The sequence below is a fragment of the Phacochoerus africanus genome, chromosome 1 (genome assembly GCF_016906955.1).
Source record: "Phacochoerus africanus isolate WHEZ1 chromosome 1, ROS_Pafr_v1, whole genome shotgun sequence".
Classification (NCBI taxonomy): domain Eukaryota; kingdom Metazoa; phylum Chordata; class Mammalia; order Artiodactyla; family Suidae; genus Phacochoerus; species Phacochoerus africanus.
In genome coordinates, this window is record NC_062544.1 from 170540961 (window position 1) to 170613049 (window position 72089).

The following is a 72089-nucleotide window of genomic DNA, read 5'->3' on the forward strand; positions in this document are numbered from 1 at the left end:
GGTGAAGGAATAGGCTCCACCTCTCAGTGGGGGAAGGAAATGATACAGCTTTCTTGGAGACAAGCTACAACAACAATGGTGTGAATGTGTCCTGCAGACCTGGAATTTAGGTGAAAGGATAGAACTAGACACAGAAAGCAGAAATCATGGACAGCAATAAGGAGTCAAATTCATGAGATGAACTAGATCCCTTAAGGGATAAATTGTAAGAAAATTGAGCCTTAGAGGACATCCCTGCTCATCCCCCTCCTTCTCCTCTAGTCAAATGTAAAGAAGAGAGAATGGGTGTAAGGGAGAAAAGGAGTAAAAAGGAAGGGGAAGGATTGGGGAAAAGAAGGAGGAGGAGGGGTGAGTGAGGAAGAGACGATGAGAATTTTGTATCTAACAGTAGCTTGCGGCATATATAACAACCTATCTATGGTAAGAGTAAAATAAAATTCTTGAATCTGTCTATTTTTAGGGACTACTGAGTCAACTGGATAAAACCAATGGTGGTTGCCGATTTAGCCCAACAGGATAAAACCCAATGGTGGGTTTTAGATTCTAGTTACTCCCAAGGTCACGGTTTGGTTTAGGTTCAGGCCAGTGACAATGCAGGTTGTTTCACTGATTCTCTGTGTAAACATCCTCATTTATGTACCCCATGGCAGTGCTTAAGTTTCACAAAACCTTCCAAAAGGAGTGATTTTGGTTCAGTTCTGAGTTTGAAAAAAGGTAACAGTTACGCCAGATTTAAAGATGAGTTGGGCTGGGGTCAGTTATCTGGCTCACTCAATCATTCTTTTCTTCTTTGCCAATTAAGCCAATCCCCAAGTATACCTTGTATCTCAGTCTCAGTTTTCATTGAAAAATGAGATTTTTATCTTTGTGGAGTTGGAAAAAGAAAAATATAAAGCAGAAGGTCCTGTCAAGAGGAAAGGCGAATTCAGTGTCAAATGATGGAATCACAAATTGAGTGAGCCAGAGGCTCTAATGAGGAGGAACTAAAAGGACAGAGAACAAAGGGAGCAGAGAATGATGGAAGGGAGAGGAGGTCGAATAGTCTCTGTTGATCTGATATTTTCTTGTAGAAACCTGTCCAGGATGTGGCAGCCCTGTATCAATGCATCCAAATAAGATACTTCACTTATCACTTTATTTATCATAGAATCATACACTGTGATTTTTGAAAAAAAAAAAAAAAACAACAGCCTAATTAAAGTGTAGTTACAGTCCTTTTATATTAGCTGTTGTCTGTAAATGCTCACATCCTTATCCAGACTTTTCATGCTTTCTGCTCCTGGCTCAGTTAAGACTGGGATCAGAGGCTTGGATTCAGCTTGGAGTCTGTGAACTGTTTATAAAAACCAATTACTCCTCATTTAAGTTAAAATTTCCCATATTGAGATGGCTTCAACATGGGAAATTTAATGTGGATGTTTACTTTTGTTGCTGGAATCACTTCCAAGTTTATCTGTCCTTATCCTTCATTTAACAAATGAGAACACAGAGGGACTAGGAGCTGAGAGATGAACTTACTCATCTTATTTAAAAGTGCATTTCACAAGAGATTTTGTAGATAAAGTTGTATAAATACTTTTAAAAAGATCATTAGTAGTCAATGTATTATTCCCCCCTACACCATCCAAATAAACCCATCCGTGTCATCAATGTTTTGAACTAAGCCACATCAAAATGTCTTTTGAACTTCATTCCCAATGTCTTTGAAGTCACTATTCTGGGCTTTGTAAACTTCTTGGCAAAATTAGTCCTTTAAGTATGAATAGAAAGTATCTACATAATAACGCTGTATTAGTCAAGGTAACCTCACTGCTGTGACAAATAAAACTCTTAATCAGTAACTTAATACAATGTTTATGCCATTGGGGAGTTATTTAGCTCGTGTCTCAATTTCTTTATCTGTTAAATGGGAATACAATTAGCATGTACCTCATGATGTCTGGGTATTAAGTGAGCTGATATTTATAAAACCTTGGGCACAGTGTCCAGCACATTGTACCTAGGTAAGTGGTTACTGAATAAATACATTGCTCTCTCTTTCTTGCTTACTCACAGTCCAGGGTGGGTGCTGCTGATCTGTCAGTTTTCCCTGGGTTCATTCAGGGTCCCAGTCTCCTTCCTTTTGGGGGCTTCACTTTCCTTGAGATGCTCAGGGTCTTCTTCATCATTCCCCGCCCCCCCAACACACACACTGTAGCAACCAGCCATAGGCCCTGGTGCACCCTCCCCTCTCTGACATCAAGACTGGGAATGAAAAAAAAAAAGATTAGAAGTTATTTAAAACTGGCTAACTAGGGACCTTCAGATTATGAGAAAGAATGAAATAATGCCATTTGCACCAACACTGATGGATCTAGAGATTAGCAAACTAAATGAAATCAGACAAAGATAAACATCATATGATATCACTGATATGTGGACTCTAAATAAAAGGATACAAATGAGCTTATTTGCAGAACAGAAACAGACTTGCAGACCTTGAAAACAAATTTATGGTTACCAAAGGGGACAGGTGGTGGAGGGGAGGATAGATGGACTAGGGGTTTGGGATTAGCAAATGCACACTGTGGTATATAAAATGTTTGCCCAATGAGGACCTGCTGTATAGCACAGAGGAACTCTACTCAATATTCTGTAGGGAGAGAATCTGAAAGAGAATGGATGTGTGTACATGTATAACTGAATCACTTTGTTGTATAGCAGAAATTATCACAACTTTGTAAATCAACTATACTTCAATAAAACTGGAAAAAAAAGTATCATTGGCTCCTACAATGAGCTAAAAAAATAAATAAAAGGTAGTGTGGAGCTGTCAGTTCCAGCTCTGAAAAAATAAAATTGGCCAAGAGGAGAAAGATCCTGATTGAGCCACTGCTGAGACCTTATCTGAAAGATGTAGATAATGACCCCACCTCATTGGGTTCTTTTGAGAATTACCTAAAATAAGAATTACATAAAATAAGACTTCTAAAGTACCTGGCCCACAGTACCAACACAGCAGACACTATTAATTTATCAAGGCTTGTTTACATTTGCCTTCTGGATTTCAGCTGTTCTTCTGCCCTTTTTCCTCCTCTTCTAGTCTTTACAAATAGGTACCTGTATTTGACATTATTTTTGTTGGTATTTAATGACATTTTCCATAGTGTTAGATCTTATTTCCCAAAAAGTCCCTCACTTCATCCGTGCCTTCCAATTGTTTTGGCCTCTGGAAGAAACCTTCTGGACAAGGGTGGGTGCAGTCCAAAGGCATCCTCCTCATGAATGGAGGAAGTGATGTTGGTCAGCTTTTAGGCTGAATTCTCCTTCATTCCTGTCTAAGCCAGGAGTCAGATTCAGGCAAAGGATGAGAAGGAGTAATGGGGAGTGAACAAGGGTGCAGAAGTGTGAGACTTTACATTCTTACTTCAAATAACTTTTCCAAAGTAATTTATTTTTAGAAATACTTTCTTTTAATAATAAAAGTATTTTACAAAAGAAAATAACGTGATTATTTTTCATAATCACACATTGATAATTTCTTGGTTGCTTAATTGTATCCATTAGGTGTGGATTTTTATTAGATTCACCCTCAGATGAAACGTCCTTCCTTTTACTTCCAGGTGCCTGAGGAAGTCACAGCTTATGGCCAGGCTTCATGTGTCACCAACATCAGACCTTTTGTAGCATCTCATTCTTTTTTCTCAAAAGAAGTTTTAACACATTCACATTCTAAAGCACAGAGAAGTAAGACTATTTTGAGATCTTGCAATGCTCTTAAGAGGACTAGAGACATTTGGCCTTAGCGTTGCTGGGATGGTTGAAGGAGTTGGTAGCCAACAACTTCTCAATTAACTCAATGACAGCACAGCTGATGTGGCTGTTATTTCCCCTAAAGACACAGTGTGATCTTAAAAATACTCTTGTTCACCCCCACCCCAGCCTGATTGTAGCAGACGTTCTAGAGGTAAGACCCAGGCACAGGTGTGTTTTCACTCAAACTCCCAATTCTATTGATCCCTCCAGGGTTGAGAACCATTGCAGGAAGACATTCATAATCCTTCCTAAATCCGTAGAGGCACTTTATTTTCATTTTTCTAATAGTGGAGAGTTTACTGCCCATAACAATACAAACATGAAGGCATGTGAAGATGGGAGGACACAAGACAACAGGAGCTGGACACTAAGTCCACTGTCTAGGTCAGAAGTCCCCAGTGTTGGTGTGGCTGCCATGATTCGTTTCTCTGAAGCCCAAGATTGCCTAAGCACGGACCCAGTTGGCCTGTGGGGAATGAGATTGGGCAACGCTCCTGCACTACTTTCTTGCTAAGAGTCCTGTGGCAGGGTCCTCTGTAGGGATGGGAGCACCATAACCATCCTAGATGCCTTGGTTTTGACATCAAATTGACTGCATTTTCTAGTTATTGGTGAACCCTCTTCCATCTTCCCTTACCTTCTCATTAACTTCTCATTTAACTGTGTCATTGTGATAAGCAAGGTTTACTAATTTTATCCCTACCCAAATTAGATTCTCTGTATTATCACATACAAGTTGTGAAGATAAGGGATAGGTGTTGAAGGGAGGTGGCAGAAGGAGGAAGACACGTCACTTGCTTATACAGGTGGATGTTTATACTAACATTTTAAGCACCTGTGTTTTACAAGTCCAGGCATCGTGCTCAGGACTAAGGTCAGGGGCATCTGCTAGAATTTCTAAATTTTTGGCTCCCCCGCAACCCCAGACCTACAGGATCCTTAGTTGCTTTGGATGTACATTAAAGTTTGAGAAACTCAGAATGAAGAAGCAAAGATGGGTGTCTGTAAGAAGATCCTGACTTTTGGCAAAGAAGCCTTCTTCAAAAAGGGTAAAAACATGATCTAACTGGAAAAGATACATGCACCCTGATGTTCATAGCAGCATTATTTACAATTGCCAAGGTATGGAAGCAACCTAAGCACCCATCAACAGATGAATGGATAAAGAAGATGTGGGATGTGTATATGGACTACTACTCAGCCATGAAAAGAATGAAATGTTGCCATTAGTAACAACATGGATGGACTTGGAGAGTATTTTGCTAAGTGAAATAAGAGAAAGAAAGAAAAATACCGTATGCTGTCACTTATATGTGGATTCTAAAAGATAAAACTAGTGAACAAAAAAGTGGATTGACAGGTATAGAAAATTAGTGGTTACCAGTGGGGAGAGTCAAGAGGGAAGAGGGGAGGGACAATATAGCGGCAGGGAACAAATGAGTTATTATGGGATTATATGAAAGCAAGTGTGTTAATCTTGTGAAAATTGTAAAGCACTACAGACTTTAAAAAATCATTCAATTGAAAAAAGTAAAATACCATTTTAGAAAAATATACACAGTGAGCATGTGTCAAAGACTTAAGTCATTTAGTGAGGGGATTGATAATATGGCAAAATTGGTCCAAAGAGGATAGGAAAAACTGCTAAATTTAATCAATAGAAAAATAGAATGCTATAATAGGATTGCAAAGTTCACTAAAAACCTTAAGCTTTGGGCCTATTTATATTGAAGTATAGTTTATTTAAATATATTAGTTTTGGTGTACAGCATAGTATACTCATAGCTTATACTCCACTTAAAGTTATCACAAAATAATAGCTATATTTTCCCTTTTTGTATAATATATCTTTGTTGCTTATCTATTTTATATATAGTAGTTTGTATTTCTTAATCCCATACCCCCATGGATTTCATTTTTGATCAGAAAGAAATTATTTGCCTCTTTTATTGGGATACAAATCATTTGCAATTTACCAATCTTCTACAAATTTATGTCTAACTTTCTTGAAGCTAGCCTCTGATCAATAGAAAGTAATTAGGGGAACTTGGGTCTGCCTATTAGATAATGCTTAAGTATCACTTGAAGGCTAGATGGCTAAGTTTTTGGATAATTTTTCTTAAAAATTCAGACAGGAGATGGATCTAGAAATCAATATTTGCAATAAAATATCACAGGTAATGAAAAAATAGCTAACACATAGGGTGCCAGTCACTGGTCTCTTGTGTTTTTCCTGTATTGGCTCTTTTAGTCACTGTCCTAACCCTGTGAGGCAGGAGCTATTACTGCCCTCATCTTACAGGGGAGGGAATTGAGCCAGTTTAGCTCCAGAGCCTGTGTGCTTAACTGCCTCCCCTGGACAAACAGCTGAGGGTACCGTAGGGTACCTGTGTGGGTGTGTATTTTTAAATTTGACAGAAGTAGGGATATAGGCTGATGGTAGACTTAGATACACTCCCATTTTTTTCATTTCTAATTTGAAATTTGAATCAGGCAATGAGATATGACAATTGCCTGTTATGGTGGGCTGCCTGGAAACCCCAGGATGGTTTGGGTAGGAAGCTCGATACATTTTTACCAACCAGAGCCACCGCTGCTGGTAATCAGACCTCATGTGGCAGTATATTAAACCCATCACTCCCAGTCCTAGGACTAAAGCAGTTATGTTGGTGTGTGTCATAGACACAAGGGGAGGGAGACCTCAGCGTGTACTATAATTCAGTGAGAGGGATATGTCAATGTTCTTTGTAAAAAATTTTTTTTTCATTAGAATCTGACATTGAGAGTCTGGTTTCCTAATTAGAGAGATCTCTGCCTCGATTTGGTATCTAGAACCCACTTTAGCAAAAGGTCAATGAGTAGCCAAGCTGAGCTGTTCTTCTCTAATTAAATAAGTCCACAAATCTCACCCTCCCAAAATGCATTAGTAAACAGTGGAAGGAATGCTCCAGCTCATAACACCCAGAGTAGGTGTTCAGACCCTGTCCCACTGTTCTGCCTTTTTGTAGCTGGCACATTATTTGAAGTTAAAGTTATGACTTGATAAGCCAAATTGTCCTCCCCAGCCGCCTTTTGTTTGTCACAATTAGCTGCACGTGCAGAACTGTTTTCATCTGTAATTGCTCCCACGAGGGGGGTAATTGTACCCCAAAGTGGTTGGTTGCACCAATGGTTGGAGCAATTAGTAACAAAAATGCAAATAATTGCAGGCATCCAAATTGCAGTTTTAAAAAAGAGATACCCAGCAGAAGCTTGGCTAAAGATTTGCCATTCTCTTTTTACCCACTGGAAGTGTATTTGTTATTTGAAACCAGTATTGTAATCGCTGAACCTACCTTGTCTTTCCACATCTCTAGGGGCTTCTTGGAAATGGTGCACTTTACAGGATCAATGAAAAATCGGACTGATCCCAAATGTTGGCTCATTTAGGAACTAGAAAATGAAGTTACTTAAAGTCACAATTATCTTTGGGGGAAAAGTACAAATGATTGAAAAAATGCATTTTGGGTAACTGTGAACCTCATTCTCCCATACCAAATGTGGGGGGAAAGAGGGTCACAAAATACTTTTTTTTTTTAATCAATTCAGCTTCTAATTACAGAATTACAGGAATTCTACATACACATCCTTCCCACCCCCACTCCCCACCAAATTGTTCCCAAATAGTGCATGATCATGGCAGCCTTGGTGAGGCATAATCATTAACTTGTCTCCATGGCTTTGCTCCCTATGACATGCGCTCTGCAACAACCTCTTAGCCTTCTCCATCCAGGTAGCACTGGGCCAGGCCTGGTTGCCTTGGCTCTCTACAGCTCTGGAAGGCAATATGGGGCTCCCAGGTTGCCCCCTTTGAAGTGGGTAAAATACACTCTTGTCCATTTGTCTTTCACTATGTAACAGGTCAGAAGGGAGTACATCGTTCTGCCCTCAAAGCCATCCAGAGGCTTTAGTGAAACACCTCAGTTGCACTGTACCTCGAAGGCCTGCAAGTCTGGTAGTTTCCCAGCCTTGAGACCCAAGAAAGAGCCCAGTGACAGAGACAGCAAGGGTCTATTGGACGGGGGGACTTACATGAAGAGTCCTGGAGTGACACCCCGTTGTGTGTGACAGAGGTGGGCAGAACATGGCAGCAGTCTTCGCTATTCAGGGAGAGGGAGGCTGCCATTTATAGGGGCACTGACACCAGGTGGACTCATCCGTTACCAGGGCTAAGCCCTATAATTAAGAGGATTGGATAGTCATGTGAGTGAAGCAGGGACTGGTCGAGCAGGGGATGGGATGTACCAAGAACAAAAGAGACAAATCTTGAGTAGTCTGACCACACACTCCACCCCTACATGCCCCGCAGGACCCTTACCTTACAATCTTGGTCCACTCCTCTTCCATGATATCCCTGGGGTCAGGTATGTAGAGAAGCACTGCAACCAGGTACCACAAATGCAATACAGACAGTACCTAGAAGAGTAACAACAGTCCGCAGGGTAATATAATGGAGCCTTTATCCAGTAGAGGGCCTGCATTAATTACCTTAGTAGTCCTAGGTGAGGCCGGGTAGAGGACAGGTGAAATCTGTAAGTCCATTTCTAATCCTATACCCATGGGGTCGCAAACTCAAACCACTGGGGACTGACTTGCCAGTCCTAGGGCCATTTTATAATGTATTTCTCTAGCAATAGATCCCTGGCAAGAGCAAAAGCAAGTTATCATCCTGACAGATGGCTGGTAACAGTCTGTTGGTGACTGGGATAATTGCTCCTGGGATGTTTAGTTATAGTTTGTAGGGCTTGAGTTAGTCTCCCGGTCCACACATTGAGAGCTGGTTTCCATCTCTCAGTTACTTAGGGAGTCCATTCATCCTTTCAGGTAGAGCAGCCGTGGGGTTATGAGGCAGGTAGAAATGCTAGTAAATGTCATTCTTATTGGCCCATCCTTAGAGTTCATGGCTGATAAAGCAGATTCCTTGGTCACTGTCAATGTTTGTGTAACAGTATGTCACATAGCTGTTCTAGACCCCAAATAGTGGGTTTGTGTGGTTCCATGACTCACATAGGCCTTTGTAAAGTCTTCCACCTGCTGTAATGCATTGTAGGCTGCAGATGGCTGTTGTTCCATCACACTTTCCTGTTACTCTGCCCCCTTCCACAGCAGGGACCAGAGGCCTAAGAGCACTCTTATTATTTTGCTGTTGCCACAGCCCAAACCAAACCTCTCTGGGTAACTGGCCACGTCCAATTCACAAGCCTGTCCCTGAGTGTATATCCCTGAAGTTTGTGTCTCTAATTGTTTAGGAATGGTGCATTGGAGATATGCTTATCTTACTCAACCAAATACTTACTCAAGTATTTGATAAATAACCCAAGTCATTGCATTCTGTCTGTATTCACCAGCCATCCCTGTGCAGTTAGTTAAGCTACAAGCATGGGGCTACTTCTGAACTGGAAAGAGACTCCAAAGTTAACAGGATATCTTTAGCATAATGAAAGAGAAAGACATGTCTCATGGTAGACAGTTGCCACAGGGCTGCTCGTGCTAGTGGGCCAGTGGACAGCTACCTTGGGATTACCCCATATCCTCTGGGCCACACATGTTAGTGGACGGCCTCCACAACTTTCCATTCTCGTCCTCATTTCCTAGCATCTCAGTGCTCACAAGAGTCTCCTTGGTCTCTTGGCTGGCTGGCCATTTATTACACTGAAACCCCAGGCCTGCAAATCTGGTAGTTGCTGAGCCCTGAGACCAATTAAGAGCTTAGAGACAGTGATAGAGACCACAAGAGTTTATTGGACAGGGGACTTACACAAAGGATCCTGGAGTGACACCCCATCATGTGTGGCAGAAAGTGAGCAGGACACGGCAGCAATCTTCGCTGCTTAGGGGAGAGGGAGGCTACCATTTATAGTGGGGATTGATGCTAAGGGGGTTCATCAGTTACCAAAGGCTAATTAAGCCTTATAATTAAGAGGATTGGATAGTCACGTGAGTTGAGCAGGGCCTGGTCGAGCAGAGGGTATACAGAGAGCAAGAGAATAGCCATCTTGAGTGGCTTAACCATACAACCTCTTTATTTTTGTATTTCAACCTCCCCAATTCTAGCCAGAGACCTGAGGAAAGGGGATACAGGGGAAGCTAAGAGTGCTGGGCATCAGGAAGACCAATCCTGAGGGCAATGTGAGCCCTGCACCCTCCACTGTAGTCAAAATCACCACCCACTCGCATTTGTGCACACACCAATTCTCTACTTTTAGGAGTTTACCCCCCATTAGTTTCTTGGCAAAAGGACCTACAAACGGTCTCCTTTTATTGGTCCAAAGTGTTCCAGAGTTCCCTGGACAGGTCTTAATTTCCCTAGAAACACAGCTGTCCTTGGGATCCCAGCTACAATGGTATTTGTTGATAGAGAAACACTGCCCTAAGGAAGACAGGAAGGGAAGGCAATATTTTATAACAAAATGTTTTACAGCAAGGAAATAGCTCCTATTGATCATGCATGCTTAGGGGCCAATGTCACCAAAAAGTGAAGATAATAAACTTTGGTGATGTGCGTATTGTGTAGCACTCCTATATTAGCAAAGCCTTTTCCCTGAGGAATTAGTTTGCTACATGAATCAATGCCAGTCCAACCAGAAGAATGTGCAGGAAGTAAAGGAATACATAATGGATTTCCCTTTGCTAGAAAAACACACTTTTGTCTTGCTTGCTGGGTTGAGGGAGAACTTGCCACATTTTGGGGTGGAAAGTGAGGGGGTGAGGAGTGAGCTCATTTGTTGACAAGAAACAATTTAGAGGAAACAGTGAGCCACCTGTGGGCAGACTGTATTTAAAAACCGAAGGTTGGCCCAGCAGTGGAGATCTCATGGCTGCTGTTCTAGGCGTAAAGTCTTAAGTTGATTTAATAATAGCCTCCTCCACCGAGTGCTGGGAAAGAAATACCGTGTTCCATTTACTCCTGCTGTTTGTAGCATCTGGGATGCTGCTCCATCATCCCATCAATGTAATTCTCCCCTCCTTCATTGCTGTAGGTAGCTCTCATCTGAAAGATTTACTTTGCAGATAAAAAAAGAGGTATTAAGTGGCCATAAACGACCAAGGTGAGGGGTGATAATGTTTTTACTAAGACTGGGAGAGGAAGTATTAAAAAAGAATTGTGCGAGGATATTTAAGAGGGCTGCTTAGGCATGGTGACATGGGATGAAATGTAATCAGGCCAACTATTTGGTTTGGGTAACCAGAGAAGGTAAGATAATGCTGAATCCTAGTAAATCCCCTTTAGGAGAGTGGCTGCCCATGTGAACCAAGCCTAAAAGAAACTCTATGACTGTTTGTGGAAGGAATTCTTTGTGCATAAGCTGCAGTCAGATTCTGTTTTCCTACCGTGACGATCTGATGTGTGATGAGTGGAAGGGCTTGACATCAGTGGCTCAGTGTGACAATGGCTTGCATAGAGGAAAATGGACATTTGCTGGACTTTCATGTGTTACAAGGAAGGGCCTCCTTTCCTGTTTGCCTATGCTAAAATTAATTTAAGTTGGGAATAAAGGCTTGAATGGTTTGCTTAGGCTTTAAATCCAAATATTATTGGGAGATAGTGCCTTAGTGAAAAATTACATTAAAAGGTAAATGATTAGCATAGACTTTTAAAATCAGAAGGAGGCTAGGGAAGAGGGGAATAGCAAAGTTGACATGTAATCCGTGGAGAGCTCTGGGTAGACTGAGACAGGGCTATTGGGGTGTAAGATAGTAGTTTCTGAATGGCATGCATGAGAGGGATTTCTGGGTCAACAGCCAGAGAGAGAGCAGAGCATTTCAGGGTGTAATGGATGTTGCTTGTTTTTACGTGATTGTTATTCATTTTTGTTTCCCTTTGGGATACTATGTCTCTAACACTCTGTGTGGTCCTAGAAGGACTAAGTTCTCCTAAGACCTTCCCCACCTCCCTATGATCCTATCTGATCAATCAGAGGTTTCCATCCTTCAGAGCACTGGTTTTCCCTATGACATGATGTATGGACACTGGGAGAGAGCAGGTCTCTTGTTTTATTCTAGGATTTCTAGCAGTAGGGATTATGCAAGCCTAAAGCTGCTAGAGGCAATTTCCACAGCATTGTGGGGGAAAATGCCTATAGAACAAAGCTATCATACAGAGAAAAGCAATGCCAAGTGGTGAAGAGAGAAACACACAAATCTGATGGCATCACTAAAGTCACCATATCCAGCTATGCCTGAAGGGGTAACACTTAAAATTAACAACAAAACCCCTTAGGCTTGACAAAGTCTGAACTGGATTTCCATTATTTAAAACCAAATGCACAGGTAATTAGTAGAAGGGATGCAAACTCGATGTTTAGACTCTAAATTTTTCAAAGGACCTAAAAAGAAAAGCACAGAATCTTTTGTGTTTCTTTGAATGCAACTTTGCTGAGATGAAAACATGCAGGTTTTGGTTTTACCTGGGAAAGTTATTTAATCATTCTGTTTCCTCTTTTGTGATAAGAATAGTAGTAATGTTTGCCTCAGGTAGGTCAATCTGTGCAGAACTCTTAGAATGGTGCCTGACACATGGTAAGATTTCAGTACATTTACTTATACTTTCATACTCTCCTTGCATTTCCCTTTTCTTTACCCTACCTCTCCCACCCCAAATCTGCATCAAATGTTGAAGAATCAGTCTGGTAAAGGCAGAACTTGGAGTTGGAGCTGGGAAGTAACTGAGTTTGGTGAAGTCAGAAGTCTCTATAGTGAATGGGGTAAGAGAGTCTGGCAAGAACACATGTTCATTAAAAAAGTTAAGTCCATCATACACAGACTAAACACAAGTGAATCCTTTTATTCATGCCAGCCCTTAACGTCTTCTATGCCAGTGACAATTCAATGCCTATGTTTCCTGGTTTAAGATTTTAAAGGCAATTTGCAAAACTGTAGTGAATTCATTCAACAGAATTGTTCATGTTAATAACTTGGAACAGTGAACTGAATGATCCTACATGATACACAATATTAGGTAACTCCAAAATATTGTAGGTAGATTGGTGATATATAACTTATATCATGTGCCACTTAAAGGCGCGTGAGTATAGAATATTTGATATTTAAAGTAAGAGAGAATTCTTTACCACTAGCTTTTTATTTTTATATTAAAATAATGCAATCAACTGTGGAGAACAGTATGGAGGTTCCTTAAAAACCAAAAAATAGAGTTACCATATGACCTAGCAATCCTATTCCTGGGCATACACCAGGAAAAGACAAAAACTACAATTTGAAAGATATGTGCACCCTAATGCTCATAGCAGCACTATTTACAATAGCCAAGACAGGGAAGAAACCTAAATGTCCACTGACAGATAAACCAATAAAGAAGAGGGGTGTATATATTACTCAGCCATAAAAAAGAAGTAAAGCCATTTGCAGCAACATGGATGAACCTAGAGATTATCATACTAAGTGAAGTAAGTCTTACAGAGAAAGATAAATATCATAGGATATCACATATATGGAATCTAAAAAAAATGATACACATGAACTTGTTTACAAAACAGAAACAGACTCACAGACATAGAAAACAAATTTATGGTTACCAAAGGGAAAAGGGTCAGAGAGGGATAAATTAGGAGTTTGGGATTAAGAGATGCACACTACTACATATAAAAAATAGCTAAACAGGGACCAATTGTATAGAACAGGGAACCATTTCAATATCTTATAATAACCTGTAATGGAAAAGCATTTGAAAAAGGACATATAGGAGTTCCCATCATGGCGCAGCAGAAACAAATCCGACTAGGAACCATGAGGTTGTGGGTTCAATCCCTGGCCTCACTCAAGTGGGTTGAGGGTCCAGCGTTGCCGTGAGCTGTGGTGTAGGTTGCAGACGAGGCTCGGATCTGGTGTTGCTGTGGCTGTGGTGTAGGCTGGCAGCTGTAGCTCTGATTCAACCCCCTAGCCTGGGAACCTCCATATGCCATGGGTGTGGCCCTAAAAAGACCAAAGACAAAGAAAAAAAAAAAAGGAAAATATAAGGGATATATATATAATATGTATTCTATATATATATAAAATATATTCTATATATTCTATATATATATAATATTCTATATATATATTCTATATATATATACATATATAATATGTATTTTATATATATATATAATATATATATATATATATATAAAACTGAATCACTTTGCTGTACACCTGAAACTAAGACAAATTGTAAATCAACTATACCCCAATAAAAAGTTGTTAGTTTTTCTGGGGGAAAAAAAAAAAAGTAGAGGCAATCACCCATGTAGCTAAGGCAGGTTAAACCTTTCCCTTTCATGCATGGCCCTTTCCAAGGCCCTAGAAAGGTATAAACCATATGTTCTCATGTTCACATATTTTTGTAAGATTTGCAAAAGTAAAGTATGTTTGCATTCTTTTCTAAAAAGAGACACCCCAATATTACATAAGCTACAGGCCTCATGAAACCTGGACCCTCTGTCAAAGGCCTATTACAAGAGGTTTCCTAGGGCATTATTCAGAAAAATAACCAACCAAATTTGGAAATAAGACCAAGAGACTACATACAGCCTTTCATTACCACACTGAGGTATTTCTTAACAAACACAGCATGAGTATTTAATTATCTAGGGGAAATCTGTCTTGATTTGACCCCTTTTTTATTAATGTTTAAAGGTCCCAGACTTTGTGAAATTACATGTTAACATGTAGTTTTTTGTTTGTTTGTTTGTTTGTTTTTGGTCTACTAGAGATGCAAATGATTACTGTCTGGTAGAAAAGATAGTCTCAGATTATGGTTTTATAACAAGCTTTTTTTTTTTTTTTTTTTATAACCAGCTTTGTTATCTAGCAATCTCTCATTTTTTTTCCATTGCCTGTAAATACTCAGTTCTTCCAATGCTCTTTGCACCAGCTTTATTGTCTTACTAGTTTCTTCAATAATGATTTGAATAAAATCTTTTACGTATGTTCATCTTATATTTGTACACGAGTCATGTTTTCAACTTTTTAGAAATTATATTGTGACAGTATGGTAAATTTTCCAAAGGAAATAATTCTGTTTATAATTTACTATGACATGCACAGGATATTTCACACACATCATTGTCATACATAGGGGTTGGACTTCTAACCTGGCTTTCACCAGAATAAAATCCAACACTATTTATTTTATTTTATTGTCTTTTTTGGGGCCACACCTGCGGCATATGGAAGTTCCCAGGTAATGGTGGAATCCGAGCTGTAGCTGCTGGCTTACGCCATAGCCACAGCAACAAAGGATCCAACACGATCTAAAGGAATATAACAAAATACAGCATGTAAACCTCACAGTGTATTTCATCCAATTAAGAAAAGGAATATAACTGGACATTAAGAGGGACATTACATAATATTAAAAGGATTAATTAACCAAGAAGCTATAATGATCCTAAATGTGTATGCACTTAACACAGAGCTTCAAAATACATGAAGTTAAAATTTATAGAACTGAAATGAGACAGACAAATCCACAGTTACTGTTGGAATCTTCAACATTTCTCTCTCAGTAATCAACAGAACAAGTAGATAGAAAATCAGAGAATACAGAGGCACAAAAACCTGTTCATAAATATTCACAGTAGCATTATTCAAGATGCCAAAAAGTGGAAACAACCAAAATCTATCAGCTAAAAAATGAGTAAACAAAATATAATACAGTTGATAAAGTCACTACAAATACTGATTTGACTAATACTGAACAATTACATCTAGAGAAAATAGAGTTTTTCTGTATTTTCTGTTCCTGTGAGCCTCTGTTCACATTGTCAACTGAGCAAAACATAATCTTTTTTTAATGTTTGTTTTCAGTTAAAGACTATTTATTAAGTTTTATTGAAATATAGTTAATTTACAAGGTGTTAGAATTTCTGCTGACCCAGTCATACACAGATATCTGTTCTGTCTCAGATTCTTTTCTCACATAGATTATCACAGAACACACTGGGTTGAGTTCTCTGTGCTATACAGCAGGTCCCCACTGGCCAATAATTCCATATACCTCACTATGCCTATACAAATCCCAAACCCCCAGTCCATTCCTACCACCTCCCATTCTGTTCCCAGTAACCATAATTTTTTCAAAGTCTCTGAGTCTGCAAATAAGTTCATTGGTATCCATTTTTAGGTTCCACATATAGGTGATATCATACGATGCTTGTATTTTACTAACTTCACTTAGTATAATAGTTTCTAGGTCCATCAATGTTGCTGCAAATGGCATTATCTCATCATTTTTTATGGCTGAGTATCTTCGTAATCCATTCCTCTTTGATGGACATTCAGGTTGCTTCCATGTCTTGGCTATTGTAAACATTGCTGCAATGAACACTGGGGTGCATATATCTTTTGGAATTATCCTTTGGATAGATGTCCAGGAGTAGGATTGCTGGATCATGTGGTAGTTCAATTTTTAGTTTTTTGAAGAACCTCCATACTGCTTTCCATGGTGGTTGATCAATTTACATTCCCAACAACAGGGTAAGAGGGTTCCCTTTTTTCCCACACCCTCTCCAGCATTTATTATTTGTAGACTTTTTGATGATGGCCATTTGGACTAGTGTGAGGTGATAGTAGTTTTGATTTGCGTTTCTCTAATAATTAGTGATGTTGATCATCTTTTCCTGTGTTTTTTGACCATCTGTATGTCTTCTTTGAAGAAAGGCCTATTTAGATCTTCTGCCCCCTTTTTTTAAAATTGGGTTGTTTTTTTGATATTGACCTACAGGATGTATTTGTATATTTTGGAGATTAATCTCTTGTCAGTTGTTTCATTTGCAAATATTTCTCCCATTCTGTGGGTTGTCTTTTTTTTTTTTTTTAGGGTGTCCTTTGCTTTGCAAAAACTTTTAAGTTTAACTAGGTCCTATTTGTTTATTTTTATTGTCATTACTCTAGCAGGTGGATCTGAGAAGACATTGCTGCAGTTTACGTTAGAGAGTGTTTGACCTATGTCTTCCTCTAAGATTTTTATAGTATTTGATCTCACATTTAGGTCTTTAACCCATTTTGAATTTGTGTATGGTATTAGAGAATGTTCTTTCATTCTTTTGCATGTAGCTTCCCTGTTTTCCAAGCATCACTTATTGAAGAGACTGTCTTTTCTCCATTGTATATTCTTGCCTCCTTCATCATAGATTAAATGACCATAGGTGCTTGGGTTTATTTCTGGGCTTTCTATCCTGTTCCATTGATTGATATTTCTGTTTTTGTACCAGTACCATACTGTTTTTATGACAATAGCTTTGTAGTTTAGCCTGAAGTCAGGGAGCCTGATTCCTCCAGGTCCAGTTTTCCTTCTCAGGACTGCCTTGGTTATTTGGGTCTTTTGTATTTCCATACAAATTAAAATTTTTTTGACCTAGTTCTGTGAAAAATGCCATTAGTAATTTGATAGGCATTGTGTTGAATCTGTAGATTGCCTTGGGCAGTATACTTATTCTGAAAATATTGATTCTTCCAATCCAAGAACATGGTATATCTTTCCATCTGTTTGTATCATCTTTGCTTTCTTTCATCAGCATCTTAAGAGTTTTCAGAGTACAGAAAATACTAAAGATGCTACTAGAAAACTGTTGGAGCTCATCAATGAATTTGGTAAAGTTGCAGGAAACAAAACTAATACACAGAAATTGGGAATTCCCATAGTGGCTCAGCAGAAACAAATCTGACTAGTAACCATGAGGTTGTGGGTTCAATCCCTGGCCTCACTAAGTGGGTTAAGGATCTGGTGTTGCCATGAGCTATGGTAAGTTGCAGATGTGGTTGGGATCTTGTGTGTTGCTGTGGCTGGGGTGTAGGTTGGCAGCTGTAGCTTCAATTCAACCCATAGCCTGGGAACTTCCACATGCCATGGGCACAGCCCTAAAAAGCAAAAATAAATAAATAAATAAATAAAAAAAAGTGAAAGTAAAAAGTAAAAAAATAAATTTAAACATTAAAAAAATACACAGAAATCAACTGCATATCTTTTTTTTCTTTTTTTTTCTTTTTATAGCCACACCCATGGCATATGGAAATTCCCAGGGTAGGGGTCGATTCAGAGCTACAGCTGCCTGCCACAGCCACAGCCACGGCAACATGGGATCTGAGCTGCGTCTGCAATCTACACCACAGCTCACGGCAATGCTGGATCCCCAACCCCCTGAGCGAGGCCAGGGATCAAACCTGCATCCTCATGGATACTAGCTGGATTTGTTTCTGCTGAGCCACAAGAGGAACTCCCCTATTGCACTTCTATATACTAATAATGAAAGATCAGAAAGAGAAATTAGGGAAACCATCCCATTTACCAGTGCATCAAAAAGAATAAAATACCTTGGAATAAACCTACCTAAAGAGAAATTTAAAGACACTACATTCATTAATACTGAACTCGAGACCAATAGCACTATGTCTTAAGTCTGAATAAACTCACCTAACACGTGTTTTCTCTGTAAGGCACACTGCAGCCTTCTTGTGCTTAGGGACATTAGACAGGATTTCAGCACTGTTATTGGGGGCCATTTTAAACAGCAATATCATCAATAAAAAGAAAAAACAAAAAGCAAAAAACAAAAACATGGCACTAAATAGTAGACTGTGAAAAAGACATTTCTTTTTAGTATGAGAGCTGAAGCATAGGGTGACTCCAGATTTACATTTCTCTGTGCATATACACAAATGACCATAAAAGCACTGTGAATATTGATTTTGGGGTTACCAATAAATTTTAGCACGTATTAATATAATCCATAGAATTAGCAACTATGGAATCTGGGAATAATGAGGACTGACTGTATATCATACAGTGGAATACTGTTTACCATGAAAAGAATGAAGTTCTAATACTTGCTACAATATGAACGAAACTTGAAAACATTATGCTAAGTGAGAGAAGCTAAACACAAAAGACCACTTGTTGTATGATTCCGTTTATATGAAATATAGTGAATAGGCAGAGTGATAGAGGCAGAAAGTAGATTAGTGGTTGCTAGTAAGGCAATTGGGGAATGAATGACACTATTAAAGGTATGGGATATCTCTTGGTGTGATTCTAGAATTAGAATTCCAATTGGTGAGGTTCCAGAATTAGATAGTGATGATTGCTGTAAAAACTCTGTGAATATACTAGTAACTACTGAATTGTGTACAGTAAGAGGGTGAATTTTATGGTATTAAATTGAATTTCAATTAAAAAATGAATAAATGAAGTGTTAAAATAAAAAGAATATAGAAGGCCTAAAAACACTGTCAACAAATTTTACCTAACTAGTATTTATAGGGCATTTGATATAACAGCAGAATATACATACTTTTCAAGTATACATGAAACACTCATTAGCTACTCATTAGTAGCTAATATTCTGGGCCATAAAACAACCCTTAATAAATTAAAAAGCATTGAAGTCATACAAATTATATTCTCTGTCCATAACTGAGTTAAAAATTCAGTAACAGAAAGATTTCTGGAAAATCCTTAAATATTTGAAAATTATACAGCACAGTGCTACCTTCCCCCTGAAAAAAAAAACACCTCCACCAGTCAAAGTAGAAATCACAAGGTAAATTACAAAATAGTTTTAATGGAGTGAAAATGAAACATAGCATATCAGCTAAAATAGTGCTTTAAGAGAAATTTATAGAATTAGAGACATGTTAGAAAAGAAATGTCTCTAAGCTTTTAGCTTAAGAAACTAGAAAAAGTAGAGAAAATTAAACCCAAAGCAAGCATAAAGAAGAAAATATTTATGAAAAGAGAAGAAATTAATGGTTTAAAATGGAAAAATAGAGAAAATTACTGAAACAAAAAATCAGTTCTCTGAAAAAAATCAATATTGACAAACATCCAGCAAGATTGCCAAAAAAAAAAAAAGGAGAGGAAACAAATCACTGATAGCCAGAATGAAATAGGAGATATCACTATAGACCTTGCAGACATCAAAAGGACAATAAGGGAATACCATGAAGAATTCTACATACATAAATTCTACAAATTAGATGAAATGGACCAATTCCTTGAAAAGCACAAGTTACCACAGCTCATCCAATAGGAAATAATTTGAATAGCCTTATAGCTATTAAAGAATTGAATTCATGGTTACAAACCATTCAACAAAGAATTCTCCAGATCCAAATGGCTACCCTGGTGAATTCTACCAAACCTTAAAGAAATAAGACCAATTCTACACAATGTGTTCCAGAAAACAGAAGAAGAACATTCATTCATTTTATAAGACCAGTATCACCCTGATACCAAAAGCAGACAGAGACATTATTAAAAAAGAAAACTACAGGAGTTCCTGTCATGGCACAATGGAAACGAATCTGACTAGGAACCATGAGGTTGAGGGTTCTATCCCTGGCCTCAATCAATGGGTTAAGGATCTAGTGTTTCTGTGAGTTGTGGTGTAGTTCGCACCTGCAGCTCGGATCTGGCATTGCTGTGGCTCTGGCATAGGCCGGTGGCCACAGCTCCAATTAGACCACTAGCCTGGGAACCTCCATATGCCGCAGGTGAGGCCCTAAAAAGACAAAAGACAAAAAAAAAAAAAAGGAAACTATAGATCAATATTCCCACAGACCAATTTTCCTAGACATGAACATTTTTAATGAAACACCAGTAAATGGAATCCAATGATATAAAAAGATAATACATCATGACAAAGTGAGGTTTATCATATAATTGCAGGGCTGGCTCAACATTTCAAAATCAATCAATATATTTCACCATTTCAAAAGACTAGAAGAGAAAAAGCACAAGATTATTTCAACAGATACAGAAAAACATTTGACAAAAAATCAACATAGATTCATAATACGAACTCTCAGCAAATTAGAATAGAAGGTGAAGTCCTTACCTTGATGAAAATATCTTTGCCTTTTTGACTAAATTGATATTTCCAGAACATTCCACCCAATAGCAGAATACACGTTCTTGTCGAGTGTACATGTAACATTCACTACAACTATTATATATCTACAGATACCATCATACTTAATGGTGAAAGACTAGATGCTTTCCTCCTAAGATAAGTAACAAGGCCAGTAAGTCCACTCTACTTTTTAAATTTGACATTGTACTAGAGATTCTAGCTAGTATAAGGCAAGAAAAAAATAACGTGCATACAGATTGGAAAGAGAAAATAAAGTTGTCTTTATTCATAGGTATCATGATTGTCTACATAAGAAACATCAAAGTATCTACAACAAAGGTACTCTAACTAAAAAGCGAGTTAGCAACTTTGCAAGAAAGGATGTTAATATAAAATTATATTTCTGTTACCAATAATTAGAAATTGAAATAACAATAATATTTGCATTAGCATGAAAATCAGGAAACAGGCATAAATCTACAAAAATGGAAGATCTATATAAAGAAAATATAACTGATATACACAACACAGATGAATCTCAGCATTATGTTAAGTGAAAAAAGATGGACACAAAAGAGTATGTATAGTATGATGCCATTTATATGAAATGGCAACTAAAAGGCAAAATTGTAGAGATGGAAAGCATATTAGTGGTTGTCAGGGTCCAGGTGTGGGAGAAGGAGATTGTCTGCAAAAGAGCATAAGAGAACTTTTCAGTGTGATGGAAATGTACCATAATCTTGATTGTAGTAGTCTTGCTTGGATGCTGTACTGTGGTCTTGTTTGGATGCTGTACCAAGCTGTTTGGGCTAATTCCAAGGTAGGCTCATGTTTGGCATTACTGTTTCAGTTTGCCAGTTGCATTTTAGGGCCCCCTGTGGGGGAACCTGTGAGGATGGAAGGACACAGTAATCTCTTGTTTACTCTATTTTGGTTGGTGAGTCCGTATCCCCACTGAGCCCTTGCCCAGTGGCCATTTCCTATCTTCACATGATTCCACCTTGGTAGGGATGTCCCACGCAATGTTTGGGACTTACACTATTTATATAAACTTCAAATTTAACTGGGCGTCCTGTATTTTTACTTGCTAAATATGGCAACCCTTACCTCAGGCCACTTCCCCTAGGATTCTGTCTACTGTCCATCCCAGGTAATCCTCTGAGAATATGTTTTCCATGAATCTTACCACTTAGGGTTTTCAGTAACAATGTGTTTACACATTTAGGAACAAAAAAAAGTCTCCTGTCCAACAATCTGGAAGAGGAATATTGCCCCTTCCAAGTTCAGGCTAGAAATCTAAGAAATCTACCTCTCTCTCCTCTTCTGATTCTCCATTTCTCCCAATATCCTACAAACTCTAAATTAAAAATATAAATAAAAATGCTTGTGATAGATAGGAATGCTTGTGATAGGTAGGAATATTCCAAGATAGACAGGAATATTGAGCTACTACCTCTCTACCTAGAGCAGTTATTTTAATGAAGAGGAAGAGCCAGATTGCCTCTAAAGCTTTTATATAAACCTGAACAACATGTCTCCTGGGTTCTCCAATCCACTTTGCCAGCCTCAACTATGCATTTAATCTTGTGGCCTCTTGTGCCTTCCCAGCGGATGGGCAAAATTCTGGCTGTAACTCTAGTGCTGAATTGGGTTTTCTGAAACAATTAGGTTGTGCGAGATGCATGTCTTAGTTTGGCCCAGCAAGGCTTTCTCTCCATTAACGACAAGGCATGAATAAATCAAACACCCTTACTGAAAGTTTTAAGACAAAGCACAGATCTTGGGCTTCCATTTTCAGGAAGAAGGAAATGACTACATTTATGTATTAGCTAATGAGGGGGAAAAAAAAGAGAAAAATGTTTCTGGTTTCTCTTCATGAATCACTTAAACCAAAAAAGAGGTAAATTTGTGAACAGGAACCCAGTTAGAGATTCTCATTATGAGAGAGGTGAAATAGTGGAGCATCTGAAAACAACCACCCTAAGTCAGATGGTATGGGTTCGAATCCCACCCAGCTCTGCCTCAGTTTGGCCTCTGAACCTCAGAGTTCTGCATTATAAAGTGGGGTTTAATGACAGTACTTACCTTACAGGATTGCTTTAAGGATTAAATGAGTTATCTATAAAGAATCTAAATTAGTAAGCACTATGCATGTTGTTTGTTACTGGTATTTATTTTAAAAGATTGAAATATTGGGTGTGACCACCAGTTTACTCTTCACTATGTAGGCAGAACTGGAGGAAACAATCTGGAAATCAATATAAGACATTCAGATTAGGCATAAAGAAGAAGTTGGAAAGTTTTTGTTGTTGTTTTTTAAGTTCTAGAAGAGTATACAACGAAGTCACAAGGGCTTAAAAATAGATGCCTCTAAAAGGAGGGTAGTTAGTTACTCATTTGATCATGATCGTTTTGGTGTAACTTTGTTATCCTAGAAGCATCTCAAATGACTGCCAACTGCCATGATCTAGATGGACTGGAATTTTATTTACCTGTCATGAGCTCTTCTGCCTTTACATTAGCGATGCCACTGGTAATGATGGGGAATTGTTCATTGTTTCCTGAAGGTACACTTGCCCTGGTGGTGGACCAACTGCATAGTAAATACGTAGAGAAGAGACTGTTACCAGGAGATTGTTAAAGTTGTCTTCATATTGCAGATGATGAAGATTTACAAAGAGCATTTCAACATGCATTGTGACCATTCAGGAAGATTTTCCATATGAGTTAATGCTAAAGAACAAAATAGAAAGTGTCTTAAAGTTTTCCTAAACCTAGTTGTGTGTCTTTATACATGCTCCCCAGTTGTTTGAAAAAAAAAAGTCAAGAAGACAGAGTACAGAACAATTAAAATAAAAAATTTAAAACTAGGTTCCTGGGACTGTGAGCTGCTAGTGGTTTGCCAAAAACAAAACCAGGAACCATCAACAATCTGTGGTCAGTTAATCTTTTGGCCACAACTAAATCAAAGGATACCTTGAGGCAAGGTGAGTAAAGTGTTCTGCATCTTGGGGTCTGGGTGGTTTTATGGGTGACTCTTCCTGAAAGATCAACATATTGACAAACAAACAAAATCAGGCAGTCTGCAAGAGTTATATTTGACCCCAGTGTTGTCATCATAAAAATAGTAATACAGCATTCAGACTATATTCAATGCAAATCATAGAGTTGAAAGGACCTTAACAATCTCAAGGTCCAACCTTTCCCCCCATTTTACAGATGGCAAAACTAAGGCTCCAAGAGCATAAGAGTTTATCCAAGGTGTAACAGAACCGAGATAGGAACACAGAGGCCCTACCTAGCCCTCCAAATTCATTTCATACTGCTGTCCCTCTCCCTCATTACACTCCAAGAAAAGTTACCTCCATTCTCTTCTACCAGGCTGGGCTTGGCCCAACTGCAGGCCTTAGTACTTGCCATTTCCTCTATCTCTTCCCCATACCTTCTGGTGGTTCTTCCTTCTATCAGGTGTCACTTCAATTTTGATGTTTACTCCCTAATTATTCCCTGATAACCCACCAGTCACTGTCTACTTATTGTATCCCCCTGTTTGATATCTGAAATTACCTTCTTTATTATTTCTTTTTCCCAGGTAACCTTCAGGAGAGTTGGAGCCTTACCTGTCTTGTTCATTGCTGCATTTCCTACTTCAAGGATGGTGTCTGGTATAGCGTAGATGTCCAATGAACACTGTTGACTGCAAAAAGGAAGAAAAAACTTTTTAAGAGTCACTCTGTTCATCTGGCTCTACTGATAACATTATGCTGCAACTTTTACTTTACATACCATAAATCATAGCTACTACTTACTGAGGATGTGTTATATTTTCAAATGTTATGTTATGCCTTTTTCAAATCTTATTTCATTTAGTCTTTGCAACAACCCTAGGTAGTAGGTGTAATTACTTTTGTTTTACTGATGCAAAAGCTGAGGCTCAGAGGATTTAAGTGGCTCAAACAAGTGGCAAAGCAGAATTCAAACCCGTGCTTGCCTGACTTGAAAGTAATCACATGTAAAGTAAGCATACTTGTAACATGCTTTATTTATAATATCTGTTCTCAAGTGTTCAATATCAGGGCCATATCAGTAAATACGATTACGGAACACTTACCAGATTGTGAGAGCTCAGAATGGGTTTTAATTTCACATTAAAAATGAAGCAGTCAGTTGAAAGTACAGAGATGTTTATAATTGCATTGATCTTTGAGTGTTCAAGTAAGCTTTGACATTCTCATTTGTTTAGGTTTTGATTCGTTTGTTGTGTCTGTCAGGACTCAGGACAGGAAAGGAGAAATTGTTTCTGTGGGGAGAGAGCTGCTGACTCAGGCCTGATAGGGCAGGAGGAGCTGATGCCAAGTTTGGGGTTCAGCCCTATAGTTGCAGAGGGCCTTGACTTGTAGAAATGGGCTTGAGGCTGATTCATTTAGGCTTTTGTTGTTTCCTAAAGGTATACTTGCCCTGGTGGTGGACCAACTGCATATTAAATCTGTAGAGAAGAAACTGTTACCAGAATATTGTTAAGGCTGTCTTCATATTGCAGATGATGAAGACTGACAAAGAGCATTTCAACACACATTGTGACCATTCAGGAAGATTTTCCATATGAGTTAAGAACCTAATTCAGGCTGTGAATTAGGATCCTTAGAAGAACTGAAAATAGGATCCATAGCCCTCGTCTTGCTCTCTGCTCTGATTGCTAATTATACTGACTGGCCGCAGCTCCTCAAGCTGTGAATATGGACAATTGTGTCACATTGATTGACAAACAAGAGATAGCTGAACATCATTTTGGGCTGGCAGACTTTGTTGACTCTTTTCAAGGCTAGTATAACTCTCTGCCTTTATTCTCACCTCCTGGACATTCTTAGAGAAGGGAGGTAGGACTCAGAGGAGGGTCAAGCAGTTGTTCACTTCAGGTTCAAGGATGTTTCCAGTCCACCCAGAGAGCACCATGGGTAGAAGCTTCAGGAGTGATGGTACCAGTTGAGTCAGTGCCTCTGATCCTGGCCATAGTCACATGCATCAGGCACATTCATGACCACCCCTGGTGGGCAGGCAACATCCTCCATAGGTTCTCTCCTTGGTGCCTATTCTCTTTCCTCTCCCAACTCAATCCATCAGTCCTTTACAATATGTTACCAACATCCCTTCCTGCTGGCCTAGCTCCTAAAGTGCACTGTGCTGAGTCTCTTCCCCAGCCTAGAGTTCTGTTGCCAAAGGTCATTTCTAGGGCTGGAGCTTAAGAACGGGTAGTGTCCACTATATTTTACATTTTTGAAACAATTTTCATAAAATTTTTAAAGGTTGTTTCTCATTTACAGTTATTACAAAATATCAGCTATATTTCCCATGTTGTACCATCCATCCTCAAATCTATCTTAACACCCAATTGTCTGAACCTCCCACTTCCCCACTTCTATGTTTTCACCCACCCCCTCACTGGTAACCAGTAGATTGTTTTCTATACCTATGAGTCTGCTTTTTTGTTATATTCACCAGTTTGTTGTATTTTTTAGATTTCACATGTGATACTGTACAGTATTTATCTTTCTGACTGATTTATTTCAATTAGCATAATGCTCCCCACGTCCATCTATGGTTCTTTGAATGGCAAAATTTCATTTTCTTTTATGGCTGAGTAATATTTCATTGTATGTACATACCATAGCTTCTTTGCTCATTCATCTGTTAATGGACATTTAGGTTGTTTCCATGTCATGACAATTGTAAATAATGCTTCTATGAAGACTGGGGTGCATGTATCTTTTCAAATTAGAGTTTTTGTTTTTCTCAGCTATATACCCAGGAGTGGAACTGCTAGGCCATATTGTAGTTCTATTCTTAGTTTTTTGATAAATCTCCATACTGATTCCCACAGTGGCTGCACCAATTTACACTCCCATCAACACTGTACCAGGGTTCCCTTTTCTCACTGTATTTGTTTTTATCCAAATATCCCCTTTGGAAAATCCCTGCATAGATGCTGACCAATAATAATACAGTTGTATAAAAAGGATACCTAAGGACTTAATGCAAAGGAAGGAAAATTAATTTTTAGGCTCTTCAAAGCCTTGAACATATTTTGTGCAAAGTAAAAGGACTGTGGGGAGCTGATCATGAGCTAGCCTTATGCTCTGCAGACTGCTGGGGCACCACAGAGCAATGCAATGCAGTAAAAAATATAAAGCTGGATTTTAAAATATGACATCAATAAGAGGAAAGAATACGACTTGTACATTAAACATTAAAAGGGAAAGGCAAAATATTTTTCCTCAGCAGTTTTACAATGGGATTATGGGAGAAGAGAGTAAGAGTGTGAAATTTTAATGGAATGTTGTAGCTTTTAGGAGGAAAAACAAATGAAGAAATCTGCCTGGAAGGAAAGAAGGATATGCTGAATGGGACTGGAGATTCATCAAAGAGGAGTAGTTTTAAGTTTAAACAGACAGGAGGCTGGATTAGAGAATTCTGGGGTTCCACTGAGCCTGGAGAGGCTGTATGTGTTTCAAAGTCAATGGGTAGACACAGGGCTCTGGTAGCAAAGGACTTATTTATGCTAACTGAGATTTTCCAGTGACAGAACTGGGGAGGATGGCAGATTTTTCAGGAAGGTACACAGAGCACCTGCACCTCAGGTGATGGATCAGTCATGCAGCTTGCAGAAATAGCATAAACATAATGAGCTATTCCCAGGGTTGCCTGAGCTGTTATTAAGGGTCAGAGGAAGGCTTAGCTGTGGGCATGTCAGGCTGAAATCTGATGTGGCCTAGGAATAAAGTGGGTGAGATGAAGCCCAGATTAGGGCACAGCACACAGGAATGGGCAGTGGGCCGCAAGGGGGATGCAGAGGCTCATGAATCCAGATGCCTGCAAAGAAGGAAGGGAGTCCACGTGAGCCTCTGGGGAACTTAAAACAGGAAAACTACTCTTTGCCCCACATTTAGGGGCTCACTCCCATCCTCTCCTGGTTAGAGTTCATCTTCGCATGGGAATCCAAGAAAAAAACGCAAACAGCTGACCTCCTGGAGAAGCCCTTAGTGGAAAAACAGAGATCATGTTCATCACCAGTGTTTTCCTTTTTCAAGGGCTGGAGCTGGAAGTGAGGCAGCTAACTGGAAAGGACCAAAAGGGGGATGGTTTGGAACAGACTGGGACGGTTTATGTCTATGCTAAGTTGTTAGAGTAACTGAAGCTGTGGAACCATCCCTTGCCTTGCCATTGCCTCTCACTGTGGCTGGCTCTGAAGCTGTTTTACAGGAAAAAGCTCTTTAGGAGAAGTAAGAAGAAGGAACCAGACAGATGTTTACCTCAAAGCTAAGTTCCAGTGGAGTTCTCTGGAGGCTCAGTGGGTTAAGGATCCAGCATTATCACTGCTGTAGCTCTGGTTTGATCCTTGGTCTGGGAACTTCTGCACACTGTATGGCACGGCCTAAAAAATGAACAAACACAAAACCCAAACCCCTAAGTTCTAGTTTAAAGGGGCAAGCAATCAAGGCACTGGTTTGGGATCAGTGACCTACACTGGGTTCAGAAGCCTGAGTGTCAGGAGGCATAAAGGAGGAGCTCCACCTTGAAAGTTATGGCAAGGCAAAGGACAAGACTTCAGAAGATCAGTCAGAATTAACACTTATGACCAGGCTTGTTATATTTAGCAAGGTGGTCCCACGGTGGGAAAAGAACTGGGTCTACCTATGGTTTGGATGGGGTTGGCCCTGACTGACTTAATCCAGTGACTGGTTCCTGGGCACATAACCCAATTTGAGACAATAAGAAATAAGATGCTTGGGAGTTCCTATCGTGGCTCAGTGGTTAACAAATCCGACTAGGAACCATGAGGTTGCGGGTTCCATCCCTGGCCTTGCTCAGTGGGTTAAGGATCCGGCATTGCCGTGAGCTGTGGTGTAGGTTGCAGATGCGGCTCGGATCCTGCGTTGCTGAGGCTCTGGTGTAGGCCGGCGTCTATAGCTCTGATTCGATCCCTAGCCTGAGAACCTCCATATGCTATAGGAGCGGTCCAAGAGATGGCAAAAAGACAAAAAAAAAAAGGAAATAAGATGCTTGATAGGGCTTCTGGGAAAGAAACATTTCCTTTCCTCTTTGGTAATTTTATTCCTGGACAGAGTTCTACAGTTGCTGTAGCCATGGTGCAGAAGGTATGGGGCCAGGTGGGCTGCAGCTCATGTTATATGTAGCCTGAAGATGACACCCATGTCATGGCAAGGCAAGAATGAGGACTTAGTGTACTGTCTGAACTACTGGGTCAAACCTGACCTGATACACCAACTGCCCCTGGATTTCAGATACCTGAATAATTACATTATTATTATTACTACTATCACTACTACTATTAAGCCAATTTGAGTAGCATTTTGTTTTTATTCATCAACATATTTATCAACAATCTTTTTTTTTTTTTTTGGGGTTGCACCTGTGGCATGCACAAGTCCCAGACCAGGGGCTGAACTCAAGCCCCAGCAGTGCCAATGCCAGATCCTTAAGCTGCTGCACCATGAGGGACTCCTCAACAATCTTAACTGACGCATTAGGGAGGGGTGAAGATAGCAAAGTCTACAGGAAGGCTTATAATGGGCTACAAAGGCTTCTCTTTTTAGGAATCAAGACTTTCAGAAAATAAATCCTCCTGGTTTCTCTAGGGATGATGTTTTTGAATATTACTTGATGTTTCTGAATATTGTCTGCTGGGTGAGGGCTTCTCTTTGGAAGCAGTAGAGCCCATACCAAAAACTGAACACAAGCTCTGCAAGGCCAGTAATGGTGTCCAGAGGGTGAATGGTGAGAATGCCATCACTTTGTATTTGATTTGCTTTTTGAACTTTCCTAAAAGGGTAGGAGGTGGGTCAAATGTCCTGTACTTTAATAAACATTTCATTGAATTCATCTGTGAGGTTGGAGAAAACTCACAAAATTGGCCCTTCCAGATTGTTCTCTAACTTATGAGAAAGTAAAACAGCTCCAAATACCACAAGCTGGCTGAGTGTGGGTGGTGCCAGAAGAAGGCGCAGAAGCATTCTGATAGAAGGCCCCCAAGTGTAAGTAAACTTTCCAGAAGAAATGTGCTCCTGGGACAAGGATCTATCCTACAGCCTCAGCCAGTCCATAGGGGCTAGAACCATTCCCTGAGGCTGATCCTCCAAAGCACTCTTTGGTTGGGGCTCAAAAAGACATTCACTCATCTCAAGAAAAAAAAATCACCTGCACAGGAAAGCTGCACAGGTAGGCAGTCACTTTCAGTGGCCTGATGTCACCAACAGAGGGAAGCTCCCCAGTACTGCTATTCCCCTCCTGTTTCTTTTATTTTCTCCAATGTTAAAATGCAAATGCTGAATGACATGTGAGCATATGTCCTAAATTATATTGGTTATCTCTTAAGAGGGAGTAATTCCCCAAACTCTTTCCTGAGAGCAAGTCTGAGCTTTTGAAGAGGGGAGAGAGCATGAATGTGCTCATCAAACTGGCTATGGAAAGAGACCAGGAGGAGAGAATAAGCTAGTTTTTGAGAAGCTTCTATGAGCTGGGCTTTTTGATGGACCCTTCATGTACATCTAGTGTTTCAAAAAGAGAGTGCTGAGAAAGCTAGTCCTACAAAGAAAGTCTCTAAACTTTTTTGTTCAGCTTTTTCTCAAGTGAATTTTGAAAAAAATCATGTATCCTTTTATACACTTTTAAGTTATCTAAAATTCTTCATTATAAGTTCAAAGATATTTTTATTAGTAGTAGAAAATATTAAATATTTTATAACATGAAAGCAGTTGAGGATTGATTATAATTGGTATACATTTTTCATAATTTGACTTGATAAAATACATTTTAACTACTTTATTGCACGAAGAGTGTCATATCTGAAGGAAGTGATGTGAAATTTTTACCTATGAGTTTTATTTGATATATCTCAAGACATTTGATGGTCTCAGAAAATATTCCAGTCACAAGCTGAAAAATATATATCATAGGAGTTCCCGTCGTGGCGCAGTGGTTAACAAATCCGACTAGGAACCATGAGGTTGTGGGTTCGATCCCTGCCTTTGTTCAGTGGGTTAATGATCCGGCGTTGCTGTGAGCTGTGGTGTAGGTTGCAGACACGGCTCGAATCCCGCATTGCTGTGGTTCTGGCGTAGGCCAGTGGCTACAGCTCTGATTCGACCCCTAGCCTGGGGTGCTGCAGGAGCGGCCCAAGAAATGGCAAAAAGACAAAAAGATGAAAAAATATATATATATCATAAATCTGTATCATTTCAGCTATTCTAAATTCAGAGCATCACAACATGTACCAAACACCACATTTAATTCAAATCTTCAGGATTAAAAACAATCCAGATAGGACAGGGACCCTACAGGTTTCATGATTTAACATTAAAGGAACAGGAAATACAGGGTTCTTGCACTCCAGGGCAAGGCACCATGGTAAGATTTGGGGTGAGGTGCAAAGCCTCTCTCACAAAGGGGACAAAGTCACAATATTGGGACTGTAGTCTTATTCTTAGGTGGATTGTTTTTATAAAAGAATGCATATGGAATCAAATTGAAATAGATTCCTTTTAAACTATCTGTATCTGTGTTTCTTGGAAATACTTCATGTGCCCTGAGGTACACATATACTCCAGCATCAAGGCAACTCTTGTATACTGTTCCGTGAAAATAGGGTTCCAAGGTTAAGTTAATTTGGGAAAGGCATGTCAGATTCCCTTACTGATTCTTAAAGGCTCTGAGAAGGCCTGCAGTAAAGAAACACATCCTTGTTTAAAAGTTTTCAAAATGTAATTATTTATCTTTATTTAATACCTGTTAGCATTACCATAAAAACTTTTGGAAGAGTGTTATTATTGGCATTCTAAGATAAAGAAATTGGGGTTAAGTCACTTGCTTTAGGCCAGTGGTCTAAAACTCTTTCTGTGAAGAGTCTGGTAGTAAAGGTTTTATTTTTAGAGCCCTATGGTCTCTGTTGTGGCTGCTCAATGTGGCTGTTGCAGCTGCAAAATCAGCCACAGACAATTCATCAATGAATGAGCCAGGTGTAGGTTCCAATAATCCTCTATTTATAAAGTCGGGTGGTAGGCTGGATTTGGCCCATAGGCCACATATAGTGTGACAACCCTTGCTCTAGGCTATGTATCTAAAGTAATTTTAAGCCAGGTCTGATGATTTTTCTATGTCAATCCTGCCCCATATCACTCTGATGAGGTATCATGGGGATCCTAAATGGAAGGCGAGGCATAGGATACAAACCTCATCTCCTGGAGCATTTTGCCAAGGGCTAGCCCTTTCTAGTTTATTTATTTTTATTTTTTGCTTTTTAGGGTTGCATTAGCGGCGTATGGAAGTTCCCAGGCTAGGGGGTCCAACCCGAGCTATAGCTGCCAGCCTACGCCAGAGCCACTGCAACCCTAGATCCGAGCTGCATCTGCAACCTACACCACAGCTCAGGGCAACACCAGATCCTTAACCCCCTGAGCGAGGCCAGGGATCGAACCTGCAACCTCACTGTTCCTAATTGGATTCATTTCTGCTGTGCCACGACAGAAACTCCCCCTTTCCAGTTTAGTTGGTTCAAAGGCCAATGAGGTCTCTCCCTCAGTGATCAGAGTTTGCCTTCTGCCACCTCCACACATCCTTAATAAGCAATCAGTAGGGATCTCAAAGCCCAAAGAGAAAATATCCCCCACAGGCCTCAGCTGCCAAGTACAAAGCAAAGTATACAAATAACCCTATAGGACAAATCAACACCTTGGCAGTCTTGACCTCAGTGGACCCATGTGGACAAATTCTTTCTTGTCCTTGAGTGAAGAGCTTCTGAATAGCGCCAGTAATGAGATTGGCTATTTCTGTTTTAGTTCTTCAAAGCTTTCAGGATGCTAAAAAGTATTCATAGTTTTTGCCTGCTGCCAAGGTAAAGGTATTCACCTGGGAAAGGAACTGCCCCATTTGAAGCCACAACCCCTTGTAGGACCAACCTCGGGAAGAGACCAAGGGGGTTCATTTTGGGACAGATTCAAATGATGGTCATTATTTCTTGGGCAGAGATTGCTCCCTGGAAAAGGAAGTCATCTGGGAGAGCTGCAAAATGCTGAACAGTGTTCAGCAGGCCCTAATCATGGAGGCCCTTTACAAAGGCCTTCATTACATAGTTAACCTCCTTAACAATGGAAAGAACTATTTTCATTTTTCTAAGAATGGCAGGCAGGGGTCACATCATAAAAGCCTGGAGATGTCATGCTAAGGGAGTCAGATTGGATACTGCAGAGAACTGTTCTAGGAGGGGAGTGACTCCCTCAAATATACATTAAGAGAGTCCTTTCTGGTGTCAAGATGAATGGGAGGAAGGTGGGAGGATTTTACAATAGTCTAGGAGAAAAATGATGGGGATTTGATTTTAGGCTGTGACTGCAGGAGATGGAGAAGAGGGAGTAGGTTCAAAAGAGAGAAGCCAAAGCTGACTCGTATTGCTATTTAAATTGTAGGTTGAAATAAATATATTGAAAATCAGCAAAGTTGATTTGAGCGTTAAATGTTAAAACCAAACAAGACATTCCTTGGAAGGAGTGGGAAAAGATTACAGATCATGATGAAATGCAGGATTAAGCTAAGCAGTATCAGCTAGGGGGGATGGGGATCATAGGACAAAAGTACCCACTCACTCTTTGATATGGATAACTGAGGTTTGCTCAATACTGTGAGCAAATGCAGCTTCCAGCCCCCGCCTCCATCTCCAAACATACTGGCTCTCTGGGCTCTTTCTGTATGGAAATTCTGGAGCTGCCTTAGCATTCTAGAAACTGATGCATGGTTTTTGCAGGAAACATGGTACTCTTGAAAATGACACTGGTTTCTTGCTAACCTATACATTAAATAATCCTTCTGCTTTATCAACATCACCTCAAACATGGAGTAATATCTAGATGGGTTACTTCTTGAAGCAAAGAACAAAAAAAGTATCTTTTACAAGGTAGAGTGTAAATGTACAAAGGAACATCAAAAAAAAAAAAGCATTCCTACCTTAGTTGTGACAGACTGTTTCCAAAATAGCAGCTGAGACAATGGTCTTAACGATGGAAATTCCTGTCGAAAGGCAAATGTCTTTTTGCCCTCTTAAAGCCTGCCAGGACATAAGAGCCTGTGTCATAGGTTAGTGCCATCCAGCACCTAGGGGCCAGGGACTTCTGGTAATTGTTGAAACTTCACCCACTTTCTCCCAGGCGTATCAGGCCTTGGCAGGCCATGGCTGGCGCCACTCTGCTTTCTTTGAACCCTCTCTTCTCTTGCTCTGACTAGTTCATTAGCTGCCAGCAGGCTGCAGCCTCATTTCCCCATTGCAGTCACCCAATACTGCTTTGGGCTTTGTTCCTGAAGCACTGGGACTTGGTGGCAAAATCAGATCCAAGTCAATGTTATTAGAGACTGCAGGAGCAGCCTGTTCTTGGGTTTTAGATGTTCCTCTGCATTTGGCTTTTCTTTCTCTGCCTTCTTCCTAGAGATCTTCCTGACCTGCTCTCAGGCTTTGACTTCTAATCTAGGCATTGTATGCCTAGCATAAACTGGACCGTCTGTGGGGATTCTAAGATGTGAAGGGCCTCATCCCTACCCTGAAGGACTAGACAAATCAGCTGGAGAGGGAGAAATATACATTTAACAACCTATCTTTTTCTGTCTTTTTAGGGCTGCACTCGCAGCACATGGAAGTTCTCAGGTTAGGGGTTGAATTGAAACTGGAACTGCAGCCACCAGCCTATGCCACAGCCACAGCCATGGCAACACTGGATCTGAGCCACATCTGTGACCTACACCATAGCTTGTGACAGTGCCTGAGCGAGGCTAGGGATCCAACCATCATCTTCATGGATACAAGTCAGGTTCTTAACCTGTTGAATTACAATGGGAACTCCTAACAATCCCTCTTAAGGCACATAATTCTTTGTCCTCTAGTCTCACAGAAAGGCCTCTCCTGGTGCCTGTGTGGGTATAAGGGCCAATTCAAAGGTATGATGTGGGAAAATAAAATGTTGTTTCTTGGGGGTCAGAGACTTCTGTTTACATTTTTGGGAAAAATGTAGACCATATACTGGGAGAATACTTTTTACTATGGTTAGTGAGATTCATTTTTATGTCATGCAAATGTCAGCCTTGGCTTTTTTGCATTTTTAAATTTTGGGGTGGCTAGATTTTAAGACCATAAATTGAACCTCCAGTTAACTAGGTAAATGCTGGTGAGGGAGGGAACAGATGTCTAATTTCAGTGTAAACTGGAAAAACATGGTCCAAATAAATCCTATTGATTTTTATTTTCCTGTCCCTCCCCTGAAAGGTAACGCAAGAGAGAAACTAGCTAAAAAGATGAACAGAACTCCCAAGGGGGCTTCCAGTTCTTTTGTTTTTTTCTTTTTCTTTTTCTTTTTTTTTTTTGTCTTCTGTCCTTTTAGGGCCACACCCGTGGCATATGGAGGTCCCCAGGCTAGCGGTCTAATCAGAGCTATTGCTGCCAGCCTACACCACAGCCACAGCAACGCAGGATCTGAGTGGTGTCTGCAACCTACACCACAGCTCACGGCAATGCTGGATCCTTAACCCACTGAGCGAGGCCAGGGATTGAACCCGCAACCTCATGGTTCCTAGTTGGATTCGTTTCCGCTGCGCCATGATGGGAACTCCTCTTTTCTTTTTCTTCATCCACTCATCTTTCCACCTTGAAAAAATTATATTTAAGACCCTAGTGAAACTCGGCCACAAAGCATTCTGCTCAAACCTTTTGTCCTGTAAGAGAGGAAAAAAAGCCATTCCAAAGAGCTGATCTCACTTTTTTGTTGGAGGCTTCTGAGCTCTGTCCAAAGAACATTCTGCTAATTAGTCAGACAGCCGGTGAGTTAGGGCTGCTTGGTTTTTAAGGGAATATGCATCGTACAAAGTGTAAGCATCTCTGACAGTTGGGATTTCTGCTTCAGTTTGCTGACACTGAGTTCCTCTCTGGTGTGATCAAAAAAGTTCAGCCCTTCTGTGGTTCCAAGCACCACTGTGTGTGGGATGGAAGAGGAAACTTCCTAGGCAACAAGTCTGGGCTAAACTGCAGGGCTGAGTAGTGGGAAAATGGGCTTTACCCTTATAGACACTGAGGAGTGAATCAGAATTTCTTGGTTCATTTATTCTAATCATTCGGGCTGGGTTGGCTCATTGCCCTTGGTCATGTTTAACTCTTCCTTTGTCCTTATATGACCTGTCATGTAACAGTGAACCACAGCATAGGGCTTTAGAATCAAATAGACATGAGTTCCAATCAGGAGTTTTCCTGCTTACTTTGGGCAAGATTCCGAATCTCTGTCTGTAAGCCTCAATTTCTTCTAAAAAATGGGGACATGATCACATACAGGGTTACAGTGAAGGTGAACCACAATAAACTATAATGAGTAGCTGGCCCACTGCCTAATCCATTATAGGTGCTCAAGAGATTATTTTCCTTCCCGGTATTGGCTTTGCCACTAATAGCTAGGAAACTTTTAGCAAGTCATTTAAATGTTTTTGGCCTCAGTCTTCCTTATTATTAAATTGGGTAGGAGGAGAACGCAATACTAATACTTGCTAACTGGAATTTTCTGAGGTGTCTAGACACAGGTGCCTGTGGCTAAAGGTGATGACCACCATGTAAGACCTGACCAATGGCTCAGGAATTGACTTCATAGCCATTACCCTTGTGGGATTGAAGTGTGTCTGGGTTATGTTTGAGAGGTCAGGGTGTGTGTGTTCCTAGAGGTGGGACAAGCCTGCAGGCATACTCTTTGCAGGCAGGCATTCTAAAGGCAAATAGTAAATTGTTTTTCCTTTGGTAAGTGTGGTTAATTTTTATGTCAACTTGACTGGGCCACAGGATACCCAGACATTATTCTAAGGTGTCAGAGAAGGTGTTTCTGGATGAGATTAACATTTGAATGGGTAAAATGAGTAAAACAGATCACCCTGCCTAATTGTGATGGGCCACATTCCATCAGTGGAAGGCCTGAAGAGAACAAAAAGGCCAACCCTCATGGGAGTAAGAGGGAATTCCTCCTGCCTGACTACCTCTGAGCTGGGACATTGGTCTTTTTCTGCCTTTGGACTTGAGCTGGAACATCGGCTCTTCCTGGGTCTTGTGATTCCTACTGCTTTCAGACTGGAATTCACTCCATGTGCTCTTCTGAGTCTCCAGCTTGCAAATCTTGGGACTTCTCAGCCTCCATAACCACATGAGCCAATTCTTTATAATAAGTCTATCATCTGCCTACACCTATCTATCTATCCATCCATCCATCCATCCATCCATCCATCCATCTATCCTTCTGATCTGGTTCTCTGGAGAACCCTGACACAGAAAGTCTTTTGTTACTTTTTCCTCTCTCACTGCTTCTGTCTTAATCCAGAGGCCTCTCATCCCAGAATATAAATAGCAAAAAAACTGATCTTTTTGCTTTCAGCCCTCAGATGAGTCTTTCTAAAATACCACTTACCTTTTGCTACTCAGAAACTCAATGGCCCTGTCACCTAGATAAACTGAAGACTCCTTGGTCTGATATACAAGGCCCTCCTCTCTGGCCCACTTTATCTTACTTCCAACCTTTCCCCTCACAAATTCTCCACTCATCTGCTAAAGTCTCATCACTAATTTCCAAAGTCAATGTGCGTATTTTCAACTCCCAGCCTTGGTCCATGCCTTTACTTTGGCCCAACATGCCTTTCCCTTCAGCCCATCCTAAACATACCCTCTTTTTGCCACAAGGTTGTTATAGCAGTTGTATCCCATGGCAACTTGGTCTGGAAAACACATGCCTGATTTTCTGAGCTTAAGAATGGTTATAAGAAGTGAAGCAGGGAGAGGAAGCAGATTTGACAGGGAAATGATTTGGTAAATCTTGGAGATGTCAAATTTGTGGCAATGGCATTTGGGGGCATTCTCCTTTCAAAATCACATAGGATCAATGAGAGAAATGTTCAGGGGAAATATTTCTTAAAGCTTTTTGTCTGATGGACACCTGACAATCTTCTTATATTCTAATTTTAAAAGTAGAAATAGTTTTTTTTCCATTTAGAAAGATTAAGTATAAAAAGAATAAAAGGTAAAATTTAAAAAGACTAGAAAAAGATGTAAAGAAATAACAGTTACCTCTATTTCTAATACTCCAAAATTACTGCTGATATTTCAATGTATATTCCTCCTGGACTTTAAAAGGCCATTTTAATTTTTTTTAAAAAGGAAATTATTTATGTATACTTTTTTTTTTGTCTTTTTGCCATTTCTTGGGCCGCTCCCACAGCATATGGAGGTTCCCAGGCTAGGGGTTGAATCAGAGCTGTAGCCGATGGCCTACGCCAGAGCCACAGCAATGCGGGATCCAAGCCACATCTGCAACCTACACTGCAGCTCATGGCAACGCCGGATCCTTAAACCACTGAGCAAGGCCAGGGATGGAACCTGCAACCTCATGGCTCCTAGTTGGATTAACCACTGAGCCACAACAGGACACTCCTTATGTATACTTTTTATACATTATACTCAACAATATATTATGAATGGCTTCCAAATAAAAAATATAAGTCTAAATAATAATCTCTAATGACCATTTGAGGGTAGACTAAAATGTATTTAATTAATCATGTTTTGATGAAATTTAGCTTACTTCAATTTTACAGTTCTGTAAACAACCCCATAGTATACCTCTAATTATTCTCTTAAAAGAAATACCTCAGGGAGCTTTACTGTGGTGCAGTGGATTAAGGATCCAGTGTTGAGGGGAGGAGGCAAGATGGCAGAAGAGTAGGGGGACATGCTCGCCCTCTCCCACTAACACAACAAAAAAACATCTACACGTAAAACGACTCATACAGAATAGCAACTGAATGCTTGCAGAAGAACTTAAACCTCCAAAAATGGCAAGAATCTCTTGACATAACATGGTAAAACAAGAGAAAAGAGGAGAGAGAGAGAAGGGGAATCAGGACCGGACAGGCACTCCTGAGAGGGAAGTGTGAAGGAGAAAGGGAGCTCACACCCTGGAAAGTCACCTAACCGATGGAAAGATCAACCAAGTTGGAGGGATCTTTAGATACCGGGAAAAGTGCAGCAGCAGGTCTGAGATCTGAAAAGCAGTGAGAGTCGATCAGATCATTTGAACCACTGGCACAGACACCAAAGACTGAGATGCTCGGGTGGGGGCTGGGAACCAAGACCTAGGCTCCAGAGGTTAGTCCCTGGGAGTGGGCTGGGATTGGCGGTATGGAGACAGCCTAAGGGACTAGGAAGCAGTGTGTTGCAGGCGGAGGGAGCAATATGCTAAGGGCTGGGGAGTGGAAAGCCACAACAGAGGGAACCTGGGAGAAGGTCTGGACCCACAGGAGAGACAAGGCGCCAGTGTTGGGGTGAGGAGGAGGGGTGGGCCGCCATAGAATACTCCTTGCGCTCCAGTGTGTGTGCTTACCTGCCAGCTAGCAGAGAGCAGAGCTTCTCAGCTCATCCCACCCCCCGCCCCCCGTGCACTCCTGGCCAGAAGCAACCTGCCATCCCAGCAGACTGGCCCCACCACCCATGGGAAGCCAACCACCACAGCAGCGTTCCCTGCCTGGCCTGCCTGCACACAGGAAGCATCCCACTCCTGCTGAGCAAGCCAGCCAGCACCGCCCGCCCTAGGTAAGTGCTCCTTTGCCTCTGAGTGACCCAGCTAGGCCTGCCTGCCCTGGGGAAGTGCCCCACTGCCACAGAGCAGGCTGGTCAGCATCACCCACCCTGGGGAAGTGCTCCTTTGCCTCTGAGTGACCCGGCTAGCCCTGCCAGCCCTAGGGAAGTGCCCCACTGCTGCAGAGCAGGCTGCCCAGCATCACCGCCGTTGGGGAGCCCAGGGCAAGCCCTGCCCAGCTCCAGGGAACACACCTCCACCATGGTGCGCACCAACCCCGCCGATCCTTGGGAAGTGCCCTCCGTCATGGAGCAAGCTGACCAGCACCACCTGCCTCCCTGCCCGGCCACAGAAAGTGCACCTCCACCATAGTGCACACTTGTCAGTCCTGCCCAGCCTCGGGAAGAGCCCTCCACCACAGAGTGACCCTGCTAGCCCCACCCACCCTCTGGAAGCACCCCACTCCCTTGGAGCAAGCCGGCCAGCACCACGCGCCCTTGGGAAGAGCTCCTGGCCCAGGAGTGCCAGGTCAAGCCCTGCCTGGCTACAGGAAGAGCACCTCCACCAAAGTGTGCATCTGCCAGTCCCGCCCGCCCTCAGGAAATGCCCCACTGCCTCAAAGCAGGCTGGCCAACACTGCCCACCCTTGGGAAGCACTCTGCAACAACACCAGGGCAAACCCTTCCTGGCCATGGGGAGTGTACCTTCACCACGAAAAAGAAAAACAAGCAAGATGAAGAAGCTCAGAAAACATTCCCAGTTAAAGCAACAGGAGAACTCACCTGAAGCAGTAGACAATGAAACAGACCTCTGCAGTATGACAGACTTGGAGTTCAAAAGGGACATAGTGAAAATACTGAAGGAATTAAGAGAAGATATGAACAGTAATGTAGAATCCCTCAGAAAGGAACTAGAAAATATAAGAAGGAGCCAAGAAAAACTAGAAAATTCATTTGCAGAGATACAAACTGAGTTAAGGGCAGTAAAAACCAGAATGAATAATGCAGAGGAACAAATTAGTGACGTGGAAGATAGAATAATGGAAATCTCCCAATCAGGACAGCAGACACAAAACCAAATGAAAAAACATGAAAGCAATATAAGAGACCTATGGGATAATATAAAATGGGCCAATCTGCACATAATAAGAATTCCAGAAGGAGAAGAAAAAGAAAGGGGATTGAAAATATATTTGAAGAAATTATCACTGGAAAATTTCCAAATCTAATGGATACTGATTTCAAGATGCAGGAATCACAGAGGATCCCAAACAAGTTGAACTCAAATAGACCCACACCAAGACATATTATAATAAAAATGGCAAAAGTTAATGATAAAGAGAGGATCCTGAAGGCAGCAAGAGAAAAGCAAAGTGTCACTTATAAGGTAACCCCCATAAGGCTACCAGCTGATTTCTCTACAGAAACTCTACAGGCCAGGAGGGAATGGCAAAAGATATTTAAAGCTCTGAAAGGAAAAAATATGCAAACTAGAATGCTCTATCCAGTAAGAATATCATTTAAAATAGAAGGGGAAATAAAAAATTTCTCCAACAAATGAAAGCTAAAAGAATACAGCAATACAAAACCCATTCTCAAAGAAATACTGAAAGGGCTTCTCTAAATTAAAAAAAAAATTAGAGGAAGAACTAGGATGGAAGAAACCACAATCAGAGAGCAGTCACTTAAATAAGCCAGCATACAGATCTAATTATGAAGATGTTTAAAATAAAAAAAAAAGACATCAAAATCATAAAATGTGGGCAAGGGAAGTAAGGAAATAAATTCTTTTTTAAAAAAAATTTTAGTATAGTAATGAAGTGTTTGGACCTACAGGACTATCAGGCTACAACACACAATTATAGGAAGGGATTAACATACTTAAAAACCAGGGAAACCATGAATCAAAACTGAACATTATATTCACAAAAAATGAAAAGTACTCAAGCAGAAAATAAATGGAAGCTATCCAACCAAAAAGAAAAAAAAAGAAAGGAAGAATGGAGAATCATAGAATTAACTGGAAAACAAGAAGTAAAATGGCAATAAATAAACATCTATCAATTATCGCCTTAAATGTCAATGGACTGAATGTTCCAATCAAAAGACACAGAGTGGCTGATTGGATAAAAAAGAAAAACTTCAATCTGCTGCCTACAAGAAACTCACCTTAGGACAAAGGACACATATAGACTGAAAGTGAGGGGGTGGGAAAAGATATTTCATGCCAATGGACAAGACAGGAAAGCAGGAGTTACTTATATCAGACAAAATAGACTTTAAAATGAAGGCCATAAAGAAAGACAAAGAAGGACACTATTTAATGGTTAAAGGATCCATTCAAGAAGAGGATATTACAATCGTCAACATATATGCCCCCAATATAGGAGCACCCAGATACATACAACAAATACTAACAGACATAAAAGGAGAAATTGATGGGAATACAATCATAGCAGGAGACTAACACCCCACTCACATCAATGGTCAGATCCTCTAGACAGAAAACCAATCAAATAACAGAGATCCTAAAGGAAACAATAGAAAATTTAGATTTAATTGACATTTTCAGGACATTACATCCAAAAAAATCAGAATACACATTCTTCTCAAGTGCACATGAAACATTCTCAAGAATTGATCACATATTGGGGCACAAAGCTAACCTCAACAAATTTAAGAGTATAGAAATTATTTCGAGCATCTTCTTTGACCACAATGGCATGAAACTAGAAATCAACCACAGGAGAAGAAATGAGAAAAAAACCTATTACATGGAGACTAAATAACATGCTACTAAAAAACCAATGGGTCAATGAGGAAATCAAGAAAGAAATTAAAAAATACCTCGAGACAAATGATAATGAAGACACAACCTCTCAAAATCTATGGAACACCACAAAAGCAGTGCTCAGAGGGAAGTTCATGGCAATACAGGCTTTCCTCAAAAAAGAAGAAAGACCTCAAATCGATGACTTAACCCACCACCTAAATGAATTAGAAAAAGAGGAATTAAAAAAACCCTAAAGTCAGCAGGAGGAAGGAAATCATAAAGATCAAAGAGGAAATCAATAAAATACAGATTCAAAAAACAATAGAAAAAAATCAATAAAACCAAGAGCTGGTTCTTTGAAAAGGTAAGCAAAATTGACAAACTTCTGGCTAGACTCACCAAGAAGAGGAGAGAAAGAACTCAAATAAACAAAATAAGAAATGAAAAGCAGAAATCACAACAGATACTGCAAAAATACAAAAAACCATGTGAGAATACTATAACAATTATACGCCAACGAATTTGACAATCTGGAAGAAATGGACAACTTTCTACAGGCTTACAGCCTGCCAAAACTGAATCAAGAAGAAATAGACCAACTGAACAGACCCGTCACTAGAAATGAAATTGAATACATCATAAAAACACTCCCTACAAATAAAAGTCCAGGACCAGATGGCTTCATAGGTGAATTCTACCAAACATACAAAGAGGAACTGGTACCCACGCTCCTTAAATTTTTTCAAAAGGTTGAAGAAGAAAGAACACTCCCAAAAACATTCTATCATGCCGCCATCACCCTAATTCCAAAACCAGACAAAGATACCACCAAAAAAGCAAACTATAGGCCAATATCTGTGATAAATATAGACACAAAATTCTCAACAAAATTTTAGCCAACTGAATCCAGCAACATATCCAAAAGATCATACACCATGACCAGGTAGGGTTCATCCCAGGTTCACAAGGATGGTTCAACATACGCAAATCAATTAACGTCATACATCACATTAACAAAAGAAAAGTCAAAAACCATATGATCATCTCAATAGATGCAGAAAAAGCATTTGACAAAGTCCAACATCCATTTATGATAAGAACTCTCACCAAAGTGGGTATAGAGGGAACATTCCTTAACATAAAGCAATTTATGACAAACCTATAGCAAATATAATACTCAATGGAGAAAAGTTGAAAACCTTCCCACTAAAATCTGGAATAAGACAGGGATGCCCACTCTCACCACTGCTCTTCAACATAGTTTTGGAAGTCCTAGCCACAGCAACCAGACAAACAAAAGAAATAAAAGGCATCCAAACAGGAAGAGAAGAGCTAAAACTGTCACTGTATGTAGATGACATGATACTATACATAGAAAACCCTAAGGACTCAACCCCAAAACTACTTGAACTGATCAACAAATTCAGCAAAGTAGCGGGATATAAGATTAACATTTGGAAATCAGTCGGATTTCTGTATACTAACAATGAAACTTTAGAAAAGGAATACAAAAACACAATACCTTTTAAAATTGCATCCCCCAAAAATCAAATACCTGGGAATAAACCTGACCAAGGGTGCAAAAGACCTATACACTGAGAACTATAAACATTAATCAAGGAAATTAAAGAGATGTTAAGAAATGCAAAGATATTCCATGTTCCTGGAATATTAATATTAATAATATTAAGATATTCCATGTTCCTGAAAATTAATATTGTAAAAATGGCCATACTATCCAAAGCAATCTTCAATGCAATCCCTATCAAATTACCCATGACATTTTTCACAGAACTGGAACAAACAATCCAAAAATTTATGTGGAACAACAAAAGACCCAGAATTGCCAAAGCAATCCTGAGAAACAAAAACCAAGCAGGAGACATAACCCTCCCAGACCTCAAGCAGTATTACAAAGCCATGGTCATCAAGAAAGTGTGGTACTGGCACCAAAAGAGACATACAGACCAATGGAAAAGAATAGAGAACCCAGAAATAAACCCTGACACCTATGGTCAATTAATCTTTGACAAAGGAGGCAAGAGCATAAAATGGGAAAAAGAAAGTCTATTCAGCAAGAATTGCTGGGAAAACTAGACAGCTGCATGTAAAGCAATGAAACTAGAACACACCTTCAAACCATGCACAAACATAAACTCAAAATGGCTGAAAGACTTAAATATAAGACAAGAAATCATCAAACTCCTAGAAAAGAACATAGGCAAAACATTCTCTGACATCAACCTTATGAATATTTTCTCAGGTCAGTCTCCCAAAGCAATAGAAATAACAGCAAAATTAAATCATGGGACCTAATCAAACTGACAAGCTTTTGCACAGCAAAGGAAACCAAAAAGAAAACAAAAAGACAACTTACAGAATGGGAGAAAATAGTTTCAAATGATGCAAATGACAAGGGCTTAATCTCTAGAATATACAAGCAACTTATACAACACAACAGCAAAAAAGCCAATAACCCAATGGAAAAATGGGCAAAAGACCTGAACAGACATTTCTCCAAGGAAGATATACAGATGGCCAACAAGCACATGAAAAAATGCTCAAGATCCCTGATTATTAGAGAAATGCAAATCAAAACTACCATGAGATACCACCTCACACCAGTCAGAATGGCCATCATTAATAAGTCCACAAATAACAAGTGCTGGAGGGGTTGTGAAGAAAAGGGAACCCTCCTTTTTTGCACTGTTGGTGGGAATGTAAGCTGGTACAGCACTATTGAGAAAAGTATGGAGGTACCTTAGAAATCTATACATAGAACTACCATATGATCCAGCAATCCCACTCTTGGGCATATATCCAGACAAAACTTTCCTTCAAAAAGACACATGCACCTGTATATTCATTGCAGCTCTATTCACAATATCCAAGAGCTGGAAACAACCCAAATGTCCATTAACAGACGACTGGATTAAGATGTGGTATATACACACAATGGAATACTACTCAGCCATAAAAAAGAACAAAATAATGCCATCTGCAGCAACATGGATGGAACTAGAGACTCTCACACTGAATGAAGTAAGTCAGAAAGAGAAAGATAAATACCATATGATATTATTCATATCTGGTATCTAATATACAGCACAAATGAACCTTTCCACAGAAAAGAAAATCATGGACTTGGAGAATAGACTTGTGGTTGCCTGGGGAGGGAGTGGGAGCTTGGGGTTAACAGATGCTAATTATTGCTTTTGGAATGGATTAACAATGAGATCCTGCTATGTACCACTGAGAACTATGTCTAGATACTTACAACACAGCACGACAATGGAAGAAAAAATTATGTATACATATATGTGTAACTGGGTCCCCATGCTGTACAGTGGAAAAACAAAGTGTGTTATGGGAAACAACAATAAAAAATAAATAAAAAAAAAGGACCCAGTGTTGTCACTGCTGTGGCTTGGGTTGCTGCTGTGGTGCGGGTTTGACCCCTGGCCCAGGAACTTCTGAATGCCGTAGGTGTGGCCAGAAGTGGTTTCCTCAGGTACAACCACTATGGAAAACAGTATGGAGGTTCCTCAGAAAACTAAATATAGAACTATCATATGATCCAGCAATCCTACTCCTGGGTTTATATATGGACAAAACTTTCATTGAAAAAGATACATGTACCCGTTATGTTTACTGCAGCACTATTCACAATAGCCAAGGCATGAAACAACCTAAATGTTCATTGACAGATGACTGGATTAAGCAGATGTGGTGCATATACACAATGGAATACTACTCAAACTAAAAAAGAACAAAATAATGCCATTTGCAGCAACATGGAAGGAACTAGAGACTCTCATACTAAGTGAAGTAAGAAAGAGAAAGACAAATACCATATGATATCATTATCTCCAGAATCTAGTACATGGCACAAATGAACCTATCTACAGAACAGAAACAGACTCATGGACATAGAGAATAGACTTGCGGCTGCCGAAGAAGAAGAGAAGGAGTGGGATGGACTGGGAGTTTGAGGTTGGTAGATGCAAACTATTACATTTAGAATGGTTAAGGAATGAGGTCCTGCTGTACAGCACAGGCAACTGTATCCAATCCCTTGTGATAGAACATGATAGAGGATATTATGAGAAAAAGATTGGACGTATAAGTGGGTCACTTTGCTGTACAGCAGAAATTGACAGAACATTGTAAATCAACTATAATAAAAAATAAAAACATTCCTCGGTGTGTGACACAGCTGGGTTTGGAAAACTGTATTGATTTTTAGAGACAAAAATTTCAGGTGTTCACTATGAAAACAGAGGAAAATAGAGAGATAAGCAAAATGATACAATAACTCACGATTCCATCCCCCTGAGATAAACTATAGCTAGGTTTCCATAGCAGTCCATCCTGGAGTTGACAGAACACTTATTAGAGTATTCTGATCATTTCCTTCTATTTTCCTATTTGCCCAAGTGGTTGAAATTATATCTGATACTTATGGATGTCTTTATATTTTACACCTTATTACTATTTTTCTTTTGAGCTTATATATTAGGAGTCTCAGCAAAATCAAGATCAATTCTGACATAATATATTACAAATGTATCAAGAGAGGAAAGCCATACATCCACTGCTCTCCGTCTTATCACCTATATATTTAAAAATAATATTTTTTTTAGCTTCAGGCTCCTGCCTTGGGAACTGGATATAATACCACAATGCTGTGGCACCTTCCTCTAGACATACAGAATTCAGCATGCTGGGATCATGTATTAGGAACTTCCCATCTGCCCACATCATTGGCCTTTTGAGGAAAGAACACTTCTCTCTGGATTATTCCATGTCTTTGTTCTCCTTCAATGCCTCTTCATCACCCAGGACTGTGTGCCTGATGAGAACCCTGAGTTTAAAATACCCCTCTTCCTCTTCTTTAGATTTCACTCTGCATAGCACAGTATCTGGGTTATAGTAGTTACTGAAATAATCAAGTGTTAAGTCAAATTATCCTCCAGAATAGTAAGAGTAGGATGAGAGAAAGAGGGACAGATTTTCCTGGGCCCTTAGGTACTTTTGCTTTCTTGGGACCTTTCCTTCACTTAAAAAAGATTTAAAATTATATCTTACAATTGCATTGGTATAAAAACTAACTTAATCCAGGCTGGCTGGGTTTATTATTACATATTAACTATTATTTTATTCCTTCTTCTAATTGTAAGAGAAACAGAACCTTTTTGTAGGCACTGTGCCTGATGGATAAGCTGCTCCAGTCTGTTTTGAAAGTTAAGGGCAAAGCGATGTGGCTGTACTGGGAAATTCTCCCTTTGGGATTGGCCAGGTTTTTATTCTCATGCTATTTGTAGAGCATTTGCTACAGTCCAAGGAGTGTGCTATGTGTTTACCCTTATGTAACCAACACACCAGTCCTCTGGTTAATTACAACAATTATTTCTCATTTTATAGAAAAAGTATGCAAGGTATAACAGGAAAAAATTAAAGCCAAACTCATAGTTAATAAATGGTGGGACTGGAATTTCATTCATTGCACAAATGTTTCTTGAGCATATGCTGTGTTCCCGGCACCATTCCAGATACTGGGGAACAGCAGTATGCAAACCAAAGTCCCTGCCCTTATGAAGCTTCATCCTCAGTCTGATTCCAAAGCCTATGTGCTTAACTCCTATGCCTCAGGTCAAGTTTGCAGGCTTCTCTATTCTGTGGACTGTGGTTTTATAAGTGGTGAGAAACTCTACATCATGTGGATGGACGGTCAAAATCCCGGCCAGAATTTCACCTGCCTCTCTGCATCTGCATCGGAAATTAAGCCACCATTACTCATTTCTGTGGGCTCAATGGCTTTTCCACCCAAAGGTGCTTTCCCCCTTTCTCCACTCGCCCTGCCCTGCCTCAACAAAGACCAGGATGCCTCATCATTGCCATCTTAGCCTTCCATGATTGTCTGAATCACCGGTGCTTCCACAGATGCACACCTGGTCTGCCTTTGGGAACGCAATGATCTCTCTTCCCTCCATGTCTTTGAACTGGCCACTTACTGCTTTTGACTGGACCTTTTCCCTCTTTCCACCCAAATAATTCTGGTCGCCACTACCACACAGTTCAGGCATCACCTCTCCCTGGACAGATTCCATAACTGTCAGGATCCAGCATGAGGGAGATGGTTTATTACCATTGAGCACTTAGGGAGAATTAGAAAAGGTACCTGTCTGCTTTTCTGAGCACTTATTTTCCCTAAATGCTCAAGATACCATTGAGCACTTAGGGAGAATTAGAAAAGGTACTAGCGTCAGGGAGGAGTGACACACCTCCCTAGTGTCAGCAAGGTTTAGGGAAACCAAAAAGTGATGGTGCAGTACTCCATCACTAGAAGTACTGTTACCATCCCACAGGCTAGAAAGGGCCAGGGAAGAGAAGGTTTCTAGAACCCCAAGGAAAGAATTGTGTGGCAAGGGCTTGCTGTCAGGAGCTGCATCCTTCAGGAACAGATATAGTCAGTGTGCAAAGAAACTGAGAGGAGGAATCCCTCCTCTCAGAGGGAATTAGCACCCCAGCCTTATCCTCATCCTTTCTGCTCACCTTTTGCTTCAGCTCCCCACTGGCCAATCCAACTGGATGCAGTAGGCATGTGGGCACACTGATGCAGCCCATATGAGCCAACCCCAGGACAGAGAGCAGGGTGGAGAGTGGACCTGGAAAATACCCATAATACTTTCCCTGCCAGTCCCCAGCCCCAGGCTCTGTCAGCAGACTCTCCTGTTAGGTCCTATGACACCCTGTGATTCTCACCATCACAGCACTGCTTATGCCCCCAAATCCCCAAACACACTAGACTGTAAGCTCCCTGGCAAATAATCTGCCAGGTCTTATCCATCTTAGTTTCATCTAGCACAGAGCCTGGCACATTGTAAGAGCTCCATAAATATTGAATATAATAAGGATCTACCCTATCAAATGCAAATTTCATAGGAAAGTAAATTTCTTAATCTATTATCAGCTGGCACCTCAGGGTGGTTTATGGCAAGAAAGAACAATTTTCAGCATGTTAAGTTCGAAGTTACTTATCCCCAGCGAACATGTACTTCCTTGTCTTATTCTTTTTTTGGTGGATCAGTATGTCATTAGTCAACAAGCGTGCAGTAGCTTCCCCTGGGGGGAGGCAGAATTCCTACCCCAAATTAACATGTGCCTGCCATTCATTTCCCTTTTGTAACAAAGCTAACACAAAACAACTGAGAGCAATGAAAACATTATTTCATACAAATGGTACAGGATGGATCAAACAGAAAGGTATGTTGGGAAATTAAGCATATCAGGTAAAGGCAGCAGCACAGAGCTCACAGCTGTTTGCAACTCTGTTGTGCTTACGGAAATGACACAGTGCAGCCATCATCCATAAGCAGGATCATGGAGTTGCAGACCTTGGCAGTCTGTCCTGTCTGCCCCTGCTTCTCCATTCTCACAGCCTTGCCAGGTCGCCTCCACTTTCAATCTGTCCTACACTGAGGAAATGTGGAAATTTTTTTGACAGCAATTTTCATCCCATCATATCATCCTCTAGGTTAATGTTCAAACTCTTTTGACAAGCATTTCTCATTCCATCCTTGGTAATGGAACATGTCCTCTAACAACTGGTTCTCAATCTTACACCTACAGCTCCCCTCACTGTTTGTTGTTAAAGGCAAACCTCTGTTTTCACTTTGTTGTAAATTCTTGCCACATTCCATACCTAGCAGGCACTCAAGGGGGATTTCTGATTAAAAACCCACTTAGATATACCCAGTCCCTACACATCACAATAGTAGCTTCCTATCTTACTAAAAGTTGGTGGCAGCAGTGTGTAATGACTTGGTTTTGTCCCCATTCAGCCACTAATCCTGTAGATGGATGATTTTGTTTCTTCCCCCACCAAGCCTAGAGGGCTCTGCACTCTTTGAAAAATCAGAAATGTTGCCAGCTTGCTATGCTACCTGATTCTTCTCTGCCTTCAAACACAAGGCAAAACAAGCTCTTGTTTCCATGCTGCACATAAATAGATTGTTCTTCAACTTCAGAAATGTCCTTGGCATAGAACATAGGAGCCTACCATCACAGAAATTCTCTCCCTCCATCTTACAAGGCCATGGCTGAGATCTTGGTAACTGTGTTCAGGAAGCCTGTGGCTGAGTGACCCTTCAACCTGTCCTGATGCCCCTGCATGAAGGAGGGAGTAAATATTGCCTAATCGGTGCCCAGAACCAGAAGCCAAACCTGTGGGAATTCATGGATTCATCTCATGTCTGCTTTTCTGAGATCCTCCTGCCAGGCAGGGCTGCCATGTTGCATAATTTTAGGTAAATGGTGCTCCCTGGGGATGTGAAATGTGGTAGGCCTAGTGCCAAGCACTGTCTTGGACATAGCAAGGCCACACTGGCTGTGCTGCATGTCTTTGTTCCTTCAGAAGCCTCTCTGATCTTCACCCTGCTCTGCGTCCCAGGAAGCAAACTTGTACACATGGCATTGAGGCCTTTGCCCTCCAACTTCCCACTGGCAGGAAACTGGAAAGAGGGGAGTATCAGCAAACCTGCTCCCCTGCCAGGTTGCTGTGGGTATGCAACTAAGGACAGCAGCTCCTGTTAGGCAGCCCAGCCCTCTCCATTCAGCTCTCTTCTCAGATTTCTGGTAGCACTCTGATTACCCTGCTGTCACTAGCCCCAGGGTAGCTTGCTCTCCCTTGTTGCCCTCATCTTTCTAAATGGTTCCTCTATGAAACTCTTGTAATGTGACTCAGTTCAAGTGTGCCATCACTGATTTCTCACTGTAATCCTGACCCACAGAGTGGGAAATAAGACGGAACTTACACTAGCATGGAGGAGACATTAACGAACATGTTTGCAAATAGAATTTACATAATTTTAGAGAGTGATAAAGCTAAAAAAAAAAGGGTAATGCAATGGAGGCACCACCTGACTCTGCCACTTCCCTGCCACTAACAGCCTAATTCAGCAGGGGACCTCCTTCCTCCTGTCTTTTTAAAAATAAATCGTGTATTCATATTGCTAGTTCCACGTCAATTCTCTGGTTTTAAAATAAACAATTTTATTTTAAAAAAAGGGAGAACCACCTGACTGACATCTAGGAGAGAAAGGCCATATCCTAGAGTGGCCTGGAAAGGTCTTTTTGAAGAGGTGACATCTGACAAACACCATAATGATGAGAATGAGGCAGCTGCACCAGCATATAAACAAAAAACATTCCAGAGCAGCAGATGCAAACAGCCCCAAATGGAAAAGAGTTTGAATAGAATGGAACCTAGAGAACTAGGAGAGTAACAGGAGATGAGGTCAGGAAAGAAGGGCATAAGAAAGTTGGGGTTTCATCCTAAGGGCACTGAGAAGACATTACAGAATTTGAGGCAGGAGTTGTAATGGCCACTGCCTTAACAGAAATCAAATTAAACCATGAAAGGGATCAGCTGAAGAGAATGTTATGAAAGAACTATTAACATAAGTATGGGTAGGGTTAGGAACTACTAAAAGAGTGAAGCTTTCAAGAACTAGAAATAGAGGGAAGATACTATTAGCCTTACATCTGGAGGGGACAAGGAGAGTCATCACTGGCATCTGAGAAGAGAAGGATCCATGAAAGAGGGGCCACTGGAAGGAGGTGTACCAGCTGGTGACCTTCAGAGGCTATTAGGAAGGTTTGAAGGGTGGAGATGGAATTGGATTAGAGTACATCCTGAGCTATGGGAGCTAGGTCCTAAGTAGGGGGAGTGGATGACATAAGAGGTCTGGGCTTTCAAGACACCTGAGAACATGTAATGTGAAGTGGAGAGGCTAGGAAGAAGGGATTTCATTTGCCAATTATTAACTTTAGTCCCAATATGTGTCAGCAAATCCTAACAGTTTTCATAAATGTTGTCACCTTCAGGGCTTGGTCAGGGAACTGGAAGGTTCCAAGGAAGGCAAGAACAAGATGTGGGGACTGAGATAAGGGGAGATGCCAGCCCATGGAAGGGCCTTCCCATTGAGGTGTTACATGGCCTGAATGCAGAAGAGTTATCTGGTACCTGGAACCAAACCACAGCTTTAAGGATGATTTATTCAGTCAGCTTCCCAGGCTTGCCAAACTTTTCAAAGTCCGTTTATTACTGTGCTCCCAAGGCTGTGTGGCAGACAGGAAAGCCCATCAGGTGCTTGTTCAGGCTGAACAAAGGCCATACTGCCTTGCACCTATTCCCACTGAGGGGTATTTGTTAGCTGGCTGGTCCAAGCTGGCAAAGATCCATGGCTTCCAACCCTCTGCTCCCAAGTGCAGAGAAACACAGAGTTCTTAGTGAGACCCAAATCTAGGGAAAAAAACACTTTGGGGATTACTTGGAGAAAGTAAATATGTATAGTGTTTCCCCTCCCTCTTCTGGTTTCTATCCCGTAGTTAGATAACATCGGGAAACAAAGCAAAACAAAACAAAACAAAAAGGGCACTGCTCTCTTAGGAAGCCTCAGTTGTCCCCCATTGACATTAATTTTATCCAGTGGTTTCCAAATGTTTTTAGCTGCGTGACTTTTTACAAACAAAATCCACCACTGAATCTTAAATGTATAACACAGGCAACATCCCATGGCCATTTTCTAGATACCCACACAGTCCTGATTCCAGTCAGTTGAGTGGGATTTTCCCGAGTGTGTGGGGATATGAGTTTATTGAAGAATTTGCATACAGTAAATATGCAGTTAGATGAGTTTTGACAGTCTTGTAATAAGACCACTATCTAGACAAAGAACAGCTTCATCACTCCCCAGATTCCCTCACTCCCCTTTGTGATCAATCCTTTCCTCCTACCCCATTCCCTGTAATCACTGGTCTGATTTCTGTCCCTATTTTGCTTTTCCAGAACATCATAGAAATGGAGTCAGGCAGCATGTAACCTTTTGCGTCTGGCTTCGCCCACTCAGCCTAATGCTTTTGAGAGTCATCCATGGTTTTGCACATATTAGTAATTTGTTCCTTTTTATTGCCGAGTAGAAGTCTATTGTTCCTGTGTGGTTTGCAAAGTTGTACTTCAGCTTCAGATTCTTTTTTGCATAGAATACAAAGCCTCCCATTCAAATAATTTTCTTTCTTCATTAAAATACTGAGATCGAAACCCTGGTAACACCACTGAGGGAGCACATGTGGACTGAGGCTGTTTGACCTCAGAAGTGTCTGTCGATCATTGTGCCAAACAGCTACATCAGAGCTGTCACTCACTGAGCTAGCTCTCCACCCCAATGTACCTCTAATTCTCCCCTAGGACTAGAATTCCTTGGAATTTTTTAATCAAAGCAATGAAATACTGCTGGTTTTTCTTTAAATTATAATTAGCAGACAAATTCTTAAACTGGGGAAAGAATAAAAGGGAATGTACTTATTCAGAGAGAAATTTTGGCTGCAAAAGGGCTTCCAAGAATAAGATATGTGGCCCAAACACAAATCCATACAAAAACTGCAACCAAAAACTTCAGCTTTGGCCACTGCTCATTTGACCACACAGTTGCAAGAATCTTTTGCATTCTCAACCCTGCTATCTGACAAACAGCTTTTGTTCCTCTCTCAAAGGCACACTATTTGCTGACCAACCATCTCACTAAGTCAGAGAATGGGTGTGTGAAGAATGAGGTGGTAAAGGAGATGGTATGGGGGGTCCACAGAGCCAGATCTCGGAGACTTGAGTGTTCTGCTCTGGAGTTTGGACCTTACACTATAGCCAATGGGAATGAGCAATGGGCTTTAGACAGAGGAGGGTCAGTGTGCACTCTGGAGATCCCTCTGCTAGCCAAGGTAGGGAAAGATGTTGGAAGATCCTGCCAAGGTTCAGGAGAGAAAGAGTGCATCAGCAAGACAATGGAGCGGAGAGAATCCATCTCAGAGACACATGTGATGCAGAATTAACAAAGTTTGGGAAAAGGGTAAGAGAAAGGAAAGGGCAAACAGCTTTAGTTTTAACCAATAACACTGCAATATAAGTCACTGCATCCATTTCACAGATGACAAAACTGAGCTTAATGAGGTTAAATTAATTTACATGAGTTTATGCAGCTAATAGGATGGAAATAATACAATGGTACTGAAGCACTGCACTCAGGGATTACTCAGGCATGTGAGATAGTGGTAACCACATTTAAGGGATTATTGGAAATTAATTTAAAAAACCAAAAACTTGCTTTGGGAAGAGAGTATCCTTGAGTGCCAGAGAGCAGTGTTTGGGAAGTTACCACCAGTGACCTAAAAGGAATAAGATTTTAAGAGGATTTACCCTTTTCTCATTCACCTCATTCATCTCCTTTCCTTTGTCCTTCCCCTTGCATCTGAGGGAGAGACATTAGTATAATAACGAGTTAGCATTTGAGAGTATTCAGCAAAGCCTGCTGCTAGCCGCCTTTTCTGACAGAGAAACATTCCCTAACATCATTTTATCCTTTTTGGGTAAGTGGCCTCCTTGTTTCCCAACTGCTTTGGAGATAAAAGAAGGCAGTGAGGGATTTATCTTTTTTCCCATAATATTGTGGTTGTAATTTAAAGCTGCCATAACTCATGTATAGAACTGTGACCATAATACCACGGAAAAAGCCATCATTCAAACCATAAAGGGAGAAATGTGGAGTTCTGTTTCTTCCAGCTGTAAATTGCCTCAAAACCAGCAGACAGCTGTGGGCATAACCAGACAATGGAAACTAAGATTTGGAAAGTTACCCCTGATGAATTGTTTTTCTCTTTTCTCTCTTTTTGTACACATTCACTAGAGTCAAAATAGTTTTCTCTACTGGAAAGTGACCAAGACTAGGTCATCGATCTGTACTTGGCTAGTATATGACTCCAAATTTGGGGAATGCCCTAAAAGATTCTTAGAACTGGATTAAATCTGCAGACAGTAGAGCCTGCTCAAGTTGGGTTGGGTCAGTTAGACTATTTCTGTGATGATACCAGCTGCGAATCTTCCAGGGACCATGGTGTCTACTTTTCTTTTCTAGGGTGGGATGTTCCAGACCAGTAATTTCTTCCAGTCTGGTCCATGTTTCTCAGCTGTAGTTAAGTACAACAGCCAATGCTATGGCTAAAACTCATTGCCCTAATCATTCTCCAGTAAGCTCATGTAAAAGGTAATAAACCCCCAAAAATCTGCTCCCCATATGTTCTACCACAGTCAGCTCTGTCTAGCATGCTTACTCCTACATGGGTATGAGCACCTTCTATGCATCAAGAACATTCTAGATACTTTGTGCTCATTATATGATCTCATTTAATCCTCATCATGACTCTGTAAGTTAGAGATCATCATTCTTATTTTATAGTTGAAGAAACTGAGCCATCAAGTGACTGAATGAATGAAGAGAAGAAAAATTCTAACCCAGGTCAATGGATATCATCAAACCAGTGCTCCTGCCTCTCCCAGTTCACAATTCTTTTAGACATTAAGATACATATGATGTGTTAGAAAGAGGACAAAGTTCTCATTAATGGTACTGAATGTACAAACTTTGAAGTAAAATATTTCCTAAATATTTCTGAGATATTACTTACTTTTGGAAGTTAGTAAGTTCCTATTCCTGAGTTTGTGCTTTAGACTTGTGAATTCAGGTCCTAGGGTTAGATGGCTTGAATTCAATACCAGCTTTGTCTCTTCTTACCAGTGTGACTTTGGGTAACAAAGTCAATAACCTCTCTGTGCCTTGGTTTTCTCATCTTAGAGTGATGATTCTAAGTGGTATACACTTTATAGGATATTCTAATTTTTAAAGAGGATAAATTAATGAAAAGTGTTCAAAACAGGTGTGGAAGTGGGTTGTGTGGTTGACTTACACTGGTGGTCCCAAATGAGCCATGCCTCCCAATTCTAAGTCCTTGTGTAATACCTACCCACACTGAACCTGGACTTGGATGGATAGCTTACCTTGGCCAACAGGAAACTAGCAAGGGGTATGGAAGAAGAGTCTTAATAAGTGCTTGCATACAGGGGTTTGTCCTCTTGGGACACTTGCTCTTGGAGTCCTGAGCCACCATATAAAGAAGTCAGGCAATCCTGTTGGAGACACACCCTGGAGAGAAAGATAAATGCCTGCTCAAACCTTCACTGTTCTGTTCCAGCCATCCCAGCCAAGGCTCCAAACAGCCATCTTGGACATTCTAGACCCAGAAGACGCCATGTGGAGCAGAAGTACTACCTAGCTGAGCCCAATAAACCCATAGAATCATAAGAAATAATAAAATTTTCTTTTAAGCCACAACATTTTGTAGTGGTTTGTTCAAACAGCAACAGGTTACTGAGATAAAGTGCATTCAATAAATGTCAGCTATTAATTTTAGCTTAAAACTACTATTACCCATTGACTCTATCATAAACATTAAGACATGGATAGGAGACAGGATTAAGATGGTGCAACAGAAGGACTGGAGCTCACCTTCTCTCATAAAAACAACAAAGTTACAACCAAATGCTGAACAACCTTCAACCAAATGGACTGGAAACTTTCAAAAAGATATCCTACTCCAGAAGACAAAAAGGAGGCCACATCAAGATGGCAGGAGGGGCGATTACACAATATAAGCAACCACATACATGCTGGGTGGGAAGCCCACAGACTGGAAAATAACTGTTATCACAGAGATTCACCTATAGGAGTGAGAGTTCTGAGCCCTACGTCAGGTCCCCCTGCCTGGGAATCTCGCATTGGGAGAAAGAGCCCCAAGAGCATCTGGCACTGAAGACCAGTGGACCTTGTGTGCAGGAGCTCCACGGGACTGGGGGAAAAATGACAGCCCATTCTTTAAAGGTGCACAGAGGCTTTCATGTGCACTGGGTCCCAGGGCAAAGCAGAGGCTCCACAGGAATTTGGGTCACTGTAGTTCTTGGAGGATATCCAGGGTGACTGTGGCTCATTGTGGAGGAAGGTCATTAGAGGCAAAGCTCTTGGGAATATTCATCAGCATGTGTTCCTCTAGAGGTGGCCATTTTGGGAAAATGTGACCCCACCCATCAGTGCTCAGTAGCCCAGGAAAAACAATAATCCAGGTAGGATCACAGCCCTATCCATCAATAAACAGATTGCCTAAAGACCCTCCCAGGCAAACAGCTGCTTCTAATCTCACCCAGAGACAAAGCTCCACCCACCAGAGGGACAGGAATTAGCTCCACCTACCAGTGGTCAGGCACCAGTCCCTACCATCAGGAAGCCTACAGCAAGCCTCCCTACCAACTTCAGCCACAAGGGGGGCAGACATCAGAAGTAAGAGAGGCTACAACTCTATTGTCTGAAAAAAGGACACACATCAAAAACCTATGAAAATGAAAAGGCAGAGAACTATAACTCAGATAAGGGAATGAGAAAAAACCCCAGAAAATCAGCTAAGTGATCTGGAGATTCTCAGCATCCAGGAAAAGACTTTAGACTGATCATGATGAAGATGATGCAAGACATTACAAATAAACTGAAGGCAAAGATTGATAATTTACTGTAAACACTGAGCAAAGAAATACAAGACTTAAGACCTAAGCAAGCAGAGATGCAAAATACAATAACTGAAATAAAAAATTCATTAGAAGCAACCAATAGCAGAATACAGGAGACAGAAGAATGAATATGTGAAGTGGAGGACAGACTAGTGGAAATCACTAGAAAATGGAAACAGAAAAGAGAAAAAAGATTGAAAAGAAATGAAGAGCATCTCAGAGAACTCTGGGATAATGTTAAGTGCACCAACATCCGTATTATAAGGGTGCCAGAAGGAGAAGAGAGAGAGAAAGTGGGACAGAAAAAAATATTCTAAGAGATAATAGCTGAAAACTTCCCTAACATGGGAAAGGAACCACTCACTCAAATCCAGGAAGCACAATGAGTACCATATAAAATAAACCCAAGGAGGAACACCCCTAGACACATATTGATCAAACTGACCAAATTTAAAGACAAAGAGAAAATATTTATCTATTTTTTTATTACTCAATGAGTTTATTACATTTATAGTTGTACAATAATCATCACAATCTAGTTTTATAGGATTTCCAACCCACAACCCCAGCACATCCCCCCACCCCCTAAACTGTTTCTCTCTCCTTTGGAGATCATAAGTTTTTCAAAGTCTGTGAGTGAGTAGCTGTTCTGCAAAGAAGTTCAGTCTGTCCTTTTTTCAGATTCCACATGTCAGTGAAAGCATTTGATGCTGGTGTCTCATTGTATGGCTGACTTCACTTAGCATGATAATTTCTAGGTCCAATCCATGTTGCTAAAAATGCTATTATTTCTTTCCTTTTAATGGCTGAGTAATATTCCATTGTGTATATGTACCACATCGTCTTTATCCACTCCTCTGTTGATGGGCATTTAGGTTGTTTCCAAGTCTTTGCTGTTGTACATAGTGCTGCAATGAACACTGGAGTACATGTATCTTTGCGAGTCATGGTTTTCTGTAGATAGATGCCCAGGAGTGGGATTGCTAGATCAAATGGTAGCTCTATTTTTAGTTTTCTGAGGCATCTCCATACTGTTTTCCACAGTGGTTGCACCAATTTACAATCCCACCTACAGTGTACTAGGCCACACCCTCTCTAGCACTTATTGTTTGTAGACATTTTGAAAATGGCCATTCTGGCTGGTGTAAGGTGATACCTCATAGTAGTTTTGATTTGCATTTCTCTAATAACGAGTGATGTTGAACATCTTTTCATGTATTTTTTAGCCATTTGTATGTCTTTGGAGAACTGTCTGTTTAGATCTTCTGCCCATTTTTTGACGGGGTTGTTTATTTTTTTGGTATTGAGCTGCAGAAGGTGTTTATAAATCTTGTTAGTTGATTCATTTGCAAAGATTTTCTCCCATTCTCTGGGTTGTCTTTTCATTTGGTTTATGGTTTCCTTTGTTGTGCAGAAACTTTTATAGGACATTCCATCCAAAAGTAACAGAATACACATTCTTCTCAAGTGCACATGGAACAGTCTCTAAGATTGATCATATTCTGGGCTACAATCCAACCTCAGTAACTTTAAGAAAACTGAAATCATATCAAGCATCTTTTCCAACCACAACGCTATATGACTAGAAATCAACAACAAGAAAAAAACTGCAAAAAAACACAAGCACATGGAGACTAAACAACATGCTACTAAAAAACCAATGGATCACTGAAGAAATCAAAGAAGAAGTTAAAAAATACCTAGAAGCAAATGACAACAAAGATATGACACTTCAAAACCTATGGGATGCAGCAAAAGTAGTTCTAAGAGGAGTTTGTAGCAATACAAGCATATCTCGAGAAACAAGAAATAGCTCAAACAAACAACCTAAATTTATATCCAAAGCATCTAAAGAGAGAACAGACAAGACCTAAACTTAGCAGAAGAAAAGAAATAAAAAACATCAGAGCAGAAATCAATGAAATAGAAACAAAGAAAACCATAGAAAAGATCAATGAAACAAAAAGCTGGTTCTTTGAAAAGATTAACAAAATTGATAAACCCTTAGCCAGACTCATTAAGAAAAAAAGATAAAGGAATCAAATCAATAAAATTAGAAATGAAAAAGAAGTTACAACAGACATCACAGAAAAACAAAGGATCATAAGAGACTACTACATGAAACTATATGCCAATAAGATGGAAAACCTAGAAGAAATGGACAAATTCTTAGTTTTCTACAATCTTCCAAGACTAAACCAAAATGAAATAGAAAAGATGAACAGACCAGTCACAAGTACTGAAATTGAAACTATGATTAAAAAATTTCCAACAAACAAAAGTCCAAGACCAGATGGCTTCACAGGGGATTTCTATCAAACATTTAGAGAAGAGATAACACCTATCCTTTTGAAACTATTCCAAAAACTGGCAGGAAGGAACACTCCCAAACTCATGTTATGAGGCCACCATCACCCTGATACCAAAACCAGACAAAGATACCACACACACATACAAAAATTACAGGCCAATATCACTGATGAACATAGATGCAAAAATCCTCAACAAAATACTAACAAACTGAATTCAACAATACATCAAAAAGATTGTACATCATGATCAAGTGGGATTTATCCCAGGGATGCAAGGGTTCTTCAATATTCACAAATCAATCAATGAGATACACCACATTAACAAACTGAAAAACAAAAACCATATGATCCTCTCAGTAGGTGCAGAAAAAGCCTCTGACAAAATCCAACACCCATTTCTGATAAAAACCCTTCAGAAAGTGGGCATAGAGGGAACCTACCTCAACATAATAAAGGCCATACATGACAAACCCAGAGGTAACATCATTCTCCATGTTGAAAAGCTGCAAGAATTCCTGCTGAGATCAGGACCAAGACAAGGATGTCTGCTCTCACCACCACTATTTGACATAGTTTTGGAAGTCCTAGATATGGCAATCAGAGAGGAAAAAGAAATAAAAGGAATTCAAATTGGAAAGGAATAAGTAAAACTATCACTATTTGCAGACAACATGATATCACACCTAGAGAATCCTAAAGACTCTACCAGAAAACTGTTAGAGCTCATCAATGAATTTGGCAAAGTCACAGGATACAAACTGATCACATTTCTGTATACTAACAATGAAAGATCAAAAAGAGAAATTGGAGAAACGACCCCATTTACCATCACATAAAAAAGAATAAAACACTTAGGAATAAACCTACCTCAAGAGACAAAAGACCTTTACTCTGAAAACTATAAGATGCTGATAAAAGAAGTCAAAGATGACACAAACAAATGGAAAGGCATACCATGTTCTTGGACTGCAAGAATCAATATTATCAAAATGACTATACTACCCAAGGCAATCTACAGATTCAATGCAATCCCTATTAAATTACCAAGGACAGTTTTCACATCACTAGAACAACATAGCTGAAAGTTTGTTTGGAAGCAAAAAAGACCCAGAATAGCCAAAACCATCCTTAGAAAGAAAAATGGAGCTGGAGGCATCAGGCTCCCTGACTTCAGACTATACTACAAAGCAACAATCAACAAAACTATGTGGTACTGGCACAAAGACAGAAATATAGATCAGTTGGAATAGGATAGAAAGCCCAGAATGAAACCCATGCACCTATGGTCAATTCATCTATGACAACGGAGGCAAGAATATACAATGGAGGAAAGACAGCCCCTTCAATAAGTGGTGCTGGGAAAACTGGATGGCCACATGTAAAAGAATGAAATCAGAACACTTCTTAACACCATACACAAAAAAATAAACTCAAAATGGATTAAAGACCCAGATATAAGACCAGATACTATAGAACTCTTAGAGGAAAACAGGCCAAACACTCTCCAACATAAACAACAGCAATATCTTCTCTGACCCACCTCCTAGAGTAATGACAATAAAAACAAAAATAAACAAATGGGACCTAATTAAAATTAAAAGTTTCTGCACAGCAAAGGAAACCATAAACAAAACAAAAAGACAACCCACAGAATGGGAGAAAATCTTTCAAATGAAGCGACTGACAAGTGATTAATCTCCAAAATTTATAAACACCTCCTACAGCTCAATACCAAAAAAACAAACCCCCCCATCAAAAAACGGGCACAAGATCTGGACAATTCTCCAAAGAAGACATATAGATGCCCAAAAAACACATGAAAAGATGTTCAACATCACTCGTTATTAGAGAAATGCAAATCAAAACTACTATGAGGTATCACCTTACACCAGCCAGAATGGCCATCATCAAAAAGTCTACAAACAATAAGTGCTAGAGAGGGTGTGGAAAAAAAGCAATCCTATTACACTGTTGGTGGGAATGTAAATTGGTGCAACCACTGTAGAAAACAGTATGGAGATGCCTCAGAAAACTAAAAATAGAGCTACCATTTGATCTAGCAATCCCACTCCTGGGCATCTATCTACAGAAAACCATGACTCGCAAAGATACATGTACTCCAGTGTTCACTGCAGCACTATGTACAATAGCCAAGATATGGAAACAACCTAAATGCCCATCAACAGAGGAGTGGATAAAGACGATGTGGTACATATACACAATGGAATATTACTCAGCCATTAAAAGGAAAGAAATAATAGCATTTTTAGCAACATGGATTGGACCTAGAAATTATCATGCTAAGTGAAGTTAGTCAGACAGTGAGACACCAACATCATTTGCTATCACTTACATGTGGAATCTAAGAAAAGGACAGACTGAACTTCTTTGCAGAACAGCTACTCACTCACAGACTCTGAAAAACTTATGGTTTCCAAATGAGACGGGTTGGGGGGTGAGGGGATGTACTGGGGGTTTGGGATAGAAATGCTATATAATCTGGTTGTGATGATGGTTATACAACTATAAATGTAATAATATTCATTAAGTAGTAATAAATAAATAAATAAATAAATAAATAAATAAATAAATCAGAATCCCCAGGAAAAATAAATAAATAACCCCAATGAGGGAAAAACAAAATAAAGCAAAAATGGTATTTCTCCCCTCAAGTATTCCTTCATAAGAATTTTGAACTCTTAGATTTGCAAAATAGACAAATTTAAATTTCTCATCTTGGAATTATTATTAAGCAACTGCAATGTTTACCTATTTTTAAAAAACTTTTAAAAGTGCATAGGGAATGAGTACAGAAGTCACTTTATTTTTTGTTATGTGCCATGACTGTTCCTGATAGGAAGTTGAAAAATACTCAACACTACATCAAAACCATACCGCTCAAGGATAAAAGGGCCTTTGAAAGGTCAGCCAGTCTGCTCCAGTCTTGGTAGACTTTCATCTTAGCTTCCCAGAGAGCTACCAGGTCTCCTGTTTTTAAAGATCTGCAAGCAACACTCCCTGGCTAGCAGCCATAAAACCCTTCATGCATGGCATTGGTGTTTCTCAAGAAAACCATGGGGCAGGGTTAACTTTGTAGCCTTCTCAGGTTCCTACTTTAATTACAGCCTGCAGTAATTTACAGTCATGTTTGTAGCCATGAAGTGCCATTTGGTTGAAAATCATCCACTCCTTGATGGTCTTAACACAGATTTACTGGGCATACAAACAAGATGAGTTAAAACAAGTGTAGTAGAGAAAGCTTGCCTTTCTTACAATTTTTTTTTTGGCCAGGACCTGTAGGCCTTCATCTCAAGTCTGGTCTGACTTCAGTTGTTTACAGGTCATGTGAGTTTTAGCCTTGCATTATATTTCCCTCTACATTTGCATCTTACGATTACACACACACCCACAAACACACACCCCTTTATTTTCTAGTTATAGAACTAAAACCCTACCTAGTATCTTGGTAATATAATTGTGAAATCAGAGAGATAGGAAATAGGAGTCTGTTCCAACTCTAACACTTACCTGCTATAGTCATTTTAAGATATGAATGGGGGTGGGATATATGAATGGGGGTCGGAGAGGGACCAGCAAAATTGTTTGGCCTGGAGACATTCGCAAAGGATCTCAAATTTAGATTTTTGACACTATTTCCAAAGAAGGTTTTATATGTAGTCACAAATACAGATGCATCTCATTCAACTCTGAACTCATGTCCTATAATTGAACCTTACCACCTATTGCGCTGCAAATTAATTAAAGAAAAATGAACTCTTGTAATTACCTGAGAATAGCACAGTTATATACCATTGTGGTTTTTGAGTTAAAATTATAACTTGTTAATGTAAATATTAAAATATGCCACAATTTTGTGATCCTGTTTTAACAATTCTTTAAAATAACAATAGTGAAGCATTTATGGAATCCTTAACATACGCTAGGTATTTCACAGGAGACACGACACAAGCTGATGCAGTGAGAACTATTACCATTCTATTTTGCAACTGAAGAAACTGAGGCAGAGGCATGACAAGAACTATGCCCAGGGTCCACAAGTGTTTGAGCACAGAGCTGGGATTAGAGTCTAGGCAGTCTGGCTCCAGAGCTAACATATTCAAACCCCAAATCTGCTGTGACTTTCATGTCTGAAAGTTTCTATACATGGGAAGGACCCCTTATATCTCCAAGAGTGCTGGAAAAAAGAAGGTGAGGAGGACAGGCCTGGGAACAATGTCAGGAAGGGGGGACCCCAGTGAGCTGTATGGTTGCTGAAACATAAACTGTAGTGCCTGCTGGAGACAAGATGAGGCTGCCTTTGTGGAATCTGCAAGGTACAAGCCTGTCTTCCCAGCAGCTTCCTAGCCTGGGCCCTGCCCTATTCTCCTGCCCCCTCCACTTTCCCCCCTCTCCTCTTGGCTTTGTCCATCTCTTTGCCCCAAGACTCCTGTACGTGGGGGTCCTTTCTCCTAGTGGCATTCAGAATCTTCTCTTTGCCCGGCCTGCAACTTCTGTCTCTGGCTCCAGGCTCCTCAGTGGAGGCCATGCGGTCACCCCTGGTCAGTTATAGAAGACTTGGGGCCCAGAATTTCTACTACCTCAAGCTTTGGGTTGACCCAACTGGAGCCAAGGTTCAGAGAGTGGAGGAGTGTGGAGTGGAGAGGAATCTGTGAATAAGAGGAAGTCAAACAGCCAAGGAAGCCCTAGTGTAACAGAGGAGTGTGGGGAGATGTGTACTGACATCATGAATGGTGTCCTGGAAACCTGCTGACACTGCAGTTAGTACTTCTGAGTGCATGTGCAGTGACATGGAAATGATGTCACTCACCACAGTGTCAGCAAGCCTGGCCACCCAAACAAGCCTAGTCATGGCCATCTAAATCATAAAGCTCCATGGGCAGAGAGGACAAGAGCTTTGTAATGGCCTGCAAAATGCTTGAGGTCTGGAGAAAAAAAAACAAACAAACTGATTTTAGCAACAGAAAAGTAAACCATAAAGTAAAAATAGATATCTAATTAAAATGTTACATGGATGGAACTAGAGACTCTCATACTAAGTGAAGTAAGTCAGAAAGAGAAAGATAAATATCATATGATACCACTTATATCTGGAATCTAATATATGGCACAAATGAACCTTTCCACAGAAAAGAAAATCATGGACTTGGAGAACAGACTTGTGGTTGCTGGGGGAGGGGGGGGATGGATTGGGAATCTGGGATTAATAGATGCAAATGATTGTCTTTGGAATGGATAAGCAATGAGATCCTGCTCTATAGAACTGGGAACTTACGATGGAGCAAAAAGAATGTATATATGTATGTGTGACTAGGTCACCTTTCTGTGCAGTAGAAAACTGACAGAACATTGTAAATCAGCTATAATGGAAAAAAATTAAAATCATTAAATAAAAAAAATAAGTACCATCAAAAAAAAAACGTTAAACCATAATAGTATATCACCTAGTCAGCCACAAGTCAACTCACATGTTACTAATATTTAAAGTGGAACATAGGTGGATTTTCACCTGATTTAATATGTCCGCAATGGTCTTCAACCAGCACCGAAGCAAAGGGGCCTAGAGACAGAATTACAAGTGCTTGAAGATTTACACAGAGAGGAGGGGGTAACAAGTGGGCACCACAGGCCCTTAAAAGAGGGCAGAGTGAAACAAGGGGGCCCTGTCAAAAATACCCACACATTCCTCAAAATGAGCTCCTCAAATCTTAAATGAAATTCCAAAAATTACAGTTGTGTGCAAGTGAATTTCTTGCAGAAGTCAGCAAAGGAAGTAGGTGGGGGATTGAGAAGGGAGGTTTGCTTCTCTCTCAGCATTTCTAAAACTGAACCCACCTCCATCCACAATTGACAGCACTGGAGTTAGGAGCACCCACCCTCCATCCACATGGTAGAAAATCTGAGTATAATTTGCAGTCAGCCCTTTGTACATGAGGTTCCTTCACGTCCGTTGTTCTGCATCCATGTACTCAACCAACTGTGGATCACGTAGTACTGTAATATTGCCTATTGAAAATAAGCGATGTGTAAGTGGACCCACATAGTTCAAACTCAAGTTGTTCAAGGGTCCACTGTACTTCTACTTGTATGTCTAACACCTCATAGTCCCAGGGCCACTATCTGTCCTTTGGACAACTGCCAGAGCCTCCTAATGGGTCTCCTGTTTCTGTGTAATCTTCTCTCCATAAAAGAGAAACAATGATTTTTTTTTTCAATTTTTTAATTTTTTTTTTGTCTTTTTGCCTTTTCTAGGGCTGCACCTTCAGCATATGGAGGTTCCCAGGCTAGGGGTCTAATCGGAGCTGTAACTGCCAAGCCTACGGCAGAGCCACAGCAATGCAGAATCCGAGCCGAGTCTGCAACCTACACCACAGCTCATGGCAATGCCGGATCCTTAACTCACTGAGCAAGGCCAGGGATCCAACCCGCAACCTCATGGTTCTTAGTCAGATTCATTAAGCACTGAGCCACGATAGGAACTCTAGAAACAATGATCTTTAAAAAGCCATAAAGAAGATCCCTACTGAGAATAAACTCTATGTCCCTTTGCCTTTTGTAATCTGCCCCCCTTCGGCCACTCATCTTCCTCACTAGCCCCCTCTTACAAGCACAGCTAACAGCCACACAGCTTTCCCACACCTTCATCAACATCCCCAAACTCAAAGCCTCAGCCCAGGTGTTTGCCTCTGCCTACAATCCTTCCCCCAGATCTGCAGGCCACCAAGCTGGCCAGTCAGGTCCCAATCAGAGGTTATCATTTGGGAAGGACTTCTCTGACCCCGGCGGGGAAATTCACTGCCTGCCCCACTCACCTCTGCATCACAGGACCTCATACCGCCCTGTCTCACTTTCTTCATCAAACTTTTCATTCCCTGAAACTCTTTTTCAAGTACATTGTTCTTTCATTTTGTTGCTTCTCTGCCTGCCTCCCTCTTACTAGGATGAGGGTTCCTCTGGGACAGGGACTTGTCTGTGGCTATGATGCTATTGCTTATAATAAGGCCTGGGATGTAGTAGGTGATCAATAAATACTTACTGAAAGTATGAGGAGAAAAATGGTCCTGAATTGACACGGCCTACGGGAGTGTGGAAATCATGGGACTTCTTTGAGGTCCTCTGATCAGGAATAAACTAATTTTAACTAGCCCTCCAAGGGGTCTTCAAGTAACATCTGGTTTGTGTATGTACTAAATTATACCTTACCTCATTGCAAAGGAATTTGTGGGCCTTTTCAAAGATACACAGAATACGCTATTTTTTTTTTTTAAAGGAAATAGTGAATATGGAGAGGAAATAAGCATTGAAAAAGTAAGATAATATGATGGCAAGATTAGCAATTAGAATACATATCACAAATTTCTTTCTTCCTTGCAAGGACTACAAACTTGACTTTGAACTTATTAGTTAATGTAGTGACATCTACACTAATGTCCTTTTAAAAAGAAAAAAAGTGTAAAACTTTATTTACCGAATTTTTACCTCTTAGCCATGAGTCAGAACAACTATGCCTACACTAAATGTGCTTCAAATTAATTTTACTAACCTTAGTTATAGCACTATGATTTGTTGCAATCAATATTTATTGAACATCTGTACTCAAAGGGTTCATGCATTCCGACCAACTCATGTGCCTTCCTCATGTGCTGCCCTAATAACCTGGCAGGATTCTGACCACTCAAAACATTTATGGGGAGGAGAACCTGCAGGAAAGATCATTGACAAGTCCCCTAGGTGATGCAGATCTGACATGGCTTATTTTTAACCAGTAGAAAATTCTTTCTTGAGCTTAATTAAATAGAGTCTAATTAATAATTCTGAGGTTCATTTTCTTCATCTGCTTTCTGGGCTCACTTTTCCAGAATAAAGCCCCTCCACTGGTTTAACTTTTTTCTAAAATTAACAGATTTTCAAAAATTTTGCTCATCTCTTTTTCTCTGGAAACTTTCCATGTTCTCCTTTTCTCTCCCCCTTCCCCCCTCTCTCTGCTACACAAACATTTTCGAAAGGCAGAATAGCATAGTGTTGAAAGCATGGGTCATGGACTATTGGTCAGGTTGCTTAATATTTTTATGACTCAGTTATCTGTTTGCAAAATTGGTGATGATAAATTCACCTACTTCCCAGGCTAAGTGTGAGGATTAAATGTGTTTGTAATATAAAGTGCTCAGAACAGAGCCTGGTACACGGCAAGCATTCTGTGAACTTTATGATTATGTTCTAGTCCCCTTCAAAGTGTCCCCCCCTTTCCTATGTCCCCCAGCAGAAACTACCTCTATTCCTATTGTCTGCTATGTCTCTGAACGTTACTGAAATTCCTTTCTCCCCTTCTTTGCTTGGAGAACCCCTATTAATCCTCCAAAACTAAACTGAGGTGTTTCCTTCTGCAGCATATCTTTCTTAATTGATACAGCCAACTCCTCCCCTGGGCTTCTGGAGTAGCCAGTGTACCCCTCACTATAACACCATTTAGAATGTTGTGATGTGTTAACTCTGTTTATTTCTCTGTCTCCACAAAGGATTGTTGAAACAAAGGCTGGAACTTGACCCTTTGTGTCTTCAATATGTAGCACATTGCTTGCTATATAGTGGTTGCTCAGTTCAAGGTTGGCTGAACTAGAATGAGTACAGAACTGATCCCATGGGGTTAAATCAACCAACAAAGTGACAGCATCACATTTCTTGGATGTTCCATACTTAAGTATTCTTGCTTTTCTGGTTGGGACTAAAACAAACTACGTATTTGTATTATTTATCATTTAAATATATTGAGTTAACTCATCATAACAGGAGACAAAGTCTTATTTTTCTTGCAAAACACATTTTGGGAAAGTGGTGTAAGTGTTGGACCCTTTATTGGGCCCTGGATTCAAAACCCACCTCTGCCCCTTCTAGCTGTGAAATTTGGGGCAGAGTATTAACTTTCCGGAACTTTGCTATTCACATCTGTAAAACTGGCATTGTGATGCTTGCTTTGTCTCCTGCTCAGATTTATTGTGAAGACCAGTGATGACAGTAGATATGTGTTTTTAGAACAGCATATCATCCCTCTGCAGATGTGGGATAGTATGTTATTTTTGGAGAAATCTTGGCATCTAGATTTAGCCACCTATCTAACAGGGTGGTGGAAAACTATTCTGGTTGAAAGGTTAACCAGAGATAATATTCCTTTTGAATCAAGATTCAACTGTGAAGCAATTTGCATTTTTGTATTTTCAGTTATACCATTTCATTATATGTTAAGAGATGTTCCAATATAGTTTACATAAATCCCTGCCGTGGAAGGCAGGGTGTTAGTGCATCCCAAATCCTTAGTAGCTCTGTAGGGAATATTGAGGGTTCCTAGGGCAGAAGTTGACTATATAATTTTACCAAAGGAAGGTGGAGGCAGGGCTGGAGAGTCGGGGCAAAGTTTGCACACTCCAAACAGAGGGCTGTGTGAATTATGACTATTTTTACATGGCAGCTGAACCATGAAAACTTTAGACATAACAATTTGTTGGCCAGATGATGTCGACATGCCAGTCCTTTAATTTTTCTCTGCTGCTTTCTTATTTTACTGTGATGATAACAAACAAAACCACAGCGCTTCCACAAGAAACCAGAGCATCTCCATGAATAACTAACAGACTGCATAGAGTTTTCCAGTGAATTTTCAAAGCCAAACGTGGGTTGGCTTTTGTATATAAATTGCCAGTGCGCCTTTTCCATTCTGGTGGGAGCTCTCTGAAGGGAACATTACAGCTGTGATGAATAACAGTCTCTCTAAAGAAGCTGGCATGAGGCACGTATTTCATCCCACTGAGTGGAACACTGTGCCTATCGCCAAATGTGCTGAGTCTCCCACCATTAAATAAATATATACATATGTCACTTGGCTTTGTTTCCAATTTCCAAGTCTTGGGATCTATAGAAATCAAGCACTTTATTACTATTAATAATATTACAGTTATAATAGATGCAAAACCAAGGAATTGTGCTTTGTCCTTAGATGGTGACTTTGAAATGGATTAAATTTCTCATTGCTCATTACTTATTACTTAGAACATCCTTTAACTCCTCATTTACCACCATACTAAATGATAATATTGTAATTTAAATCATCTCTTTGCAGCCAATATTCTAATTAATGTAATACCATTTACCTCATGGGATAACAATAGTTAACATTTCCTATGTGACAGGTATTTTTCTAATTATCACTATCTTCATTTTACAGATGAGGAAACTGAGCTTTAGGAAGATTTCTCTATTGTTGCATTGGTAGGATCTGACTGAGACCACTACTATGTTCTAATGATTCTCCATAGAAGTAAAGCATAAAAGTGCTGTTTGATTTTTTTTTTTCCCAAGCAGTGGCAGGATCATAACCATTTCCATGTAAAGTTTTTTAGATATAACACTCATCAGTTATCTCTCAACGATTATTGTCATGATGCTTTTTTTTTTTAATGCTATTTAAAAAAATAACTCAGGGTATTGGTTAGAATCAAATAAGAAAGTATGGAGGTAAATAGAAAGTTTTCTGTTCCTTTAAAAAAATTGTATTAGATGTAAATTTTTATTTTAGGATAACATCACCTAGTCTTTGGATTATTCCTACAAACTTTGATCTGTCTGACCCCTCCCTCTCCCCCCAACTCCTAATCTGAAGAGGCCTACAGAAACTGTAATTCAATGGCTCACCTCCTAGCTGCACATCCACCCCATCTCCTTACTTCCAGCAACTGTGTATCTATTGCCTATGGAACCAAATCCAAAATCCTCATTTCAAAGCCCTCAAAAATGGGCTTTGTCATACTTATCCATTCTTATTTCCCACAAGAAGTCAATATTTATCCTTATTCTCAATCTAGAAAGACTCCTCTGTCCTTTAGACACTGCTTATTCCTGACTCCACACCTTTGATTATGCAGTTCGTGCACTATGAAATATTTACCCCTAACATGTGATAAAGCTTTAAGACCTATTTCTTCTTTGAAACCAACTATTCTAGCCCATGTTGTTTTCCCCGATCTTTTTTCTAGTCTATGTAGAGTTATTAACATTTGAGCTATCAATTATTTCTTATTTGCTAACAGGTAAAGTTTGGGGCAATCAAAAATAATGTCAGCTCCTTAGGAACAGGTCTCACTTTATGTTTTCTCTTGTAATCTCTAGAATATTCAACACAATGCTGAGAAAACATTAGGCATTCCATATATACTTACTGAGTAATGAAAACTGGAATTAATTAACTTAGATTTTAAAATCTTGGGTTTCTAATTTAAAAGGCATTAACTTTATAACTTTATTTAAATAATGTCTAAAACAATCTGAATGTACAAGAGGAAGTATCAAGTTACATAAGGAATGATACATCCACATAATGGAATACTATGCAGCCATTTAAAATATTTTTTTTCTTTTTCTTTTTTTGTCTTTTCTAGGGCCGCACCTGCGGCATATGGAAGGTCCCAGGCTAGGGGTCTAACTGGAGCTGTAGCTCCCAGCCTACACCACAGCCACAGCCACAGCAACTCAGGATCCGAGCTGCATCTGTGACCTACACCACAGCTCACCGCAACACCGGATCCTTAACCTGCTGAATGAGGCCAGGGATCAAACCCATGACCTCATGGTTCCTAGTCAGATTCATTAACCACTGAGCCATGATGGGAACTCCTAAAATACTTCTTGAAAAAATACCATGATGTTAAATGTTTCACAATATATTGGTAAGTTAAAAAATGTAAAAAGAATGTATGGAATAATCCAAATTTAGGAACGAAAACCCTGACATCAACAGGCTATTAAAAAGTACTAACCATAAAGGAAAAGACTAATAAACCGGACTTTACAAATAGCTTCCATTCATGGAAAGACACCTTTAACAGATTATAAAAGCAAGCCTGACAGAAGACTCAATCCAGAATATATGAAAGAATTCCTACAAAAAAGAAGACAACACCATTTAAAAGGTAAGCAAAAGGCTTGAACAGGCAAAGAGAAGATAACCAAATGTCAGTTTCAACATTGATGTTGAAAAAGTGCCCAACATCATTTGTAATCAGCGAAAGCAAATAAAAACCATAATGAGATACCAGTACATACCCACTGAATGGCTCAAATTAAAAAAAAAAAAAAAAAAGAATTGATAATACCAAGCTTTGGTAAGGATATGAAGCAAATGGTACTTTTTTTTTTTTTTGGTCTTTTTTATCTTTTCTAGGGCTGC

General features: G+C 40.1%; 2 long non-coding RNA genes across 2 annotated transcripts; both read right to left on the reverse strand.

Moving 5' to 3' along the window:
* Positions 1-3420: 3420 nt before the first annotated feature.
* LOC125112614 (uncharacterized) lies at positions 3421-7983 on the reverse strand. Its single transcript, XR_007131201.1, has 3 exons — positions 7867-7983; positions 7131-7227; positions 3421-3711 (listed from the first exon to the last, which is right to left on the reverse strand). It is a non-coding gene; the product is annotated as an uncharacterized LOC125112614 (long non-coding RNA).
* Positions 7984-21222: 13239 nt separating this feature from the next.
* LOC125112621 (uncharacterized) lies at positions 21223-24825 on the reverse strand. Its single transcript, XR_007131203.1, has 4 exons — positions 24796-24825; positions 24305-24381; positions 23177-23277; positions 21223-21571 (listed from the first exon to the last, which is right to left on the reverse strand). It is a non-coding gene; the product is annotated as an uncharacterized LOC125112621 (long non-coding RNA).
* Positions 24826-72089: the final 47264 nt, after the last annotated feature.